Source organism: Carassius carassius, chromosome 9, assembly GCF_963082965.1.
Source record: "Carassius carassius chromosome 9, fCarCar2.1, whole genome shotgun sequence".
NCBI lineage: Eukaryota > Metazoa > Chordata > Actinopteri > Cypriniformes > Cyprinidae > Carassius > Carassius carassius.
Genome location: NC_081763.1, coordinates 11968932 through 12024820, shown reverse-complemented (window position 1 = coordinate 12024820; position 55889 = coordinate 11968932). Strand labels below are relative to the sequence as shown.

At 37.2% G+C, this 55889-nt stretch overlaps 3 protein-coding genes and 1 long non-coding RNA gene across 8 annotated transcripts; 1 reads left to right on the top strand and 3 right to left on the bottom strand.

Moving 5' to 3' along the window:
• Positions 1-15615: 15615 nt before the first annotated feature.
• On the bottom strand, positions 15616-18567 carry LOC132148557 (interferon a3-like). Its single transcript, XM_059557249.1, has 5 exons — positions 18333-18567; positions 17711-17779; positions 17370-17519; positions 16957-17043; positions 15616-16709 (listed from the first exon to the last, which is right to left on the bottom strand). Exons 1-5 carry the CDS (start codon positions 18459-18461, stop codon positions 16602-16604), a joined length of 543 nt encoding a protein of 180 aa, XP_059413232.1. The 5' UTR covers positions 18462-18567; the 3' UTR covers positions 15616-16601.
• Positions 18568-26877: 8310 nt separating this feature from the next.
• Positions 26878-29305, bottom strand: LOC132148556 (interferon a3-like). 2 transcript variants are annotated; one of them, XM_059557248.1, is made up of 6 exons: positions 29197-29305; positions 28648-28705; positions 28022-28090; positions 27681-27830; positions 27266-27358; positions 26878-27020 (listed from the first exon to the last, which is right to left on the bottom strand). In XM_059557248.1, exons 2-6 carry the CDS (start codon positions 28684-28686, stop codon positions 26913-26915), a joined length of 459 nt encoding a protein of 152 aa, XP_059413231.1. In that variant the 5' UTR covers positions 28687-28705; positions 29197-29305; the 3' UTR covers positions 26878-26912. The 2 variants fall into 2 exon arrangements, with proteins under 2 accessions (XP_059413231.1, XP_059413230.1); XM_059557247.1 differs by having other exon boundaries at positions 28648-29283.
• A 9962-nt stretch (positions 29306-39267) lies between these two features.
• LOC132148555 (interferon a3-like) lies at positions 39268-55660 on the bottom strand. 4 transcript variants are annotated; one of them, XM_059557246.1, is made up of 6 exons: positions 55520-55660; positions 55002-55059; positions 54337-54405; positions 40277-40426; positions 39863-39955; positions 39268-39617 (listed from the first exon to the last, which is right to left on the bottom strand). In XM_059557246.1, the coding sequence occupies exons 2-6, from the start codon at positions 55038-55040 to the stop codon at positions 39510-39512; spliced, it is 459 nt and encodes a 152-aa protein (XP_059413229.1). In that variant the 5' UTR covers positions 55041-55059; positions 55520-55660; the 3' UTR covers positions 39268-39509. The 4 variants fall into 4 exon arrangements, with proteins under 4 accessions (XP_059413229.1, XP_059413228.1, XP_059413227.1 ...); XM_059557245.1 differs by lacking the exons at positions 54337-54405; positions 55002-55059; positions 55520-55660 and adding exons at positions 40599-40667; positions 41269-41326; positions 41811-41942; XM_059557244.1 differs by lacking the exon at positions 55520-55660 and having other exon boundaries at positions 55002-55232.
• Positions 44362-44899, top strand: LOC132148554 (uncharacterized). Its single transcript, XR_009434935.1, has 3 exons — positions 44362-44418; positions 44490-44638; positions 44725-44899. It is a non-coding gene; the product is annotated as an uncharacterized LOC132148554 (long non-coding RNA).
• Positions 55661-55889: the final 229 nt, after the last annotated feature.

The window sequence follows — 55889 nt, the reverse complement described above, 5'->3', positions numbered from 1 at the left end:
TTCTAGCTCTTTAATGTCTGACAGCATTCTTGAAAACAATTTATCATGCCCAAAGTATTTAAAATCTTGCTCCGTGCACAAAAGCAACAGCTGCAGGTGATCAACACTTGACCGATAGAACGGCTCAAAGTTGGCAAGTGTAAAGTACACTCCCACTATCTTGTGCTTTTTCTTTGCCGAGCCGAGAGGGTTGACTACCTCAAAAGCATCCTGGTACAAAATAAGCTTTAAACTTATACCTGACTGCATACACAAAGCATTGGTATGAAACACTGATCCATCACACACATCAGTTAATACCCCTGTAGGAGGGACATTTTGAGTCTTCACGCATTCCTGCCAAACCACAGGATCTTTTAATATTGCATTCAAAGTTTCTTTGAGAGGGATGTACTGTGCATACCTGTCTCTTCTTTTATCATCTGTCCCTGGGTAAATAGGTTGTGGGTGCACATAGGAGAAGTTCTTTTGAAAAAACTGCTTCCTGGAATATTCTGTGGAGAGAGGAAAGCTGCATGAAGAATGCAAATCTGTCACACCATTCAAAGCTGCTTCTACATCAGAATCAGAAATATTTGTAATCCCTTTAAGTTTTTCTTTAAATTGTTTTGTTGTGTGCTGACTGCAAATATCATGTAAGCCATTTATCTCTTCAACAATCATCTGTATGGTGGATGAAGGAATGAGGTGCTTTGCCTGCAGTTTCATGTAAAACATACAGATATTTTTTGTGTAGATGGCTCTCATATCAGTATCACTTGGCATATCCTCACATGCATTTTCACCTGTATCACTTTCAATTGCATCAAAAGCTGGCTCAGTATGCACCAAATCTGCAGAGCATGTAGCGGATAATTGCCCTGCAATCGCATTTTTATGGATCCTGGATATATGTGAAGTAAATGATGACCGTAGCTTAAATAGTTTGCCACAGCTAGCAAATGGACACTTTACCAACTCACTTTTGGAAAGATGTGACCTGAGATGTGCAAGCAAATTTTTGAGATCTGTGCACTGCTTCTGACAACTTGTGTTCTCACATGTATATGGTCCTTGACTAACGTTACTTGTATAATTTCCAGTTGTCACAGTTGGGTTTTTGTGGTGTCGATGAAAATGTGTTTTTAGAGCACTGTACTTAACAAAAACTCGTTTGCAGTCAGTCACACAACATGGATATTGGCCATTAGCCTCATGTCTATGTAGTCCTTGATGATCTACATAACCTTTTACAGATTTTAGCGAAAGGCCACAGAAACGGCATGTAAAGACATTAGCCATTTCATATTACAAACTAAACTGAGCTATAAAACATTTAAAATAATTATTATAAATTTTAACACAGAATAGCGTGTATATTGTAGAGAACTTTATTCACTTTTTCTTAACAAGTCAATTTCCAGTGCTAATATGTAGATTTAGAATGCGCAGTTGCCGCACGTGGACCGAAGCAAGTAACGTTAAGCACGAGGTGTAGCGAGTGTGAAAATAAGAGGTTATAAGTGGTTATTGGATTACCTTGAGTGTGGTTGTATATGTTAAATCACTCATCACTATGCAAAAGGAATTGTGAATGTATTAAGATTGTAATGTACTGTATTTTTGTTCTGTGTATATTTTTTATTATCCATCCATGATCAATACACGGATAATAAAGCCATCGCATCAGCGCAGTTCTTTAAAACTTAACACTTCTCTTCAGGAGTAGCCTATTACAACCACACAGAAAATCTAGCAATATATTGTTACCAAAGCATGTATTTATTACATTCAGAACAAGTGCCGCATGTAATTTTCATACAGATAAGTTAACCCTGACGCAACTGTGCAGTTTTATATGCAAAAAGTAAAGTTTAGCCAGTTTGCTAACTTTATCAAATCAAACTTCAGCGCACATAGGAGAGACAGTGAAATTACTTGAATATTGTATATATGTAACCAAACATACAATTGCACATGAAATGCCTAAGGTCGAGAAAAAGATGTTTGCTCATGCTCACCTGTTGGCCAAGTGTGACTGTGACTGAGCGGGCCCGCGTTGCGTTGTTGTTCGTTGATGTTCCTTTACCGAATAGGTGGCGAAGTACAAGCAAACGTAATTATATATAAAATATATTGCGTCTGCATTTAAACATAAATTAGAGTTTTGCTCCTGTCGCAATACTGCTAAAACATGACTTAATCGAATCCACTTATTTTTTATTTTGTGCTGCTTGTATACAACTTGACTTTATGAATTTATTTAGTTTTTGGAGCTGCAACTAGAGTCACGGTACCCTGTAAAAATAGCATTTTGTGTTTACAATTCATTTTCATAAATAGTTAAATTATTTAATACAGTGACATTGCCACAGCTGTGATAGTGTTTATCAAAGGGACATTGTGCTCTGAGGAAAAAAAAAACATTAAAGAGAGAGAGAGAAAATAGTTGTTATGGTATCTCCTGTGATGGTTGAGGTGATTTTGCAAAGTAAGACGTGTACCTACAGTAGATCATCACCTTTGGTGATCCTGGAACAACATTCCTGTCATAAAAACATAGTCTTAACCCATAGTCTTAATACTTGATATTAATTTTAAATTTATCCCTAAAATCTGTTTAGTTGATTGGAATGTTGTTCCAGGACAAACCATATTAGAAGTATGACCATATTAGCCCGGTCCTGTCAACACTGCACTGGCTCCCTATCAAGCATCGCATAGATTTTAAAATATTGCTTATTACTTATAAAGCCCTGAATGGTTTAGCACCTCAGTATTTGAATGAGCTCCTTTTACATTATAATCCTCTACGTCCGCTACGTTCTCAAAACTCAGGCAATTTGATAATACCTAGAATATCAAAATCAACTGCAGGCGGCAGATCCTTTTCCTATTTGGCGCCCAAACTCTGGAATAACCTACCTAACATTGTTCGGGAGGCAGACACACTCTTGCAGTTTAAATCTAGATTAAAGACCCATCTCTTTAACCTGGCATACACATAACATACTAATATGCTTTTATTATCCAAATCCGTTAAAGGATTTTTAGGCTGCATTAATTAGGTAAACCGGAACCGGAAACACTTCCCATAACAACCTATGTACTTGCTACATCATTAGAAGAATGGCATCTACGCTAATATTTGTCTGTTTCTCTCTTGTTCCGAGGTCACCGTGGCCACCAGATCCAGTCTGTGTCCAGATCAGAGGGTCACTGCAGTCACCCGGATCCAGTACGTATCCAGACCAGATGCTGGATCAGCACCTAGAAAGGACCTCTACATCCCTGAAAGACAGCGGAGACCAGGACAACTAGAGCCCCAGATACAGATCCCCTGTAAAGACCTTGTCTCAGAGGAGCACCAGGACAAGACCACAGGAAACAGATGATTCTTCTGCACAATCTGACTTTGCTGCAGCCTGGAATTGAACTACTGGTTTCGTCTGGTCAGAGGAGAACTGGCCCCCCAACTGAGCCTGGTTTCTCCCAAGGTTTTTTTCTCCATTCTGTCACCGATGGAGTTTCGGTTCCTTGCCGCTGTCGCCTCTGGCTTGCTTAGTTGGGGACACTTCATCTACAGCGATATCGTTGACCTGATTGCAAATAAATGGACAGACACTATTTAACTGAACAGAGATGACATAACTGAATCCAATGATGAACTGCCTTTAACTATCATCTTTGCATTATTGACACTGTTTTCCTAATGAATGTTGTTCAGTTGCTTTGACGCAATGTATTTTGTTTAAAGCGCTATATAAATAAAGGTGACATTGACATTGACATTGACAAACAAGGAAGTTGATCCAGGAACAAGTTCTACTTGGTGAAATCACATTCACCATCCTTGCTATTGGCAACCACTTGAAATCACAGAGCAATCACCAATTAACATCTGAACCACTATTAAATGCTTAGCAATAACCTAGTAGCAAACACTTCTATTGTTAACGTAAAAATATTACATGTCATCCAGCCCATTGTGTTATCCATCTTATTTCTGACATAACAATGGGTGCAGCCATTTTTTAACTTGTGTGAGACTTCTGGGTGTCATCAATACATCTGAAGAAAAACAGTTTATTACTAATATTTGTTACCATATTCATTTAATATTATCATAATCATAAACACATGATAATCATATAGCACAAGTAATTTACTGTTTACTACACCCTTGTTATTTTTCAAGCTGTTCTACCTAGTGACTAATGAAACTGAAGTCTCATACTGTCATACATGAAAATATCTCGTATGAAAAGCTTCTTCCGTGTTGAAAAATAGGGTGGATATGGTAGTGAAGTATGGGGCCAACACAGTCATACCTGTTGGGAGAAGCACCAACAGAAACTTTCCTTGTGGAATTTTGCAGATACGTTTTACAAGTGCACAGAAAAACACCAACAAATGCATGAGAGCAAAATTAGGCAGGTACATATACAAATGAACATACACATTGTCTTTTTTACCATTTACCATTTACCAGCAATGTGTCATTCATATATATACATATACATATACATACATACATGTGTGTGTGTGTGTGTGTGTGTGTGTGTGTGTGTGTGAGATTGTAACTTTTGTTGCCTATTCAGAGAATGATTTCTGCATTTTGACTAAGATCAAAATATTTCCACAGAATAATGAAAATAACATTATTATAATTTCAACTCCATAAAACTATTTAACATTCAAACTTTTATTCAACAGCACACTTTATTCAGATGCATATTGTTGTTTGTGTGTGTATGTGTGTGTGTGTGTGTGTGTGTGTGTGTGCGCGCGCGACGCAGATTCAAATTTGCCGCCAATTCCGTGTCCTCTTAGTCCCGCCCACAACGACCACCAAGTCTAATGTGTCGTAACAGAACAAGTTTGAAAAATGACAAACGGTTGCCAGAGATGACTTCTCAGCGGGTTGGCGCGGGTGTTTTCAATTCATTGTTTTAAGGTGAGCCATCATTATCATGGATCTGCATTGGCATTTTGGAAAAAGGAATATAATGTTTTCTTCCACGTTTCGAATGAAGGTAAGAGTGTTCTCATTTCAATATAAAAAGTATGCATTGATCCAGATCGATGGATCGTTACACCCCTAGGTATATGATGCAGCTAAATCAAGTATATAACGTTGCTTCCTATACATTTACCTAAAATAACATAGCAGCCAAAAAATGCAACGTTACTATTAGCCTTTCCTGATCAGGTTTCATATCGTTCCAGCGTTAATTTCGTTGAGTAATTTTCGTCATAGTTTTTGTCATGTAACGTTAGTAGGTTAATTTTCTATTGAACAGGCTGACTGGCATCAGGTCAAATAATTATGTTATTTCCTATCATAAGAGTACAGTAAACATTTTATTTTAGAAAAATAAAATCATAATTTCACCAAAATGTCACTTTCGACATTCTATATGAAAATCAGATCGCAGTGTCTGTATTGCATGTTCAAACCTTAATATATCAATCATACAGTAATAACAGGTTAATAAGTGTTTCCTCCATTATGAGTTTGAACATTTTAAAGAATGCTTAAACTAATCCATTACACTTTAAATGTGCACTGTGCAAGGGTTATTCATGGTTAGGGGTAGCCCTAACCCCCTAAATGTAAAGTATTTTAAAATATTTATTTGATTTTGTGATTTCAGGTTATGTGGAAAAGCTTGTGCTTGTGGATCTACAGCAGATGACAATGGCAACCCAGGTGTGTATGGAAAGAGGGGACTGTTTTAGAAAATTTGCTACTTGGCAAATTGAATTACTCCAGGTCAGATTATTACATTATTTATATCATACTTATATCATAAGAGTACAGTAAACATTTTATTTTAGAAAAATAAAATCATATAAATTCATCAAAATGTCACTTTCAACATTCTATTTGAAAATCAGATCGCAGTTTATGTATTGCATGTTCAAACATTAAAGGGTTAGTTCATCCAAAACTGAAAATTCTGTCAGTAATTTCTCACCCTCATGTTGTTCCAACCCCGTAAGACTTTTGTTCATCTTCGGAACACAAATGAAGATATTTTTGATGAAATTTGAGAGCTGTGTCACTCCTCCATAGGCTTCTAGGTGATCTATGGAGGGACAGAAAGCTCTCAGATTTAATCAAAAATATCTTAGTTTGTGTCCCGAAGATGAACGAAAGTCTTACGGGGTTGGAACAACATGAGGGAGAGTAATTAATGACAGAATTTTCATTTTTGGGTGAACTAACACTTTAATATCAATCATAATTAACAGGTTAAGTGTTTCCTCCATAATGAGTTTGGAAATTTTAAAGAATGCTTAAACTAATCCATTATACTTTAAATGTGCACTATGCAAGGGTTATTCATGGTACCCTAAATGTAAAAAGTATTTTAAAATATTTATTTCTTTTGTGATTTCAGATTATAGAAAAACCTGTGCTTGTGGTGATCTGCAGCAGATGACCATGGGAACACAGGTGTGGAAAGAGGGGACTGTTTTTAATCTGAAATCTGTATCAAAGATGGACAAATCTTCATTATATAGACATTTTATAGACATTTGTTGTCCTTTTTGAAAGTGAAGCTGGACTCAATTTACTGCAGTTGTTTAGATAAATGCTGGCAGTAAGTTTTGGGTGAACTATTTCTTTAAACACAGTCATAGCCCCTGTTACTTTCATGACTAAAGTTTTATCTTGTCTAAATGCAAAGATTGCTAAAGTCACAGTCTGATGACATATTCATTACTTTGTCTTAAAGGAACACTCCACCGTTTTTTTGAAATAGGGGTTATTCACCGTCTCCCCTAGATTTAGATAGGTGTGCAAAAGCATTTTTGTCTCAGTGCATGCATTAACTTAGTCTGGCAAAGCTGCCACTAGCTTAGCTTAGCATAGTGAATGGAATCCTATCTTTCCGGTTAGCATGTCGAGAATAAAAGTGAACCAAAAAAAAAAAAAAAACTTAACTTTCTAACAGGCGAAGCACTGCTACTTGGGCGCAGAGATATCATGCATGCGCCCAAGTAGCAGTGCTTCACCCGTGCTTCCCCCCAATATAGTCCCAAGTCAAAATCTGCCTAGGAAATCGCCTAGTCTTAATCTGCATTGCTATTTGTACTCGTTGGGAATATGCAGCCCACAAGAAGTAATTTCGTAAGTTTTTTGGTTTTTTTTTTTGGTTCACTTTTATTCTCGACATTCTATCTGGCAACATAGGATTCCATTCACTATGCTAAGCTAAGCTAGCAGCAGCTTTGCCAGACTAAGTTAATGCATGCACTGAGACAAAAATGCTTTTGCACACCTATCTAAATCTAGGGGAGACGGTGAATAACCCCTATTTCAAAAAAACGGTGGAGTGTTCCTTTAAGGTTAAATAACATCAGGACTGGGCATCTCCCCCTGAAGTGCTATTGAAACAGTACATTACTGTTACATACAACTTTATTGAAGTTTGTGGAGTTTAGTGGCCATAACATAAGTCCAAATATTAAAGGAATAGTTCACCCAAAAATGAAAATGTTCTGGTAATATACTCACCCTCAGGTCATCCAAGATGTAATCGGGTTTCTGTCTTCATCAGAATTTACAGAATTTAAAACAGATGTCCTCCTGAAATTAATGCAAGAAATAGTAGTCCATCGTTTTGCAATGGTCCAAAATACATATTTAGGTGCATCAAAATAATCCACATGACTCCAGTCGATAAGTCTTCTGAACTGAAACAATTGAACATTTTTACAAACAAAACATTAGTTATGTTCTTTTAAACTGCAAATGCTTATTTCTGAATCTGGTCTGTGATGCACACTCAGCCACGTGTCACAAATATTGTTTTGTTTCTAAATCAATAATGATTTAGATAATTTAATAAATGATCAATTGCTTCAGTTCAGAAGACTTATTTGTCGACTGGAGTCGTGTGGATTATTTTGATGCATCCTATATATGTATTTTGGACCATCCAAAACGTTGGACTACTCTCACTTGCATTCATTTCTTGAGGAGACACCCTTGTGTTCTGAGGGTAAGTAAGTTATCAGCAAATTTAGATTTTTTTTTTTTTTTTTTCTAAAAATCAAATAAAGTGATCTGCTGAAGAAAGAAAAACATATATCTTGGATGGCATGAGGGTGAGTAATACATAAGAGAATTTTCATTTTTGGGTGAACTATTCCTTGATAATAATGTCTGATTGTGTAAATATACAGAAATGTTTCTTTGAATGTAGCCACTTATTAAAGCGATAGTTCACCCAAAAACAAAACTTCTGTCATTAATTTCTCTCCCTCATATCGTTCCAAACCTGTCAGATCTTCGTTCATCTTCAGAACACAAATGAAAGTATTTTTAATGGAGTCCGAGAGCTTTCTGTCCCTCCATTGACAGCCTAAGTAGTTGAAACTACTTCAAAAAATGAAGATTGAAGCACTGGAGTCACATGATCTACTTTAATGATGTATTTACTACATTTCTGGGTCTTGAAAGTTTCAGTTACTTAGGCTGTCAATGGAGGGACAGAAAGCTCTTGGACTTCATTAAAAATACCTTCATTTGTGTTCTGAAGATGAACGAAAGTCTTACGGGATTGGAACGACATGAGGGAGAGTAATTAAAAGAGAACTCCGGTCAATTTTAACACTGAGCTCATTTTTTTGTAAATTTGTAGTGCTGTCAGTACAGAGAACAACGACAAAAATCGGTGTTGCCTACACCGTGTTATCCTCTTTTTAAAATTTGCACCCTGTTGACTTAAACGGGGCAAGTTTTAAAGCTGCTTTTAGCCTCTTAACATCCTCGATGTGTCATTACAAGTGCCCAGACATGTGAAGTGATTCCTTCAGAGTGAACACGGTGAATCTGACTGCAGTAGATGTGAAAGATATGCATAAAAGTGATGTTAATTCAGCCAGCGCACATACCTCTGTTTACTTATTGTTTTCCGGTGAAGCCCACAGTAGACGATTGTCCAACTCATAGGATCCAATATTACAAACGTATTTTTATTTTTTCCACGAAAAAACGATCTATGTTTCTACATAGTCATTACTATTACATAACCACGACAAATCGTTTTTTGTGGAAAAAAATAAAAATATGTTTGGAATATTGGATCGTATGTGTTCGACGATCAATTACTGTAGGATAACACGGTGTAGGTCGTTGTTCTCTGTACTGACAGCACTCCATATTTACAAAAAACTTAGCTCAATGTTAAAATTGACCGGAGTTCTCCTTTAATGACAGCAGTTTAGTTTTTGGTTTAGCTAAACCTTTAAAAGGTATTTTGAACTCTGGACAAAGAAAATATCTGCTTTAAAAAACAGAAGTTCACTACTCCTTGCTCCATCTGTCTGGTAATGCAGGAAGCCCTCTCCTACTGTACTGTATGGGTATGCACATCTTTGAAAACCATGATAAATGTAGCTTTGCGAGATGATGCTCACAGTTTAATCATACCCGTGTCTGTACGTTATCACTTCTTTTTTAATTTGTAAAATAAATTTAGCAGATATTTATTCATTGATTCTTCTGGCTCTTGTGGAGCTAACACCAGCTGACATGGTAGTGTCTTTAAAAAAAAAACAGTTCCCATCAAAATAGCACACAACAATTGATAATGCTTGTTTCTCTCTCTCTCTCTCTCTCTCTCTCTCTCTCTCTCTCTCTCTATATATATATATATATATATATAAAGATGTATACAGTGCTGATGATTTGCCCTCTTGGTAAATATGATCAAAGATGGCTGTAAAAAATATATTTTTTTTAAACTAAAAAAAAAAAAAAACTTGATATTTTATAAAAAAAATTAGCAAAAATCTGACCTTTCATTGAAGTAAAATAATTGAAAGTGTGTGTGTGTGTGAAGGGGGGGGGGGGGTGATCACATTATGAAATAAATGTTTTTCTCAAAACACATTGGGAACAATTATTTGCCCCCTTCTCCTATAATGCCTGATGAGTTTGGAGAGATCAGAGACCATTCCTTCATACAGAATCTCTCCAGATCCGTCAGATTCCCAGATCCATGTTGGCGCTTCTTCTCTTCAGTTCAGCCCACTCATTTTCTATAGGGTTCAGGTCAGGGACTGGGATGGCCATTGCAGATGCTTGGTTTTGTGCTCAGTGACCCGTTTTTTGTTTTGATTTTGATGTTTGTTTTTGGATCACTGTCCTGCTGGAAGATCCAAACATGGCCCGTTATAAGATTTCTAGCAGAGGTTGTCAGGTTTAGATTTTTTATCTGTTGGTATTTGATCGAATCCATGATGCCATGTATCTGAACCAAATGTCCAGGACCTCTGGCAGAAAATTAGGCCCACAGCATTAAAGATACAGCAGAGTATTTCATTGTACACATGGGGTACTTTTTATCCCTGTGTGCACCAAACTCATCTTAAGTGTTTGCTGCCAAATAAGCTAATTTTTTCTTTCATCTGACCATAGAGCCCGTCTTGTTTGAAGTTCCAGTAGTGTCAATTACTTTTCAAATGTTCTATGGACAGATGAAACAAACGAAAAAGAGCTTTTTGGCAGCAAACACTTAAGATGAGTTTGGTGCACACAGGGATGAAAAAGTAACCTATGTGTAAAATGAAATACTCTGCTGTATCTTTAATGCTGTGGGCCTAATTTTCTGCCAGAGGTCCTGGACATCTCGTTCAGGCATATACATGGCATCATGGATTCAATCGAATACCAACAGATAAGAAATCAAAACCAGACAGCCTGTGCTAGAAATCTTATAATGGGCCACGTTAGATCTTCCAACAGGACAGTGATCCAAAAACACACATCAAAATCAACACAAACGGGTCACTGAGCACAAAACCAAGCATCTGCAATGGCCATCCCAGTCCCTGACCTGAACCCTATAGAAAATGAGTGGGCTGAACTGAAGAGAAGAAACGCCAACATGGATCTGGGAATCTGAAGCATCTGGAGAGATTCTGTATGAAGGAATGGTCTCTGATCTCTCCAAACTCATCAGGCATTATAGGAGAAGCTGTTATCTTAGAAAAAATAGGTTGTAAAATGTATTTAATAAAAGGGGGCAAATAATTGTTCCCAATGTGTTTTGAGAAAAACATTTATTTCATAATGTGACCCACTTTCAATTATTTTACTTCAATAAAAGGTTAGATTTTTGCATTTTTTTTTTTAAATAAAATATTTACCAAGGGGGCAAATAATTCTGAACAGCACTGTACATATCTATGTAGTGTGTTTAGCCAATAAACTAGTCACCAGTTGTGATTGTGATTATGATTATAGCGTGAGCATCATTTGAAAAACATTCATCATAGTTTAACAGCTGTTGCAAATGACCATGCAGGGGTGGGGCTTCCCTGTGTTACCAGGCAAACGAAGTAGGGAGCTAGGAACTTAGCTTATAATAATATGGATAATGAAAATACGTTATTTACTGTACCCATGCAGAGTTCAAAATATTGTATATTTTAATTCCTTTAAATATGTCCTTATTTTTGATATGTAAAAACTAATATATTGACAGTAAAACACATTATTGGACAATTGTATAGATAAATACTAAATACCTTGCAATTATATTGCCTTTCAATGTAGCTATTTTCCCATGCTCTGCTTGTATTTCTACTGTCCAATTAACATTTATAACATTAAACATTTGTTTGCAATTCACTAAAATTACTGTTCTGTTTTATTGAAGGTACCTATTACATTTTTATAGTTTGTTTTTATTTTACTGGGAGAAACATTTCTTAGTTCCTATACATGAAAATGGCTATATTTTAATATGAAATTATTGTAGGTAGACATGGCAGTTTCATAAAACAACCACTAAATACCTTTAAATTACAGAGATTATGTGTAAATGTAGCTACTTTTGGTGTATTTTAACGTACTATGATTGTTTTTCCATTGTCCAATCAATTTTTAAAAAAAATATTTCTGCAAAATAAATGCTTAATACTATATATGTACAGATATTTGTCTTCGATTTTACATACTTATTGGGTTTTTATACATTTTGTCTTAGTTATTTTAAAAAGATAAACTATATTTTAAAAGTAAATTACTGTATGAAGACAGAGCAACTTAATAAAGTAACTAATAAAAGCCATATATTTACAGAGATTAACCTGACAGCTAGTTGTTTTTAATGTATTTTCACATGCTTATTAAATTTTTATACATTATTTCTTAGTTATTTTACAAACAGAAACTATATTTTAAAAGTAAATTACTGTATAAAGACAGAGTAACTTCATAACGTAACTAATAAAAGCCATATATTTACAGAGATTAACCTGAAAGGTAGTTGTTTTTAATGTATTTTCACATGCTTATTACATTTTTATACATTATTTCTTAGTTATTTTACAAAGATAAACTATATTTTAAAAGTAAATTACTGTATAAAGACAGAGTAACTTCATAAAGTAAATAACAAAAGCCATAAATTTACAGAGATTAACCTGAAAGGTAGTTGTTTTTAATGTATTTTTACACGCTTATTATGTTTTTATACATTATTTCTTAGTTATTTTACAAAGAGAAACTATATTTTAAAAGTAAATTACTGTATAAAGACAGAGTAACTTCATAACGTAACTAATAAAAGCCATATATTTACAGAGATTAACCTGAAAGGTAGTTGTTTTTAATGTATTTTCACATGCTTATTACATTTTTATACATTATTTCTTAGTTATTTTACAAAGATAAACTATATTTTAAAAGTAAATTACTGTATAAAGACAGAGTAACTTCATAAAGTAAATAACAAAAGCTATATATTTACAGAGATTAACCTGAAAAGTAGTTTTTTTTAAGTGTATTTTTACATAATTTATCTGTTTTTCTACAGTTTAATAACAATTATCAACAGTGATGTACCGTAATTTAATGATTTTTTACTGTAAAATATTTTCTGTATTTTTACGGTTATTGCATGTAATTTTGAGAAACAGTTTTTTACTGTAATTTGACGGAATACGTCTGGAAACTTTGCTGCCAGAGATTTACCGTTTTTTTACGGGTTTTTTTTTTACAGTGTACGCACATTGACAGCAGCAATGGGAACCATGTAAGGCTGCTATTCATTGACTATAGCTCAGCTTTCAATACTATAGTCCCCATCAAGCTAGCTTCTAAACTCATGGACCTCAGTATGAATTCTTCACTATGCCACTGGATTCTTTATTTCCTCAATGCATGGTAGACCTCAAGTGGTGAAAGCAGGCCAGTTCACCTCCAATTCCATCACCCTGAATGTAGTAGCCCCACAGGGCTGTGTACTGAGTACCCTGCTCTACTCACTCTACACACATGACTGCGTGTCTTCCCATAGCTCCACATCTATTATCAAATTTGCTGATGATACTGTGGTTCTGGGCCTCAACAATGATGAAGCCACTTACTTTGATGAGGTAGAGAAACTCACATCATGGTGCCATGACAAATGTCTCTCTATGAATATGAGTAAAACTAAAGAGCTGATTGTTGACTTCAGGAAAAGATAGCATTGGCCCTATACTCCTCTTATGATCAGCAGGACCCCTGAGAGGGTGAACAGCTTCAAGTACCTTTTCTGTAAGCATCTCAGAGGACCTAACTTGGAATTCTCACATCCAAACTCGGGTTAATAAAGCCAGGCAAAGACTGTACCATCTGCGACAGCTGAGAAAAAATTCAGGGTTTCGCCAGCAATCCTGAAAACCTTCTATTCAGGGGCCATTGAAAGTGTATTGACTCAGTGTATCTCAGAGTGGTATGGGGTCAACTCCAGTCAAGACTGGAAAGCCCTGCAGAGAGTTGAGATGCGCTTAGCTGAGCGCATTTCAGTGTCTGCTCTTCCCTCGCTGCAGGACATCTACCTCAATCGCTGCAAAAGCAGGGCTTTTCAAATCATTAAGGACTCTAACCACCCTGGTAACTGTCTTTTCATTTTGCTGCCATCTGGTAAGTGCTTCTGTAGCCTGATGGCAAAAACTGAGAGACTTAGGAGGATCTTCTTCACCCAGGCCATCAGGCTCCTAAACTCAAATCCAGACTCTTAACATGTACATGACCTCACTTAATTATCAATAAGATACTTAATGGTACTTGCACACAGCAAAATCTGTAATTAAATTTTTTTTTTTATTTATTAAATTTTTTTTTTTTTTTTTACCTCTATTGCTGCTATGTAAATACCCTTTACAACCTGTTTGCACATTATTCTCTTGTACATTCCTGCTTATCTTAATATTTATTAAGTTATGCAACACAAAATATGTTTCAGATGTTTTGATTTACATTGACAATAAAAAAATTTCCAGCAAATTTACAGGTGCTTATCAATGAATTAGAATGTTGTGGAAAAGTTCATTTATTTCAGTAATTCAACTCAAATTGTGAAACTCATGTATTTAATATTCAATGCACACAGACTGAAGTAGTTTAAGTCTTTGGTACTTTTAATTGTGATGATTTTGGCTCACATTAAAAAAAAACCCCACCAATTCTCTATTTTAACAAATTAGAATACTTAATAAAACCAATAATAATAATAATAATAATAATAAAACATTTAGTGAATTGTTGGCCTTTTGGAAAGTATGTTAATTTACTGTACATGTAAACAATACTTGGTAGGGGCTCCTTTTGCTTTAACTACTGCCTCACTTCGGCGTGGAATGGAGGTGATCAGTCTGTGGCACTGCTGAGGTGGTATGGAAGCCGAATTTTCTCGACAGTGGCCTTCAGCTCATTTGCATTTTTTGGTCTCTTGTTCCTCATTTTCCTCTTGACAATAGCCCATAGATTCTCTCTGGGGTTCAGGTCTGGTGAGATGGCTGGCCAGTCAAGCACACCAACACCATGGTCATTTAACCAACTTTTGGTGCTTTTGGACCAAAATGAAAAAAATAAATCAGCATATTCAAAAAACTGGTCAGCAGAAGGAAGCATGAAGTCCTCCAAGATTTCTTGGTAAACGGGTGGAGTGACTTGGACCAACACCAGCAGATGACATTGCACTCCAAATCATCACAGACTTTGGAAACTTAACACTGGACTTCATGCAACTTGGGCTATGAGCTTCTCCACCCTTCCTCCGGACTCTAGGACCTTGGTTTCCAAATGAAATACAAAACTTGCTCTCATTTGAAAAGAGGACTTTGGAACAATGGCAACAGTCCATTTCTTCTTCTCCTTAGTCCATGTAAGATGCCTCTAACATTTTCTGTGGTTCAAGCAAAGTCCTTGACACTTCTGTGTGTGGTGGCTCTTGATGCCTTGACCCCAGCCTCAGTGCATTCCTTGTGAAGTTCTCTAAAGTTCTTGAATCCAGTTTGCTTGACAATCCTCATAAGGCTGCAGTTCTCTTGGTTGGTTGTGCATCTTTTTCTTCCCATATTTTTACGTTCCACTCAACTTTCTGTCAATATGCTTGGATACAGCACTCTGTGAACAGATTTTTTTGTGACTCACACTCCTTGTGAAGGGTCTCAATGATTGTCAGAGACCATTCCGAAGTCTCAGGAAACCTTTGCAGTTGTTTTGAGTTGATTAGCTGATTAGCATGCCATCATATTCTAATTTGTTGAGATAGTGAATTGATGGATTTTGTAAAATGTGAGCCAAAATCATTACAATTAAAATAACCAAAGACTTAAACTACTTCAGTCTGTGTGCACTGAATTTATTTAATACAGGAGTTTCACAATTTGAGTTGAATTACTGAAATAAATGAACTTTTCCTCAACATTCTAATTTATTGAGAAGCGCCTGTAATTTGTCTCACAGAAGAAAGTTTTATGACTTTGGCGCCCCCCTTCGAAAAGAGCTTCTTTTTGATGTCCATTATAGTGAAGCATTTGCATTACAGGAATTACAGAAAACACTTTTAACATTTCACAAAGAACAATCTCTGAAGACCCATAAAGTAAAGCAAAGTAAGACAATTACAAGGAATTGTAAACTGTACTGGTGTGTGGAAGTTCAATACATTTATTAAACAATGTTAACACCAGATTCAATCAATATTTGTTTTCTTTGACAGTACAAAATGTTTCATGGCAATTAGAGTCAATAAATAACTATAAATAACATTAAATATGAAAACAATAAATATACTGGGATATAAAAAATGTGCACAAAGATATATAAATATATTTAAGTATACTCAAAACAATCCTGAAATATAGCCAACATGTATGTGCATAACACCATGCTGACTGATTGAGAGTTAATACATATGCTCTGAAATGCATAGCATATTTTTACATTTAGTTAGCATGTGTATAGTTTAGGCAAAGAGGCTTACTCTCACCTAAACCAGATAGAAAAGTTTTCACAGGTATTTGTAAGAAACATAATTAGCTTGTTTGATCTGATAACTTCAAGTTTTCATAGGAAACACATAAGGTAAACACTGTATTAAAGCACTGCCCATTAGTCAAAATAAGCTACTCTAATTTACATTCTAGGTTTCATTCATTGCAATTAAATACAAACATCTGAATACACAAATACATTTGTAACATTTTTTTTTCAATGTTTGTTCGTAAGGCATAGTTTGCAGCATTTTTTTTATCCTATGGAATGTGCCACTAGTCATACATTTTTTTCTGTCATTAGGTCTTTTTCTGTGATTGGTTGTCTGTTAAACTCTTGCCAGGGACTTGTTTGCGTTGTTTGCGATGATCTCCATCCTCTGAAGGTGGGTTGTCACTGCTCTCCGGATCTGCTCCCATGCGTGAGAACTATATTTCTTAAACACAAGAGGAACACATCTTTAGCTGTGTATCACTGACTTTATATTTTATATGGAAGAAAATAATTCCTTTTACTCTTTACTAAGTAACATTAACATTAAAGAATCACAACTACAATATGCCTCATAAAGGCACTAAGAAAAATAAAGCTGATGACAGAAATCAGTCAACTAATTGAAGAGTATAAAATCACATACAAACAATGGAATAAGCTGTGATATCATATTATACAATCAAACTTACTTCTTTCTTTAAACTCTTCTTTAAAATCCTGAAGTGCCTTATTATCTCATATGACTCCATATGTGACGGCTTTTGGTATTGGGCCACCTGATAAAAAGCAAACAAAATATAAACAATGCGGGAAAAAAACATAAATGACAAAATAGATGTAACAAAAAAATGTACATTTCATATAATGCATTTATTTAAATGCGCTTATTAATTTAGCCTTTTCTTCTGAACATCAACATTTTTATGATTAATGTCATATAACAGTTTTGAGGTTAAAAGATTGAGAGGAATCATTAAATCTAAATTCATGGTCTTTTACTATTATGACAATCCTTTTAATTAAATTATAGGATTATACGCAATTCATATGGAATTCTGATATTAGTTTCTCCTAAGCACAAAAACTTTCAGACAAGACTTACACATTCTTTGAGCTCAGATGACTGCCTGTGCAGGTCTTTTAGGAAATATTCCTCTAGTTTCCATTGCTCTGGGTTCATGTGTTCTTTAGCATCCATGAGGTTGATGATCTGATCTAAGGTCAAGACAAGAAACCTCACCTGGTCCTCCACCTGTAAGCAGATATAATGCTGTGTAGGTAACTGGTCCCATATAAACACCGTTGTCATGTATTCATGTTTTGTAAGATTTCACATCATGAAATCCTGATATCACTTTCCCCATTTATTTTGATAGCATATGTTTTATTTATGGAATGAAATGTTTGCCCTCTGTATTCAATCACAGAGAAAAGTTTACAAACCTTAGCATCTCCTATCAAGTTGTACAGGTGTCCTGGAACCCGCACCTTAACAGCCCCAGGATGTCCACCCTGTAAGACAGAGTACAACTTGTAATTTCTGACGTTTTATAGCTGTACATTCATATACATATAAAAAACATAATTAAGACTTTTTACATAAACCTACAAAAAAAAAAACCTTTAATTGACTTTTTATATATAAAATAAATTAATATCACTGATTAATCTTTGTCAATCAACCACATTGTATGAATTACTATTGAATAAATCTCTGAAAGTTAGTGTGACAAGAATAAATGGAGAGAAGCAAAGATGTTGTAACATAATGAAGGAAACACTTTTACTGTGTATTTTTTTTTAATGTTGGACGAATCAGATTAAACTGACAGCATCCCTCAATATGTTAAAACACGTTTAGTGCAGTTTTCCAGATAGTCGTGAATCATTCTGTGAGGTTTTAATTAACAACTAGACATTACTAAGACAAAAACAAGACATAGCCTAGTCGAGAGCTTTAAGGACCTTGTAGAAAAGGGCTGTGGTTGTATTGCGCAGAGGTCTAATGTCTTCTGATGAACATTCAAAAATAAATCATGAAGCTTTCAAAGCGTAGGCTACTTACCATTTTCTCAAGCAGTGTCAGAGAATCGGCGCTCACCATCCTGTATCTGCCGAGCCATCTGCAAGCGGAGCATTGACTCAGAGTTACAAATATCACACAAATATATGTCCACATTTGAGTTTGTTTCATCTTTGTATACGTGCACTAGCTTTCTACTGTGTCGCTCGAGGGAATGATGCAGGGACATGGTGGAGTTTGCTGGATTTTATTCGGGAGTATATGGAAAGGGAAAACGCAGTGTGCAGGTCTGTACTATCCGGCTTACTTTCACTTTCTAGCTGTAGTTTCTCTTGGCGCAATGAAATTCAATTTTTCATCTTTTGTCACTACACAAGAAAAATGGGCTAACATTGACCATCAGTTTATCAAAATATTTAACTTCCAAGCATATCTTTCTATATTTGTTTTTACATAATAACACACATAGGCTACTGGTAAAAAAAAAAAGTATAACCTGAATGCACTTTAAGTCGCTTTGGATAAAAGCGGCTGCTAAATGCATCAATGTAAAATAATAGTAATAATAATAACAATTATTATTAAAATATTTAACAACAACAATAGGCCTAATACTAATAATTAGGCTATAATAATAACTATTATTATTATTAGGCTATAGCTTAATTATTATTAGGCCTATTGTTCTTAAATATTTTACAGCATTTTCTTATAGAAAATAATATATTATTTTAAAAAAATGAACCCAGGTTAAGCCATTTATAAAGCAGTGTTTTGGAACAGGAGTAGCTAATAAAAAAAAAAAAAACAGTGATTATCAGAAAACAGTAATTTCGAAAACAGTGTTCAATCAGCGAATGACCAGCTTGCATCTAAATGACACTGATGAACTTACATAACAACGACAAGAAACATCTGTAAAAATATAAATAATTGATAAAACAATCAGTAGGCGTGCAAATTTTAACAAATAAAGATAAAACAACACTTTTAAGATGTTGCATCTCTTTGCCTGTAGATGGCAAGTTTGGCAAAGATGACTTTTCTAACGAGCCGCATGTAATGAAGCAGATTACAGGAGGTTTAATGGTGTTTTGATCGCATTTTAACACACGGACCAAAAGTAACAGCGCAGAAAGTGCTTACGGTAGAAGTTTTGTTCACGATATTAGGTCTTTTAAAAGTGAAGGAAGTTACAGGAGAAAACCTTTGCGTGAGAGTGGGCTCCGGGTTTCATTGTTCACTCATCGATACCTGTGTTTGATTTCTTTCGACCACAGCTGTCGCCTTGACCTTTTCTGTTGAATTTTATGTGAGGACAGAGCCCAAAGTAATGTAAACAATACTGAAGCAACAACAAATTATAAATTATATTTTTCTTAGTCTTCTTATTACTTTATTTTGTATCCTGCTTAAATTATTGTTGGGAAGCAAATATTTCAAATATAGGCTAGATAGGGCTATGTGTTAATATGTGTTAAATTAACTTTTCCCCCTCGAAATGACTGAAAATGTTCATGCTATCTCCAGGCTAATCTCCAGGCTAATATGTCTATACCGACATCATAAGTGAATCATTCAGTGTACATAAGTATTTATTTTTTTTGTGAACATTGGTCAAATGAGAAATTGTCCATACATTTGTGACAACGACATTTAGACATCCGTTGTGTTACAAACAACATGTAAACGAAACATTAATTCATAATAACAGCACATTCCCGAATAAACAGTTAATTGTAGCCTACAGAACAATAAAAGTTTGTTCGCTTATTGTAAACCTTTTCGTGTAGTCTATAGTTCTGCTTAATAAATATGTTTAGACTATAAGTAACAAGATCAGAGATATTTAACATTCATTAATCTGGAAATTCATTAATTTTACCATATCATTGGAAAACCAACCGTGCATATAAATAAATAAATACATACATAAAAATAAATAAAAACAAAATTAGCGTATTAATAAATTAACAACATTTAATTTACGGCACTTAAAGTGTATTAAGTTGATCTTCTTCTCGTCCTTTTTATCCAGTCTTTCTTCTAGTCATTCTCCTGAAGTGGTCCATAACGATCAGAATGTCCTGGCGCACAGTTTCCCACGTGCTGCAGCTGAAATTCTGTCGGAAAGAAAAGTCACAGTTAAATGATGCAGACTGGAATTATGAAGGTATAAACACATTTTTATATTTGTGTTATTTCTTTCGGTCTCGTTTGCTGAGTTTCTCACCTGCTGTGTAAGAAACTCGAGACTTTCGAAGTTTTCGACCAACGTCTCAAGTTTAGAGCTCATCACCACCGGGACCTAGATATTAACAATACTAACGGTTAACTTTATATGCAAGATTGTAAATAATGAAAGTAAATGTTGACTCAGTCCAACTACTGACTTACGAAGTTTAATTTAGCTTTTCGGTGGAGATGTTCCATTAGTTCTTGGAATGAATTGTTATTCCAGTGGCAGTGGCTTCTGTTCTTCTTGAAGAGCTAAGGTAGAGTTATATGTTATGTTCAGTGCCTGAGATATTTCTTCTTTCTGTCCAAGCGAGAAAAGAGAAAACATCCATTGTCAAACTAACAGGATGTATAACAACAACAGTCCTAAATATGTCTAAAGCTGACAGCTGAACGACACCAGAAACAGCAAATCAAGTTCTTTTAAATCACTTGAAAGCGGGCAGCTGCACTTGATGCTACTCTCTGCGGACTTTTAGATCGATCTGGATCTAATATTCCTGTCTTGTATTTTTATACTGTTGCCTACCTTATCGGGAAGACTTGTGAACCGATTGGACATCACATTTTCCACATCGCGTCGGCATGCTTTATGACCCTTTGGGAAGAAGAAGAAAAGATGTTTACGATTTTCAGCCATTATCCTACATTTAGGTTTATTATACTGCTGCCAGGCTTTTGTTAACATTAAACCATAAGTGTAATGAGTAATATTTTGTTCAAAAGGGAACACAAGGTAAACTCATTATAAATATATATTAATCCTAATATTTATATGCTACCAATACATTGTTAACATGTTAACGTTCAAGTTGTGTGAATTAACATTCGGCTAATAAAATGAATGAACGATGAACAACGCTATATGTCTAAAATATAGATTAAAACCTAGATTATGTAAAATTGTTTTCCAGTTCGTGATACCTTGTTTTATATTGTTAATCCAGTAAATTTCCTATCATAAATCAACGTTGAATTACCTTTCGATTTTGCAAATTGGATCAACGTTGAAATCGCGAAGTTGATGCACGGTTGAAATCACGACGTTGATTCACTGTTGAAATCGCGACGCTGTTTCACAGTCTTACCTTCATCACGGGTGAATTACTGTCGTTCTGTAGACCTTGGATTGACGCTGAATGAGGTGTTGATTTTTAAAAGTTAATCAACGTTGATAACACGATGTTGTTTCAACGTCGTACCTGGCACCATGTATAAATACACACTTGTAGGTTCCATTAGATCCTAGTTTGCATTTAGATCAACAGTACAGGATAAAGGCTAACAATCAAATGACTGGCAGCAATGGCTTTACAATCAACTTCAATAAACTACCACATGCTCAAAATTGTATCACAGCAGTTTTATTTTGGAAACATACTGTATAAAACAGATGAAAATAATCCCAAACTTTATTTTTGCAGAGTATGCATGGATGTATTGTTAAAAACATGTAGTAGAACAATCCAAACAATAATTTAAAGGTTTTTGTAAAATAATTTGTAAAAAAAAATTCATATTTTTTGCGGCACTTGCAAGAGAAACCCTTGTACCTTTATGACTGAAACCAGTTGATCTTTTATTTTGGTGGAAAACTACAGTTTCTGTAAAAAACATGTTTTAGTAATGCATGACAAGAGATGTGTACATTTGTGCAGTGAAAATGTGTTGCACAGTTTTAGAAGGGAAACTTCAACCAGGACCGCTGTAAGGGGAGGGAAGATTAGGACAATTTCAAGGGCCAAACATTAGAGAGGGCACCCTGTTCTAATGGGAATCCCCCCACCCGGACTGTGACTTCTTTACCGTGGGGAATGCAGAATGAGATTTTTACCAAAGGGGACTCTACAATGTGAGAACCAGTCTCATTCATATAGTGTGGTTGTGCTTCAGGTGATCCTTGAAAGAGTCCCAGCGCAAGGTCCATTCTGACGCCGTCCCCTCCACTCTCTCCCACTTGTGCACTTTCTGTACTGTCCTGTATAAACATTTACATTTAATCATTTAACAGATGCTTTTATCCAAAGCTACTTACAAATGAGAACAATAGAAGCAGTCAGCTCAACAAGAGAACAACAACAGTATACAAGTGCCATGACAAGTCTCAGTTAGTGTAGTACAGAACACATAGCCAGGTTTTTTTTATTTATTTTTTTTATTTTTATAAATATGAGAGACAAGAAAAGAAGGAAAAGTGCTAGTATTAGTTGGTTTAGTGCTTGCGAAAAAGATGAGTCTTTAGATGTTTCTTGAAGATGAGTAAAGACTCAGCTGTACGAATTGAGATTGGGAGGTCATTCCACCAGCTGGGCACAGTCCAGGAAAAGGTCCTTGAGAGTGATTTTGAACTTCTTTGGGATGGCACCACAAGGCGTCGTTCACTTGCAGAGCGCAAACTTCTGGAGGGCACATAAGATTTAACCAGTGAGTTCAGGTATGTTCACAATGTTTCACAATAACTTTGATATCTGAAAACTGAATGCAAAATAAATCACACAATATTTTTACTTTACAGTTCAGTAACAGTGAGGTTGGAAACAAAGTGGACAACACCATTCATTAAACACTTATTTAATGTGTTCAGGTGAAAGTTTACAATTCACAAATTATTCACAAGCAGTGTTTTCAGAGCCCCCAGTTACACTGTTTTAATCAAAAGACTAGCATTACAGTATAGTAAAACAAGTAAAATCTAATTCAGTAAATGTTTTATTAAACAAAGTACAATCAAAACCTATAACAAAAGGTCAATGAATCTCTAGCAGAAGTGACAGTGCAGTGTAGCAGATGAACAATTTCTTACCAATGTTTCTAGAATAAGCTGGATCCTTGATGACTCTACAAGGGGAAAGAAGAAATGGTTTACTGAAAAGTTCTTAAAAAGCAGGATTTCATTTTATACCATTCTTTAAACCAGTGGTTCTCAAACTTTTTATACCAAGTACCTCTTCAGAAAATATTTGTTATTAAATATTAAGTTCTACCATAATGACCAACATTAAATTTCAGCAGCATAGTAGGCCAAACTATTCAGCTACAGTTCTACAGTTAAAAAATGAGGCAGTTTTATTCTAATAAGAATATTTACTGTTGTAAGCCACTTTACCATGGAAAATACAGTTTGAACATTAACACTACTACACTGTGCTTACATACAGGTAAATAAAAACTTAAAGTTTAAATTAAAATGCGTTATAACAAAAGCTACATAACTTTACTGTACATTAACTGTACGTAAATGTACAAAAAAAAACCTTACTCAAAGTTTAAATTTAAATGTATTTAACATTAATATTTAATTTAGGGATTCACCTGCATAACCACTAGAGAGGGGCCTGACACTGAGAACCACTGCTTTAAACAATCCTAATTCATTTTTTAATTCATTTTCATTAATTCATTAAAATTGTACCAACATTTGCACTTATGTTTCAGAAAACACTTTGAAACTATTATTAGAATAAAAACATATATAACACACCTAATGCATGGGATTCATATCAGGAAAATGTGGAGAAATCTCTAAAAGACAGACATTAATACACAACTTAACCAGCAACACAGTAGGTGAGCATCTAACTTGATCATCTGTGATAAAGCAATGCAAACATACACACAAGGGTATTTATTTATCTTCTGCAGGTTACATGTCCTTTAAGCTACCCATTTGTAAACTCTGGTTATACTTTACTATTTTCAAAAGATAATAAAGATAGCGATTTTCTTACCTCATTTTGCCAGTATGTTTGCAGGACCTCAAGTTTCAGAAGGAGAGAATGAAAGAATGACGTGCCTCTGTTCGTCATGGAGGGCGTTCTTTCTCTCACCTTGAAAACGCAGAGATTGTCCGGATGACAATAGCGCCATTCACTCATTTTGGAAAAACACAGAGAGAGTCAAAGACTAAATATATTTAAAAAATTAATTGAAACGATTTAAAAGCAGCTGTAGCCTATGTGTTCTTGTTCAGAGTGATATCATCATACCGTTTGTTTAAGGTGATGATGTCAGTTGCCCTCAAGTCAACAGTCATGAAGGTCTTTGAGAAACTTATAAAGAATAACATTTGCTCCTCCATCCCTGATACTTTTGACCCTCTTCAGTTTCGCTATGGTCCCGACATATCTACTGAAGATGCCATCTCTCATGCCCTGCACTCTATGTACGCACATTGACAGCAGCAATGGGAACTATGTAAGGCTGCTATTCATTGACTATAGCTCAGCTTACAATACTATAGTCCCCATAAAGCTAGCTTCTGAACTCATGATGCTCGGCCTGAATTCTTCACTCTGCAACTGGATTCTTTATTTCCTCAATGGTAGACCTCAAGTGGTGAAAGCAGGCCAGTTCACCTCCAACGTCATCACCCTGAACGTAGAAGCCCCACAGCTGATAAAACTTTAAATATGTGGTTTGATAATAATGATAGAATTGAAAGCTTGAATTGAAAGTTCATTCAAATTTTTTTAATTCAGTCATCGTTTAACTACATTGCTTAATTCGTTCCCATGTATAACTTTATTTCTTTTGTTGAACACAAAAATGGTTCACATTTACACTGACAACAACAGACATACAGCAAATATACAGGTGATTCTCAATAAATTAGAATGTCATGGAAAAGTTCATTTATTTCAGTAATTCAGCTCAAATTGTAAAAGTCATTTATTAAATAAATTCAATGCACACAGACTGAAGTAGTTTAAGTATTTTTTTAAGTCTAATTGTGATGATTTTGGCTTACATTGAACAAAAACCCTCCAATTCACAATCTCAACAAATTGGAATACTTCATAAAAACCAATAAAAAAAAAAAACATTTAGTGAATTGTTGGCCTCCTGGAATGTATGTAGGACCTTGGTTTCCAAATGAAATACAAAACTTGCTCTCATTTGAAAAGAGGACTTTGGAACAATGGCAACAGTCCATTTCTTCTTCTCCTTAGTCCATGTAAGATGCCTCTGACTCTGTGTGTGGTGGCTCTTGATGCATTGGCCCCAGCCTCAGTGCATTCCTTGTGAAGTTCTCTAAAGTTCTTGAATCCAGTTTGCTTGACAATCCTCATAAGGCTGCAGTTCTCTCAGTTGGTTGTGCATCTTTTTCTCCCACACTTTTCGTTCCACTCAACTTTCCGTTAATATGCTTGGATACAGCACTCTGTGAACAGATTTTTTTGTGACTTACACTCCTTGTGAAGGGTCTCAATGATTGTCAGAGACCATTCTGAAGTCTCAGGAAACCTTTGCAGTTGTTTTGAGTTGATTAGCTGATTAGCATGTCATCATATTCTAATATGTTGAGATAGTGAATTGGTGGATTTTGTTAAATGTGAGCCAAAATAATCACAATTAAAAGAACCAAAGACTTAGACTACTTCAGCCTGTGCGCATTGAATTTATTTAATACAGGAGTTTCACAATTTGAGTTGAAATGAGAAGCGCCTGTAATTTGTCTCACAGAAGAGAGCTTTATGACTTTGGTGCCCCCTTCTAAAAGAGTGATTTTGTGATGTCGATTATAGTGAAGCATTTGCATTACAGGCGAAAAAAAAAATTAAAACACTTTTAACATTTCACAAAGAACAATCTCTGAAGAGCCATAAAGTAAGGCGAAGTAAGACAATTACAAGGAATTGTAAACTGGTGTGTGGAAGTTCAATGCATTTAGTAAATAATGTTAACAACTTTAGCAGATTCAATATTTGTTTTATTTGAAAGTACAAAATTTTCAGTACAAAAGTACAAAACAAGTTTCATGACAATTAGAGCCAATAAATAACTATAAATAACATTAAATATGAAAACAATAAATATACTGGGATATAAAAAAATGTGCACAAAGATAAATAAATATATTTAAGTATACTCAAAACAATCAGGAAATATAGCCAACATGCTTGTGCAACACAACATGCCGACTGACTGACAGTTAATACATTTGATCGGAAATGCATAGCATATTTTTACATTTAGTTAGCAAAATATCTGAGTATAGTTTAGGCAAAGAGGCTTACTCTCACCTAAACCAGATAGAAAAGTTTTCACATGTATTTGTAAGAAACATAATTAGCTTGTTTGATCTGATAACTTCAAGTTTTCATAGGAAACACATAAGGTAAACACTGTATAAAAGCACTGCCCATTAGTCAAAATAAGCTACTCTAATTTAAATTCTAGGTTTCATTCACTGCAAATACATACAGACATCTGAATACACAAATACATGTGTAACATTGTTTTTCTTTTTCTTGAGTTTTTGTTTGTAAGGCATTGTTTGCAGCATTTTTTTTAATTCTATGGAATGTGCCACTAGTCATAGATTTTTTTTCTGTCATTAGGTTTTTTTCTGTCATTAGGTCTTTTTCTGTGATTGGTTGTCTGTTAAACTCTTGCCAGGGACTTGTTTGCGTTGTTTGCGATGATCTCCATCCTCTGAAGGTGGGTTCTCACTGCTCTCCGGATCTGCTCCCATGCGTGAGAACTATATTTCTTAAACACAAGAGGAACATCGTTAGCTGTGTATCACTGACTTTACATTTTATATGGAAGAAAATAATTCCTTTTACTCTTTACTAAGTAACATTAACATTGCAGAATCACAACTACAATATGCCTCATAAAGGCACTAAGAAAAATAAAGCTGATGACAGAAATCAGTCAACTAATTGAAGAGTATAAAATCACATACAAACAATGGAATAAGCTGTGATATCATATTATACAATCAAACTTACTTCTTTCTTTAAACTCTTCTTTAAAATCCTGAAATGCCTTATTATCTTTTTCTCATATGACTCCATATGTGACAGCTTTTGGTATTGGGCCACCTGATAAAAAGCAAACAAAATATAAACAATGCGGGAAAAAAACATAAATGACAAAATAGATGTAACAAAAAAATTGACATTTCATATAATGCATTTATTTAAATGTGCTTATTAATTTAGCCTTTTCTTCTGAACATCAACATTTTTATGATTAATGTCATATAACAGTTTTGAGGTTAAAAGATTGAGAGGAATCATTCAATCTAAATTCATGGTCTTTTACTATTATGACAATCCTTTTAATTAAATTATAGGATTATACGCAATTCATATGGAATTCTGATATTTCTCCTAAGCACAAAAACTTTCAGACAAGACTTACACATTCTTTGAGCTCAGATGACTGCCTGTGCAGGTCTTTTAGGAAATATTCCACTAGTTTCCATTGCTCTGGATTCATGTGTTCTTTGGCATCCATGAGGTTGATGATCTGATCTAAGGTCAAGACAAGAAACCTCACCTGGTCCTCCACCTGTAAGCAGATATAATGCTGTGTAGGTAACTGGTCCCATATAAACAGCGTTGTCATGTATTCATGTTTTGTAAGATTTCACATCATGAAATCCTGATATCACTTTCCCCGTTTATTTTGATAGCATATGTTTTATTTATGGAATGAAATGTTTGCCCTCTGTATTCAATCACAGAGAAAAGTTTACAAACCTTAGCATCTCCTATCAAGTTGTACAGGTGTCCTGGAACCCGCACCTTAACAGCCCCAGGATGTCCACCCTGTAAGACAGAGTACAACTTGTAATTTCTGATATGTTTCATAGCTGTACATTCATATACATATAAAAAACATAATTAAGACTTTTTACATAAACCTAAAAAAAAAAAAACTTCAATTGACTTTTTTATATATAAAATTCATTAATATCATTGATTCATCTTTGTCAATCAACCACATTGAATGAATTACTATTGATTAAATCTCTGAAAGTTAGTGTGACAAAAATAAATGGAGAGAAGCAAAGATGTTGTAACATAATGAAGGAAACACTTTTACTGTGTTTTTTTTTTTTAATGTTGGACGAATCAGATTAAACTGACAGCATTCCTCAATATGTTAAAACACGTTTAGTGCAGTTTTCCAGATAGTCGTGAATCATTCTGTAAGGGTTTACATTAACAACTAGACATTACTAAGACAAAAACAAGACATAGCCTAGTCGAGAGCTTTAAGGACCTTGTAGAAAAGGGCTGTGGTTGTATTGCGCAGAGGTCTAATGTCTTCTGATGAACATTCACAAATAAATCATGAAGCTTTTAAAGCGTAGGCTACTTACCATTTTCTCAAGCAGTGTCAGAGAATCGGCGCTCACCATCCTGTATCTGCCGAGCCATCTGCAAGCGGAGCATTGACTCAGAGTTACAAATATCACACAAATATATGTCCACATTTGAGTTTGTTTCATCTTTGTATACGTGCACTAGCTTTCTACTGTGTCGCTCGAGGGAATGATGCAGGGACATGGTGGAGTTTGCTGGATTTTATTCGGGAGTATATGGAAAGGGAAAACGCAGTGTGCAGGTCTGTACTATCCGGCTTACTTTCACTTTCTAGCTGTAGTTAATGTCCATAGACTACTATACAACATATCTCATCTGGTCTGCTATGAATAACAAAAACACTTTTAAAACCAATATATATAGGCTATATTTTTTTACTTAGAAAAGAAGTGAAAAGCATACATATTTATATTTAATCTTTAATCGTCTTTAGCTCACTTGACACCAGCACACAAGCTTTCGTCTAAAACACAAATGAATGCTATTAACATCTTCAATATAAGTTACAGCAATCCCCAAATAAAGCAATTTCTCAAAATAATTACCTGATTCCAAAGTATTTCAAGGTCGCTGACGTTTCCAAACGAGAAGGGGTTTATACCTGCGGGATGTGTACAGAAGAACACTTTCTGTTTGAGACGTAATGCGTTACGCTTTGTTAACGCCACGTGATGACGCAACCTCCTACAATCGCTCTCATTGGACTTCACCGCACTTTCTCTTTGCGCAATGAAATGCAAGTTCTCATCTTTTGTCACTACACAAGAAAAATGGGCTAACATTGACTGTCAGTTTATCAAAATATTTCACTTCCAAGCATTTTCTTCTATATTTGTTTTTACACAATAACACACATACTGGCAAAAATTTTTTTTAAATAAAAAGTATAACCTGAATGCACTGTAAGGCTTTGAATAAAAGGGTCTGCTAAATGCATGATTGTAAAATAATAGTAATAATAATAATAAATAAAAACTATTATTAAAATATTTAAAATATTTCTAAATATTTAAAAATATTTATTATTATTATTTTTATAACTTAATTATTATTATTAGGCCTATTGTTGTTCTTGAATATTTGATAGCATTGTCTTATAGAAAATAATATATTATAAAAAAAATGAATCCAGGTTAAGCCATTTATAAAGCAATGTTTGGCTAATTTAAAAAAAAAAGTTATTATCAGAAAACAGTAATTTCGAAAACAGTGTTTCAAAAACAGCTTGTATCTAAATGACACTAAAATTGTATAAAGACAAGAAAAATGAATAAAATATAAATCATTGATAAAACAATCAGTAGGCGTGCAAATTTTAACAAATAAAGATAAAACAAGACTTTCACTCACATATATAGAAACTAGCTTCAAGTTCAGTGTATTTCTAGGTATTCCGCTGTGGTTTTCTCTGATTCGTTATTGCTGGCTGCGAAGTTGATGACTTGTTTTTAGAATTGTTAGAACTGTTTGTTTGAATCCCTCTTTTTTCAGTATAAAATAAAAAAAAACATCTTTAAGCAATCTACATCCTACTCACCAGGGCTTAATTTGTGCCTGAACAAGCCGGATCCAGATCCGGCACCTCCAAAATCCGATCCGGCACCTCATTTTGGCGGATCCCCCTCCTCCAGGGGCGGCGTTTCAGTGTGACAGATAGAGATATGTGCCGTGAAAAACTATCCAAAATTCATATCTCTATTATAATTCATTATTATTATTTTAAATCACAGGGTTTTAGAAATATTTAACCAATGATAAAGGAGCTTGTAAAACTTCGTAACGCCATTGGATCCTCAGAGCACTCAGAGCGCGCACACAGCTTGGAGGAGACAGATCTCCGCTTATTTGCCAAAGCAAGGATAAACAAATAACTTTGAATAGTACAGCATCTCTTTACTCAAACACCATGTCTGTAAAGGCTATTGTTTTTGTGTGTTTGAAGACTGGAGAAGTAGTTTTTTTGCCATCTAGCCAATATACTTTTGTACGTTTAAAATATCCTGCACATAAGTGCTTAATCGTTTATATCATGAGATTTTGGCCAAGTGTATTATACAGAAAAAAAAAACTTAAACCTTATATCCTAACCTGTAAAAGGTGATAATGGCATATAATGTGCTGCACTTTCCTCAGATGCGGACAAAACACAGATCTCCTCATTCGCCGGCCAAATACCATGTTAACTCAATTTTAGCTTCAGAATCAGAAATCAGAATCAGAAATAGCTTTATTGCCAAGTATGCTTGCGCATACAAGGAATTTGTTTTAGTGACATAAGCTTCCAGTAAACAGAGACAACAACACACAGACAAAAAAAAAAAAAAAATTTACAGGAGATTTACAAATTGGCAAATAAATAAGTGTATAAACAATTGTGCTATAAATGATAATGGAATAGGATTGAGTGAGATGCAGGAATGTTCTAGGATGGAGGGGTAACAAATAAATATAAGGATATTGCACATTTTTGCATAAGTTTAAGTGGGAAACATTTAACTGTTCATGAGGTAGATTGCCTGGGGGAAGAAACTATTCTTGTGCCTTGCTGTTCTTGTATTTGCGGCTCTGAGGCGCCGGCCAGATGGCAAAAGTTCAAAGATGGGGTGACTTGGATGTGAGGGATCCAGAGTGATTTTCTGAGTCCTTTTCCTCACTCTGGATGTGTACAGTTCTTGGAGGATGGGCAGGGGAGCACCAATAATCCTTTCAGCAGTCCGAACAGTTCTCTGTAGTCTTCTGATATCTGATTTTGTAGCTGAACCAAACCAGACAGTAATTGAAGTACACAGGACTGACTCAATGACGGCTGAGTAGAACTGTTTCAGCAGCTCCTGTGGCAGGTTAAACTTCCTCAGCTGGCGAAGGAAGTACAACCTTTGTTGGGCTTTTTTCACAATGGAGCCAATGTGATTGTCCCACTTCAGGTCCTGAGAGATGGTGGTTCCCAGGAATCTGAATGACTCCACTGCAGTCACAGTGCTGTTCATGATGGTGAGTGGGGAAAGTGCAGGGGGGTTTCTCCTAAAGTCCACAGTCATCTCCACTGTTTTGAGCGTGTTCAGCTCCAGGTTGTTAAGACTGCACCAGACAGCCAGCTGCTCAACCTCCTGTCTGTAAGCAGACTCGTCACCGTCCTGGATGAGGCCGATGACTGTAGTGTCGTCTGCAAACTTCAGGAGCTTGACAGAGGGGTCTTTAGAGGTGCAGTCGTTGGTGTACAGGGAGAAGAGCAGAGGGGAGAGAACACATCCCTGAGGGGCACCAGTGTTGGTGGAGCAGCTGTTTGACATGAATTTCCCCAGTCTCACTAACTGTTGCCTATCTGTCAGAAAGCTGGTGATCCACTGACAGATAGAGCTAGGAACAGAGAGCTGGGTCAGTTTGGTCTGGAGGGTTGTTGGGATGATGGTGTTGAAAGCCGAACTAAAGTCCACAAACAGGATCCTCACATAAGTCCCTGTTTTGTCCAGATGTTGCAGGATGAAGTGCAATGCCATGTTGATTGCATCATCCACGGACCTGTTTGCTCGGTACGCAAACTGCAGGGGGTCTAGTAAGGGTCCAGTGATGTCCTTCAGATAAGCCAGAACCAGTTTTTCAAACGACTTCATGACGACAGACGTTAGAGCCACAGGTCTGTAGTCGTTAAGTCCTGTTATCTTGGGTTTCTTTGGAATGGGGATTATGGTTGAGCGTTTGAAGCAGGAAGGCACTTCACACAACTCCAGAGATCTGTTGAAGATCTGTGAAAAGATGGGGGCCAGCTGGTCAGCACAGGTTTTCAGACAGGCTGGTGTAACGCCATCTGGGCCTGGTGCTTTTCTTCTTTTGTTTTTCTTGAAGACCTGGCGCACATCATCTTCACAGATTTGAATTGCAGGAGGTATGGAGAGGGGGATTGCAGGAGGTGTTAATGGTTGTGCAGGGAGATGGTCAGAGTGGGTGTTGGGGGTTTCAAATCTACTATAAAACTCATTCAGGTCGTTAGCAAGTCGTTGATTAGCCTCAGTGCAAGGGGATGGTGTCTTGTAGTTTGTGATGGCTCTCAGTCCTCTCCAAACTGAAGTAGAGTCGTTGGAAGTAAACTGGTCTTCCAACTTTTTAGCGTAGGTCTTTTTAGCCGCTCTAATCTCTTTGTTCAGTGTGTTCCTGGCCTGATTGTACAAGACCCTGTCCCCATTTCTGTAGGCATCCTCTTTGGCCTGACGAAGGTGTCTGAGTTTTACTGTAAACCATGGCTTATCATTGTTGAATGTTAAATAAGTCCTGGTAGGAATGCATATATCCTCACAGAAACTAATATAGGATGTTACGGTCTCTGTGAGTTCGTCCAGATCGGTGGTAGCAGCTTCAAAAACGCTCCAGTCTGTGATGTCAAAACAAGATTGTAAATCCTGCTCTGTTTCGCTGGTCCATCTCTTCACAGTCTTTACTACAGGTTTAGCAGATTTAAGTTTCTGCTTGTAGGTCGGTATAAGATGAACCAGACAGTGATCAGAACGTCCCAAAGCTGCTCGTGGAACAGAGTGATATGCATCCTTTATTGTGGTGTAACAGTGATCCAGTATATTACTGTCTCTGGTGGGACAGGTAACATGCTGTCTGTATTTTGGCAGTTCATGGGAGAGATTGGCTTTATTAAAGTCCCCAAGAATGATTAAAACAGAGTCCGGGTGTTGTTGTTCTGTGTCTGTGATCTGATCAGCGAGTTTCTGTAAAGCCAGACTTACTTGCGCTTGAGGAGGGATGTAAACACTAACCAGAATGAACGAGTGAAACTCCCGCGGCGAATAGAACGGCTTGCAGTTGATAAACTGCGTTTCTAGATCAGGACAGCACATCTTCTTTAATACAGTTACATCTGTACACCACCGTTCATTGATGTAAAAGCATGTCCCGCCGCCGCGCGATTTCCCCGTTGATTCTGCGTCGCGATCCGCTCTAAACAGCTGAAAGCCCGGCAGATGGAGTGCGCTGTCCGGTATGGCGTCATTCAGCCAGGTTTCCGTGAAACACAGAGCAGCAGAGTGAGAGAAATCCTTATTTGTCCGAGAGAGCAGAAGGAGTTCGTCCGTTTTGTTGGGTAGAGAGCGGAGATTTGCGAGATGGATGCTAGGCAACGGCGTTCGAAATCCGCGCTTCCTGAGTCTGACGAGCGCTCCCGCTCGCTTTCCCCGTCTGCGCGTCTTGAAGCGCTTGATCAGCGCCGCTGCTCCTCCGATAACAATGTTCAGTAAAACGTCTGTATAATAGAAATCCGGAAAAATATCATGTGGTGTGTTCTGCCGAATGTTCAGCAGTTCATCCCTGGTGAAACTGATCGTGTTTGTTAAACAAAAAACAGGAAAAACGAACAAAAACAGTACAAACACTGGAGAGCCAAGCACTGAAGCAGCCATGTGCGGCGCCATCTTGTTTTTCATATAGCCTGATGTTAATTGCAAGTGTATGATACAACACCAAGACTGACGACGCAGTGTGGTTTAATTGATTTGTGTCCCCTATTCTGTATTTTAGTAGAGTTTACCTTGAAACTGTTTTATTTGTCAACATCCATCAGACATCATATTGTTTGTATCTTGTTGCTTAAACTCAACACTGCTCCGGGTGTGTGTGTGTGTGTGTGTGTGTTCACTGCTCTGTGTGTGTGTGCACTTTGGATGGGTTAAATGTAGAGCATGAATTCTGAGTATAAGTCACCATAATTGGCTGAATGTCACTTTTCACTTTAAAATTGTGTATGATTATAGATAAAAGGCCTTGTGTTCAGTAAACAAAAAATATCTTGTTCTGATATTTTTTAGGTTAAAATGACTATTTATGTTGTGACAACTTGTGATATTAAGTTATTTTAAGTTGGGTGGACTTTAGTCCCCGTTTATTAAATTTACTCAAAAAAGCGCTTGCAATAGGTTGCCTTATTTTTTTAAGTTGACTGAACTTTTTTTTTTTTTAACAAGTGCTGATATAATCTAATAATATACAGCCCTAACACATATATGACACAATAACGACGACGACACAACTATCTAACTCTAACTCTGACTCTCTGACTCTACTACAACTGATTCATCTACTCCTGACAACACCCACAAGGTGACGTGTGTTTCGAACCCTTTATCCGGAAACGACACTCAGACCGAACCGATGACCTGTCCACACAAACCGAGGCCTCGTTTGTCATCAGTCACGTGATTTCCATGTTAACAACACAAGCCTTGAATCACGGCTTCATCTGGCATGCCCCTTTTTTCCCGACACAAGCTCCGATGCCTTGTTTCAAATGTCACATCACTATTTCTTGGTAAACGGGTGGAGTGACTTTGGTTTTCAAAAAACACAATGGACCAACACTGGCAGATGACATTGCACCCCAAATCATCACAGACTGTGGAAACTTAACACTGAACTTCAAGCAACTTGGGCTATGAGCTTCTCCACCCTTCCTCCAGACTCTAGGACCTTGGTTTCCAACTGAAATACAAAACTTGCTCTCATTTGAAAAGAGGACTTTGGAACAATGGCAACAGTCCATTTCTTCTTCTCCTTAGTCCATGCAAGACACCTCTGACATTGTCTGTGGTTCAGCAAATTCCTTGACACTTCTGTGTGTGGTGACTCTTGATGCCTTGGTCCCAGCCTCAGTGCATTCCTTGTGAAGTTCTCTAAAGTTCTTGAATCCAGTTTGCTTGACAATCCTCATAAGGCTGCAGTTCTCTCAGTTGGTTGTGCATCTTTTTCTTCCACACTTTTTCGTTCCACTCAACTTTCTGTTAACATGTTTGGATACAGCACTCTGTGAACAGATTTTTTGTGACTTACACTCCTTGTGAAGGGTCTCAATGATTGTCAGAGACCATCCTGAAGTCTCAGGAAACCTTTGCAGTTGTTTTGAGTTGATTAGCTGATTAGCATGTCATCATAGGCAAGGCAAGGCAAGTTTATTTATATAGCACATTTCGTACACAATGGTAATTCAAAGTGCTTTACATAAAAGAAAGTAAAATAATCATGAAGAAAAATAATAACAAAAATAAAACAAGCAATTTTAAAACTTTTAAAATGATTAAAACATTTACTTAAAATGAATTTAAAAACAATTAGAAAATGATTTTACATAAAAAAATAAAGTAAAAATAAAAAAAAACAGTGAAAATATAGTGCAATCAGTTCGGACATTGCACAGTGCTCATTAAATGTGACTAGTGTTTTAGTACATCTGATCTCTTCTGGAAGCTGATTCCAACTGCGGGCAGCATAGTAACTAAAGGCGGACTCCCCTTATTTTGTGTGAACCCTTGGTATTTCTAACTGACTTGATCCTAGTGATCTGAGTGCTCTGTTAGGTTTATATTCAGTGAACATATCTGCAATATATTTCGGTCCTAGGTCATTTAGTGACTTATATACGAGTAAAAGTACTTTAAAATCAATCCTAAATGTAACTGGAAGCCAGTGTAAGGACATGAGGACTGGTGTGATATGCTCAGATTTTCTGGTTCTAGTCAGAATCCAGGCAGCAGCGTTCTGGATGAGCTGCAGCTGTCTAATGGTCTTTTTGGGAAGGCCGGTGAGGAGCCCATTACAATAGTCCACCCTGCTGGTGATAAAGGCATGAACAAGGTTCTCCAAGTCTTGACTGGAAACAAAACATCTAATTCTTGCAATGTTTTTTAAATGATAGTATGCTGATTTAGTTACTGCTTTGACATGACTACTGAAACTAAGGTCTGTCTCCAGAATCACACCAAGATTCCTGACTTGATTTTTAGTTGTTTGACCCCTAGAGTCAAGGTATGCATTCACCTTGAACACTTCATCTTTGTTTCCAAATGCAATGATTTCAGTTTTTTCCTTGTTTAACTGAAGATAGTTCTGGCACATCCAACTATTAATTTCATCAATGCATTGGCAGAGGGAGTCAATGGGGCTGTAGTCATTTGGAGATAAGGCTAGGTAAATCTGGGTATCATCAGCATAGCTGTGATAGGCAATTTGGTTCTTTCTCATTATTTGACTTTGTGAAAGCATATACAGGCTAAACAAGAGCGGTGCAAGAATTGAGCCTTGTGGGACTCCATATGTCATGGACGTCCACTTAGACTTATGCTCTCCTAGACTCACATAATAGCCTCTCCCTTCTAAGTATGACCTGAACCATTTGAGTACCATCCCAGAAAGCCCGACCCAGTTTTCCAGTCTCTCTAGTAGTATCTTATGATCGACAGTGTCAAACGCATCACTGAGATCTAGCAATACCAGCACCAATATTTTGCCAGAGTCACAATTTAAGCGAATATCATTTATTATATTAATAATTGCTGTCTCTGTGCTGTGATGCGGTCGGAAACCAGATTGAAAATTGTCCAGGTATCCATTTGATAGCAAGTATTTGTTCAGCTGATTAAAAACTACATTTTCTATGATTTTGCCTATAAAAGGAAGATTAGATATTGGTCTAAAATTGTTCAAAATGGTATTATCAAGATTGCTCTTTTTCAGGAGGGACTTAACAACTGCAGTTTTTAGGGAGTTTGGAAATGTCCCAGAAAGAAGTGAGGCATTCACCACTTCTAAGAGATCTGCTTCTAAGCAGTTAAGCACACTTTTGAAAAAAGATGTGGGAAGTGTGTCAAGATAGCAAGTTGACGATTTTAGTTGCCGCACTATGTCTTCCAGAATTTTGCTATCAATTGTTTCAAAAATAGACATAGTATCTTTTTGATATTGTGGCCGAATTTGTCTGACCTCTGCATTACTTGAGGATGTGCTAATCGCCTTCCTGATATTGATGATCTCCTCAGAAAAGAAGGAAGCAAACTCATTGCATTTGCTGTCTGATAGCATTTCACTGGGAATCTGACTTGGGGGGTTTGTCAGTCTCTCAACAGTGGCAAAAAGAGTACGAGTGTTATTTAAGTTACTGTTTACAAGGTTTGAGAATAAATTCTGTCTAGCTGTGGCTAGTTTCACATTAAAAGCATGAAGGCTGTCTTTATAGATGCTATAGTGAATTTCAAGTTTCGTCTTCCTCCACATCCGCTCTGCTTTTCTGCATTGTCTTTTCATAGTCTGAACTGCTGTTGATCTTCTCCAAACTGATTTCTGTCTGTTTGTTTTCTTACTGACTATTATTGGTGCAATATCATCAATAACATTCTTAACTTTTGAGTTGAAGGAATCAAGGAGAATATCAACAGAGTCTGCAGAAATGCTTGGTGTTAAAGATATAGCCTCCATAAATAGTACACCTGTGTTCTCTTTTATGCATCTCCTTCTGACAGAGACAGATCTAGATTCAGTGGTAGCAGAGATCAATATATCAAAGAAAATACAGAAGTGATCAGATAGTGCTACGTTCTTAGTAACAATGGATGAAATGTTTAGACCCCTACTGATGATTAGATCCAGAGTGTGTCCACCTTTGTGTGCGGGTCCATGCACATGCTGAATCAGTTCAAAAGTGTTTAGAACCGTTATCATTTATTTTGTAGTTTTGTTTTCTGCATTATCTATGTGAATATTAAAATCCCCTGCAATTGCAAAACAGTCAAACTCTGAGGAAATCATTGATAACATTTCTGTGACCTCTTCAACAAAGGCTGGAGAGTATTTTGGAGGCCTGTAAATAATAATAAACAGAATGTGTGGGGCACCTTTCAACACAATCCCTAGATATTCGAAAGACAGGTACTGACCAAATGACACTTGTTTGCATTGATAGACTTCTTTAAATAGAGCAGCAACACCCCCACCTCTCCCAAATCATATTCTCATTTGTTGATATAGTGAATTGGTGGATTTTGTTAAATGTGAGCCAAAATCATCACAATTAAAAGAACCAAAGACTTAGACTACTTCAGTCTGTGTGCATTGATTTTATTTAATACACGAGTTTCACAATTTTAGATGAATTACTGAAATAAATGAACTTTTCCTCGACATTCTAATTTATTGAGAAGTGCCTGTAATTTGTCTCACAGAAGAAAGCTTTATGACTTTGGTGCCCCCCTTCGAAAACAGCTTCTTTTTGATGTCCATTATAGTGAAGCATTTGCATTACAGGAGAAAAATAAATAAAAAATATTAATACACTTTTTACATTTCACAAAGAACAATCTCTGAAGACCCATAATGTAAGGCAAAGTAAGACAAGTACAAGGAATTGTAAACTGTACTGGTGTGTGGAAGTTCACTGCATTTAGAAAACAATGTTAACACCTTTAGCAGATTCAATAATTGTTTTATTTGAAAGTACAAAATGTTTCATGACAATTAAAGCCTATAAATAACTATAAATAACATTAAATATGAAAACAATAAATATACTGGTATATAAAAAAAATGTACACAAAGATAAATAAATATATTTAAGTATACTCAAAACAATCCTGAAATATAGCCAACATGTATGTGCATCATGCCGACTGACTGACAGCTAATACATATGATCTGAAATACATAGCATATTTTTAAATTTAGTTAGCAAGTATAGTTTAGGCAAAGAGGCTTACTCTCACCTAAACCAGATAGAAAGGTTTTCACATGTATTTGTAAGAAACATAATTAGCTTGTTTGATCTGATAACTTGGTAAACACTTGGTAAATACAAGGTAAACACTGTATTAAAGCACTGCCCATTAGTCAAAATAAGCTACTCTAATTTACATTCTAGGTTTCATTCATTGCAATTACATACAGACATCTGAATACACAAATACATTTGTAACATTGTTTTTCTTTTTCTTGAGTTTTTGTTTGTAAGGCATTGTTTGCAGCATTTTTTTATTCTATGGAATGTGCCACTAGTCATAATTTTTTTTCTGTCATTAGGTCTTTTTCTGTCATTGGTTATCTGTTAAACTCTTGCCAGGGACTTGTTTGCGTTGTTTGCGATGATCTCCATCCTCTGAAGGTGGGTTGTCACAGCTCTCCGGATCTGCTCCCATGCGTGAGAACTATATTTCTTAAACACAAGAGGAACATCTTTAGCTGTGTATCACTGACTTTACATTTTATATGGAAGAAAATAATTCCCTTTACTCTTTACTAAGTAACATTAACATTGCAGAATCACAACTACAATATGCCTCATAAAGGCACTAAGAAAAATAAAGCTGATGACAGAAATCAGTCAACTAATTGAAGAGTATAAAATCACATACAGACAATGGAATAAGCTGTGATATCATATTATACAATCAAACTTACTTCTTTCTTTAAACTCTTCTTTAAAATCCTGAAGTGCCTTATTATCTTTTTCTCATATGACTCCATATGTGACGGCTTTTGGTATTGGGCCACCTGATAAAAAGCAAACAAAATATAAACAATGCGGGAAAATAACATAAATGACAAAATAGTTATAACAAAAAAATTGACATTTCATATAACGCATTTATTTAATTGCTCTTATTAATTTAGCCTTTTCTTCTGAACATCAACATTTTTATGATTAATGTCATATAACAGTTTTGAGGTTAAAAGATTGAGAGGAATCATTAAATCTAAATTCATGGTCTTTTACTATTTGACAATCCTTTTAATTAAATTATAGGATTATACGCAATTCATATGGAATTCTGATATTTCTCCTAAGCACAAAAACTTTCAGACAAGACTTACACATTCTTTGAGCTCAGATGACTGCCTGTGCAGGTCTTTTAGGAAATATTCCACTAGTTTCCATTGCTCTGGATTCATGTGTTCTTTAGCATCCATGAGGTTGATGATCTGATCTAAGGTCAAGACAAGAAACCTCACCTGGTCCTCCACCTGTAAGCAGATGGTCCCATATAAACACCGTTGTCATGTATTCATGTTTTGTAAGATTTTCACATCATGAAATCCTGATATCACTTTCCCCATTTATTTCGATAGCATATGTTTTATTTATGGAATGAAATATTTGCCCTCTGTATTCAATCACAGAGAAAAGTTTACAAACCTTAGCATCTCCTATCAAGTTGTACAGGTGTCCTGGAACCCGCACCTTAACAGCCCCAGGATGTCCACCCTGTAAGACAGAGTACAACTTGTAATTTCTGACGTTTTATAGCTGTTCATCCATATGCATATAAAAAACATAATTAAGACTTTTTACATAAACCTACAAAAAAAGAGAGAAAACTTTAATTGACTTTTTTATTTTATAAAATTGATTACTAACATAAATTGATTCATCTTTGTCAATCAACCACATTGTATGAAATACTATTGAATAAATCTCTGAAAGTTAGTGTAACAAAAATAAATGGAGAGAAGCAAAGATGTTGTAACATAATGAAGGAAACAATTTTACTGTGTATTTTTTTAAATGCTGAACGAATCAGATTAAACTGACAGCATCCCTCAAAAGGTTAAAAACACGTTTAGTGCAGTTTTTAAGAGAATCTGAATTAATGTACAACTATTAACAACTTAACAACTAAAATTAACAACTAGACATTAACATAAATTAACAACTAGACATTACTAAGACAAAAACAATATATATCTCCTCGAGAGCTTTAAGGACCTTGTAGAAAAGGGCTGTGGTTGTATTGCGCAGAGGTCTAATGTCTTCTGATGAACATTCAAAAATAAATCATGAAGCTTTCAAAGCGTAGGCTACTTACCATTTTCTCAAGCAGTGTCAGAGAATCGGCGTTCACCATCCTGTATCTGCCGAGCCATCTGCAAGCGGAGCATTGACTCAGAGTTACAAATATCACACAAATATATGTCCACATTTGAGTTTGTTTCATCTTTGTATACGTGCAATAGCTTTCTACTGTGTCGCTCGAGGGAATGATGCAGGGACATGGTGGAGTTTGCTGGATTTTATTCGGGAGTATATGGAAAGGGAAAACGCAGTGTGCAGGTCTGTACTATCCGGCTTACTTTCACTTTCTAGCTGTAGTTAATGTCCATAGACTACTATACAACATATCTCATCTGGTCTGCTATGAATAACAAAAACACTTTTAAAATCAATAGATTTTGTACTTACAAAAGAAGTGAAAAGTAGCCTATAGATATTTATATTTAATCGTTAATCGTCTTTAGCTCACTTGACTCCAGCACACAAACTTTCGTCTAAAACACAAATGAATGCTATTAACATCTTCAATATAAGTTACAGCAATCCCCAAATAAAGCAATTTCTCAAAATAATTACCTGATTCCAAAGTATTTCAAGGTCGCTGACGTTTCCAAACGAGAAGGGGTTTATACCTGCGGGATGTGTACAGAAGAACACTTTCTGTTTGAGACGTAATGCGTTACGCTTTGTTAACGCCACGTGATGACGCAACCTCCTACAATCGCTCTCATTGGATTTCACCGCACTTTCTCTTGGCGCAATGAAATGCAATTTCTCATCTTTTGTCAGTACACAAGAAAAAATGGGCTAGCATTGACCGTCAGTTTAAACAAATATTTGGCTTCCAAGCATATCTTTTTTTATTTGTTTTTACATAATAACACACGTGGGAAAAAGAGAAAGAAAAAAAAAGTAGGCTTTAACTTGAATACACTGTAAGTCGCTTTGGATAAAAGGGTCTGCTAAATGTAAAATAATATTAGTAATATTATTAATAATAATGATAATAACTATTATTAAAATATCTTAACAACAACAATAGGCCTACGCCTAATATTAATAATAAGGCTATAATAATAACTAGCTACTTTTATTATTATTATAGCCTAATTATTATTATACAGGCTTGTTGTTGTTAAAATATTTTATAGCATTTGCTTATCATAATATATTATTTTTTAAAAATGCACCCACGTTAAGCAATTTATAAAGCGGTGTTTGGAACAGGAGTAGCTAATAAAAAAAAAAAAAAAAAAAAAAAAAAACACTTATTAACAGAAAACAGTAATTTCGAAAACAGTGTTCAATCAGCGAATGACCAGCTTGCATCTAAATGACACTGATGAACTTGTACAACAACGACAGGAAAAATCTATAAAAATATAGATAATTGATAAAACAATCAGTAGGCGTGCAAATTTAAACAAATAAAGATAAAGGTTAACATTACAATAAGACTTCTTGCACTTACATAGGTTGTATAAAATCAACCTTGGTTCTTCAAGTTCAGTGTAGGTGTTTTAAATACATATTCTCAACACTGTGGTTTTCTCTGGTTCGTTATTACTACCTGCGAAGTTGATGACTTGTTTTATTGATATAATTGTTTGTTTGAATCCTTAATTTTTCAGTATAGAAAAATAATCTTTAACCAATCTACATCCTCCACGCGTGATTTCTATCAACGAGAACTTGAAAGCACTTTTAAGATGTTGCACCTCTTTGCCTGTAGATGGCAAGTTTGGCAAAGATGACTTTTCTAACGAGCCGCAAATAATGAAGCAGATTACAGGAGGTTTAATGATGTTTTGATCGCAGCAAAAACAAAAGTAACAGTGCAGAAGGTGCTTACAGTAGACGTTTTGTTCACGATATTAGATCTTTTAAAAGTGAAGGTATAATAGAAAGTTACGGGAGAAAACCTTTGCGTGAGAGTTGGCTCCGGGTTTCATTGTTCACTCATCGATACCTGTGTTTGATTTCTTTCGACCACAGCTGTCGCCTTGACCTTTTCTGTTGAATTTTGTGTGAGGACAGAGCCCAAAGTAATGTATACAATACTGGAGCAACAATAAATGATAAATTATAAGTTTCTTAATCTTCTTATTAATTTATTTTGTGTCCTGCTTAAATTTTTGTTAGAAACCATTTTTTTCTTTTCCCTCGAAATGACTGGAAATGTTCATGCTATATTTTCCCCAGTAATAGATTTAGACATCCATTGTGTTACAAACAACATGTAAACGAAACATTAATTCATAATAACAGCACATTCCCGAATAAACAGTGAATTGTAGCCTACAGAACAATAAAAGTTTGTTCGCTTATTGTAAACCTTTTAGTGTAGTCTATAGTTCTGCTTAATAAATATTTTTAGGCTATAAATAACAATTCCAGAGCCGTTAAAGCCAGTTTAGATTATAACATATTAAACATTCATGAATCTAAAATTAATTGATTCATTTTACTATATCGACTTCATTGGAAAATTAACAGTGCAGATAAATAAATAAATACATAAATAAAGATTTAAACAGTGTATTAAGTTGATCTTCTTCTCGTCATTTTTATCCAGTCTTTCTTCTAGTCATTCTTCTAGTCATTCTCCTGAAGTGGTCCATAACGACCAGAATGTCCTGGCGCACAGTTTCCCACGCGCAGCAGCTGAAATTCTGTCGGAAAGAAAAGTCACAGTTAAATGATGCAGACTGGAATTATGAAGGTATAAACAAATTTTTATATTTGTGTTATATTTTCGGTCTCGTTTGCTGAGTTTCTCACCTGCTGTGTAAGAAACTGATCGAGACTTTCGAAGTTTTCGACCAACGTCTCAAGTTTAAAGCTCATCACCACCGGGACCTAGATATTAACAATACTAACGGTTAACTTTATATATGTGGTGATGTGAGTGATTCGTTGCCTCGTCATCCTCATTATGTATTTGGCCAATGGGGTACCGCCCTTAGCGTATATAGACTCTGTGTTCATGCCTCCTGGGATGTGCCATTGTCGAAAGCCCGCCCCCTTGTCCTCATTCCAAGAGACCGTAGAGATATGCGTGTCAGCTGTGCAGCTGGTTGTTTTGATTTTAGTATTAAGTGATATTACATTGTTTCTTTATTTGTTTAGTGTGACACTCGGCCATTGAGGCTGTGCGCGTTTACGCGGTGACACTCACATTGTGGTAAGTTTTAATGTGGTACCGTCTAACTTTTCAGGAAGTTTGGCTGTTTGAATGATCTGCAATACGTTTAGTGTGGCGTGCCTTCGGGGCTTCCACCGGTGTGGCATCTTCTAATAGCCGCGTCGGATTACCAGCTGTTTATTGACTCACTAACGGACCCATCGTATGATTTCTGTGTGCATGTGATTTACGTGTGTGTGCGCGCCGATATTAAATCAGGGTGAGTTTTTTTTTATTTTTTTTAATTGTTTCTCTTTTAATCTGAAATGGGTTTTAATTAGATGATTAATCAATATTTGTGTTCAGGAAATCTCTTTGCCCGCTTTAAAGCAAGGTTGAGCAGCTACATTAACAACTTGCTATCAGAACCTCTTGCTTTTTGAGCCACGTCTGCTGCTTTGGAGGAAATCGAACTGATTGCTGTGATTCCATCCCGTTTGCTGTTCAGGCGAGCTGTTTTAGGCTCGAGTGGGCCTGAATGGGTTTTTTTTTTTTTTGGTTTCATGATTTTGTTTATCTTTTTTGTGTATTCCACAGGAGCTGAGTTTTCCTGGAAGCAGGCTGGTGGTGGTAGCTGCACGGCCTTCACCTTAACTGGGGTTTATTAGTGTTGTGTTATCTGATCACAATTTGTAGTGGAGTTTTTTTTTTTTTTTTAAATCGTGTTTTCCTTGCCGTGTGCAGCTATAGCTAGCCTGCTTGTCGGGTGCCTCAGCCCCTGTAGTGATTTACTTTTTGTTTTTTTGTCTTTACGGATTGAGAATTTATTGTGAGTTATTTAATTGTTTTCTTTAATAAAAATTGCTTGTGTAAATAAACTCACGTCTCCTGCCTCTCCTGAGCAAACGGATTTGTGTCCCGTTTATTAGATTATTTCCCCAGTAAATTGGGGTGGCGTAGTCACTAGTCGAGCCACGTTTTGCTACACGTGGCGTAGTCGGCAGGGTTGCACAGAATATCTGGCGGAGACGTGAGTTGTATATTTTTGTTTTATTAATTAAATTTTTGTGTTTTGGTTCTTTTCTTTTCCTTTAGGAACAAAGCAGCAGACGTGTGCTCTGACGGTTGCAGATTCTGGCTTGACCTCCTTAGGTACCATTAGTTGTGGGTGCTGAGTTCTACTAAATTGAGTAGGTACGTGCTTTAGGGATGGAGGGAGAATTACAAGAGCTAAAAGCGCTTGTGGCTCAGCTTAGAGCTGACAATGAGAGATTGCGACAGGAGAGGGTGTCTGAATCGCAGGGGGTCAGTGTTGCGGGACCTAGTAACTCTGCCACAATTACCGCTCCTATACTTCCATCAGCGGCTAGTAATACTCCAGTGACTGATAGGCTTGTATTTGTACCTAGGGATAGAAGGTGTCCAAAATTTAGTGGGAGGGCTGGGGTGAATATTGACGAATGGGTTGAGGAAGCTAAAGCTTGTATGAGGACCCGTTATTTGTCCCTTGCGGATCAGGCCTTCTTTCTCTTTGATCATTTGGAGGGGGAGGCGCGAGAAGAGACCCGATATCGGTCAGAGGAAGAGCGAGGTGACCCTGATAAAATTATTAGGGCACTGCGTGAATTGTATGGATGTTTATTGTCGTATGTAGCCTTGCAGGAAGCTTTCTTCTCTCGGAGGCAACAGGAGGGGGAAACGCTCTTGGAGTTTTCCCTTGCCTTGATGAGTCTCCTGGAGAAGGTTAAGCAGCAATCGCCAACTGTAATGGTAAACGCTGAGACGTTATTACGTGATCAGTTTGTTGAATATGTCAATAATAGTATGTTGAGACGTGAGCTTAAACAGCTGGTCAGCCGACAGCCTAATTCCACTTTATTAGAGGTGAGGAGTGAGGCCCTCCGGTGGGAGCAGGAAGGGATGCCGGGGGGTGCAAGGGCCCGAAGTTTATCGGTCCCAGTGGCACATGGAATTCAGTACGGCGTTCATGGAGATTCATGGGTGGGGGCTCGTAGTTCACCTCAGACGTCCGAGTTGGGTGAGTTAAGAGAAATGCTGAAAGCACAGCAAGAGCAGTTAAATCGCCTCACTCAAAGTTTCGCCCGATTGTCAGGCCCAGAGATACGTAATCGAGCCCCTCTTAGTGGGCCTGTAATCTGTAGAAGGTGCCAAAAACCAGGCCATTTTGCCCGAGATTGCAATGAAGAGCGGGTTATCCAACGTGCTCCGCATTCTACTGTACCTGTTGCTGGAGGTGGGCAGTTATCTACTTCTGTGCAGTCGGAAAACTAGTGCCCACCGAGCTGCGGAGTCACAGCTCGGTTGGGGACTTTACTGGCTCAGTTTTACTGAAGGGTTCTATTATGACGTCTAGTTTAATGTCGTCCTGTCCTCCTCTTGTTGTGTCCATAGGTGGAGTATCGGTGCCCTGCTTGGTTGACACCGGCTCGATGGTCTCCACCATTATGGAAAGCTGTTTTCAGCGACAATTTGCAACATGGGGACAGGAGCGACTTAAGTCATGTCAGTGGTTGCAGCTTCGTGCCGCTAATGGTCTTTCCATTCCTTATATTGGTTACATGGAGCTGGATATTGAGCTTTGTGGCCAAATTGTTTCCAATTGCGGGGTGCTTGTTGTTAAGGATCCTCCTGGTGGCTTGTGTGATCAGATCCCAGGGGTTCTTGGAATGAATGTGTTAAAACGATGCTACCAGGAGCTCTTTAGTCAGCATGGCCCCGCTCTTTTCAACTTGCCTGATGTGTCAAAAGCTCAGCATCTTGTATCTCAGGCACTACAATATTGTAGTGTTAATACCGTAACTGGTATAAACCATGTAGGGAAGGTCCATGTACGTGGTCGTAGGCTTTGTCGTATCCCAGGGGGCATGCTTAAGCTTGTTCCGGCAACTTGCTCTGATGAATTCTCTGCTGGAACCGTACTCTTTGAGCCTCTTGAATCCGGTTTACCCGCAGGGTTATTGGCTTCTCCGGCAGTAGTTCAGGTGAGCCAAGAGACCGCTTATATACCTGTTGTTAATGTTGGCGTGACTGTAGTGCTACATCCACGATCCATCATGGGCACATTGAGTAGTGTTTATGTGAGTTTACCCACAGGCGTTACAGAGGTCCCGCCGGTTACAGCTCGTGTTGGAGCGCAAAGCGCAGAAGTAGGACTTACTGTGCAGGAGCAGGTGGAGGCCATGGACATGTCTATTTTGTCAGAGGTAGAGCAGAGTCTGGTAAAATCTTTACTCATTAGGTTTCAGGCAGTGTTCTCTACCCAGGAAGGGGATCTGGGTTGTACAAATTTAATTTCACATGATATTCCCTTGGTAGATGAGACTCCAATTCGGCAGCGTTTCCGGCGGATACCTCCATCAGAGTATGAAGTAGTAAAGGCCCATATAAATCGGTTACTCGAGGCTGAGATTATTTGAGAGAGCTGTAGTCCATATGCTTCACCAATCGTATTGGTTAAAAAGAAAGATGGTGGCCTGCGCATGTGCGTGGACTACCGTCAGCTCAATGCCAGAACGAGGAAAGACGCATTTCCTTTGCCCCGAATAGATGAGTCCCTTGATTCTCTGAGTGGTGCTTGTTATTTTTCAACTCTTGATTTGGCCAGTGGCTATAATCAGGTTCCAGTCACAGAGAAAGATCGGTTTAAAACGGCTTTTTGTACACCCTTTGGACTCTTTGAGTGGAACCGTATGCCATTTGGCCTGTGTAATGCCCCGGGCACCTTTCAAAAGGTTAATGGAGCGGCTGTTCGGGGACCAACAGTGTCAATCCTTGCTCTTATACCTGGATGATGTGTTGGTATTCTCCACCTCTGTAGCACAACATCTGGCGCGTCTGGAGGTAGTTGAGTCGGTTAGAACGCGAAGGACTTAAGGTCAAGTTAAGTAAGTGTGCGTTTTTCCAAAGAGAGGTGAAGTATTTGGGCCACATTTCGGCTGAAGGGGTATTAACAGACCCTGCGAAGATTGATGCAGTAGCTAATTGGCGAACTCCATCTAATGTTGCAGAGTTGCGCTCGTTTCTGGGTTTCGCCAGTTATTATCGGCGTTTTGTTGAGGGGTTGGCCAAATTGGCATCTCCCCTACAGAAGCTGGTCGCAGTGTGTACTGGTTCGGGACCCAGAAAACAAGTGGTTCAGAGGTTTGCTGGAGCTTGGACTGAGCAGTGTCAGGTGAGTTTTGAGGGTTTGAATATTGGCATATGCAGATTTCTCCCAGCCCTTTATCCTGGAGGTGGATGCTAGCCATAGTGGGCTTGGTGCCGTCCTCTCGCAGGAACAGGAAGGGAAGGTGCGCCCTATTGCTTATGCCAGCCGCGGTCTGAGGCCCACTGAGCGCAACATGACTAACTATAGTTCCATGAAATTGGAATTTATGGCGCTCAAGTGGGCCATGAGCGAGATGTTTAGGGAGTACCTGTTGGGTCAGAAATGCATTGTCTATACCGACAATAATCCCCTCAGCCACCTGACATCTGCTAAACTGGGAGCTACCGAACAACGTTGGGCGGCCCAGTTGGCCGCTTTTGACTTTGAGGTTCGGTATCGTTCTGGGAGGAGCAACCGAAATGATGACGCTCTTTCTAGACAGAATCTGGGTTGTCAGGAGTTTCGGGAGAGTTTCTTACCGGGGACGATAATTCCAGCCATGGTGAGGCAGGTAGCAGAGGCAGAACCTGTAGTACAGGTGAACTAAGCAGTTATTACAGCATTGCCCAGTTTTTCTCTTGAAGATTTGAGTTTGCTACAAGAGGCGGATCCTGGTATTCAGAAGGTTTTGGCATTTTGGGAACAGGGTTCTTTTCCCAGCTCGTCAGTGCGCCAGCAGCTCCCTAAGTCTGTTCTGACGTTGCTCCAGCAATGGGACCATCTTTTAAAAAAAAATGGGGTCCTTTATCGACTGGTGTTACGCTCTGATGGGGGTGAGGAGGTGCTACAGTTGATTTTGTCTGCAGCTTTAAAACATGAGGTATTGACTGAGTTGCATCAACATCATGGACAACAGGGTGTTGAACGCACTACTGAACTAGTACGTCAGCGGTGCTATTGGCCGGGGATGACGGCAGAAGTGGGACAGTGGTGTCGAATGCGAACGATGTCAGCTGGCTAAAGACGTCCAACCAACTGCTCGGGGCTTTATAGGCCATGTTTTGGCTTCTAGGCCAAACGAGATCCTAGCTATAGATTTTACCCTGCTTGAACCTTCCATTTCTGGACACGAGAATGTTTTGGTGTTAACCGACGTGTTCCGTAAATTTACTCTGGCTGTCCCCACTAGAGATCAGCGGGCTGAGACGGTAGTGCAGGCTTTAGTGACAGAGTGGTTTTTTAAATTCGGGGTTCCAGGTCGTATTCACTCCGACCAGGGCCGGAATTGAGTCTGCCCTCATGAAACAACTCTGTAGGTTTTATGGGATCGAAAAATCTCGTACTACGCCCTATCATCCAGCAGGCAACGGCCAGTGCGAACGGTTCAATCGAACCCTTCATAATCTTCTTCGCACTTTGCCAACCTCCCGTAAACGGGACTGGGCACCCTGCCTTCCGCAGATCCTGTTCTGCTATAACACCACCCCCCACCAGAGTACGGGTGAGTCTCCATATCTTCTAATGTTTGGTCAGGAGCCTAGACTCCCTGTTGGGTAGGGTCCAGGAATCGGGGGGGGGGGGTTCATGAGTGGATGTTAGAGCATCAAGCTAGGATACATGTGGCATTTGAAGGGGCACAAGGGCGTTTGAAGGCTGCTGCTGAACGCCGTAAGAAACTGCATGACCAACACGTTCGTGATGCACCACTGAGGGAGGGTCAGCTGGTTTATCTCCGGGATCACCGCGTGAGAGGTCGTCATAAAATCCAGGACCTGTGGAGCTCGGTGGTGTATCAGATTGTGAGAGCTCCTATAGATTGAGGTTCTGTGTATGCTGTGGCACCTACGGACGACCTGAGTAAGATCCGGCATGTTCATCGTTCGTCAAAGAGGACTCGCATACAACGAGATCTGAAATGGGTTTTAATTAGATGATTAATAAATATCTGTGTTCAGGAAATCTCTTTGCCCGCTTTAAAGCAAGGTTGAGCAGCTACATTAACAACTTTCTATCAGAACCCCTTGCTTTTTGAGCCAAGTCTGCTGCTTTGGAGGAAATAGAACTGATTGCTGTGATTCCATCCCGTTTGCTGTTCAGGCGAGCTGTTTTAGGCTCGAGTGGGCCTGAATGGGTTTTTTTTTTTTTTTTTTTTTTTTTTTTTTTGTGTATTCCACAGGAGCTGAGTTTTCCTGGAAGCAGGCTGGTGGTGGTAGCTGCACGGCCTTCACCTTAACTGGGGTTTATTAGTGTTGTGTTATCTCTGATCACAATTTGTAGTGGAGTGGTTTTTTTTTTTTTTTTAAATCGTGTTTTCCTTGCCGTGTGCAGCTATAGCTAGCCTGCTTGTCGGGTGCCTCAGCCCCTGTAGTGATTTACTTTTTGTTTTTTTGTCTTTTTGCTTACGGATTGAGAATTTATTGTGAGTTATTTGTTTTCTTTAATAAAAATTGCTTGTGTAAATCAACTCGCGTCTCCTGCCTCTCCTGAGCAAACGGATTTGTGTCCCGTTTATTAGATTATTTCCCCAGTAAATTGGGGTGGCGTAGTCACTACTAGTCGAGCCACGTTTTGCTACATATACAACATTGTAAATAATGAAAGTAAATGTTGACTCAGTCCAACTACTGACTTACGAAGTTTAATTGAGCTTTTCGGTGGAGATGTTCCATTAGTTCTTTGAATGAATTGTTATTCCAGTGGCAGTGGCTTCTGTTCTTCTTGAAGAGCTCAAAGGTAGAGTTATATGCTATGTTCAGTGCCTGAGATATTTCTTCATCCATTGTCAAACTAACAGGATGTATAACAACAACAGTCCTAAATATGTCTAAAACTGACAGCTGAACGACACCAGAAACAGCAAATCAAGTTCTTTTAAATCACTTGAAAGCGGGCAGCTGCACTTGATGCTACTCCCTGCGGACTTTTAGATCGATCTGGATCTAATATTCCTGTCTTGTATTTTTATATTGTTGCCTACCTTATCGGGAAGACTTGTGAACCGATCAGACATCACCTTTTCCAAATCACGTGGACCTGCTTTATGACCCCTTGGGAAGAAGAAAAGATGTTTACGATTTTCAGCCATTAAATATCATTCATCCAGGCTTATTACACTGCTGCAATGCTTTTGTTAACATTAAATCATTAGTGTAGCCTAATGAGCAATATTTTGATCGAAAGGTAACACTTAAGGTAAACTCATTATAAATACATATATTAATCTTACTATTTATAGGCTACTAAAACATTGTTAACATGTTAACGTTCAAGTTGTATGAATTAACATTCGGCTAATAAAATGAATGAACAATGACGCTATATTTCTAAAATATAGATAAAAACCTAGATTATGTAAAATTGTTTTCCAGTTAGTGATACCTTGTTTTATATTGTTAATCCCGCAACTTTCCTCTAATAAATCTAGCAAATATTTATTAATATATTGATGTAAGACTTACCAGTTCATGCAGAATTGTAATTGTTTGATAAATGTCTCTTCTCTCCTTTTCTCGAATAAAAGATTCTACAAATATGGACGAGGATATGATAATCCACAGAAAATACAAAAAAGTTCTCATTGTGGTTTTGTATTGCAGAGGGCCGAGCAAATGTTATGACTACCAGGGCTGGACTGGGACAAAAAATCGGCCCGGGCATTTTTGCCCAGACCGGCCCACTATATGATCATAAACACCACCCATCTTTGCACGCCCTTAATTATATGCATACCAACTCCTGTTCATTAAAACCACTAATGCCATGTAATGAGTGAGTATAGGAACGAGTGAGAGTTAACAGATGAAATAAGTCAAAATTTAAATGTAATTTTATTAATAAGATTCGGGAGGAGCGCGTCAGATACTTAGCCTAACCAACACAGGTGGACCATAATCAAGTAATCAATCCCATAGTATAAATATCGCTGACTTACCTCTATCCACTGACGGTTTATCAGCATCCCTCCTCCACCCCATCTCCTCACTTCAAGTTCACTTTATAAATAGACGGGGAAGGGGGGGTACTCTAGGTTCGGGCCATTCCCGAGCTCGGAGCCCTTCCCCGGACAGCACGCCAAATACGCATTCCATACCTCAGCTAATTATATGTAAGCGTGAACTATTGAATATTTATTAATACAGTTGAACTATACTCCACAGCGGTGAATCCTTAAACAAGCTATAAGCGGCTCTGGCATAGCAATACCAGTGTTTCTTACAGGATTGTAGTAAAAACTATGGTGGTGTGTCCTCGGTCCTTCTAGGGGGGTTGGGGGGCATGCTCCCCCGTGAGAAAATTTTGTGCATTTTAATGTTAAATTCATTAATCTGGTGCACTTTGAGAGTTCAAAATTAAAAGCTCCAACCCATATTCAGTGTGCAAATTAAACAAAGAAAAATTCAAACCTCTTTTAGTTACAGTGTCTATTTACATTACACCTATACATAATAATAGTTATAATATTAATCCAATGACAGTAATAGCCATATTTTGTAAAACAAATGCACAAAAAAATAAAGGAAACTTTCTTAATTAGTTGTACCAATTTCTATACTTGAAAGAGATAAGCAAATGATCTTTTATTTTGACGCAAACTGCATCAAGCTTTTATTTTGGCGGAAAACATGGTTTACAAATGCCTCTTATTAAATTTCTAGTGAATTGCGGTAATCGTCAACTATGCAGATGTGGAAATAATCTACACTCATGACATGGCCTAAGTGTTTTGAAAGTAGTTATGCTTACCGCAGGCTCTACACTTTCTCATCTCTCTCCTGATCCTCCGTCCTCACTATCATCATCTGCCACAGGAGCTGATAAAACATATATTTTGACACAGTTTACAGTGTCTGCTTTAAGGGCCTGGTTCTATTTTTTCACGCTATTTATCTGCACATTCCTTGCGTTTCTTCTCCATCTTTTTTTACAGATACAAACTGACACTGCTGCCGCTCGCTCACTCGTTTAAAGTTGTGATTGGGCCAGCCCAGTGTCAATCAAGAAAAGAGCCAATGGGCTGCTGATCTACGTGTTTCATGGGCTGGTCTGTCAGAAAAAAAAACTAACACTGACTTTGACCAATGCATTACACCGGCACAAACCCAGCGCCGCCAATTAAGCAAAGCAAAACAAAACAAAATGAATGGGCCGCCGATGTACAAATTTTATGGGCCGTTTAAAAAAAAAAAGTATGAATATGAGATATCGGCCCAAAAAGCACCTCGGCCCACCGGGCAAATGCCCGGTATGCCCAAGGCCAGTCCAGCCATGATGACTACTAGGATCGCAAGACTCTGGCTATATATTGTTCTCCAAATAAAAAAAGAAAGATAGAAAGAAATTACCCTACTTCATTTGCATTCCCTTCAGCAGGTGACAGAGCGGGAAGCCGAGCGGTTTTATTATTGGAAGTTTCAGAAGGAGAAAAGGAAAGAATGACGAGCCTCTGTTCGTAGTGGTGGGCGTTCTTTTTCTCACTTTGAAAACGCAGTGAGATGGATAGGATTGCAATAGCACAGTTCACAGTATGTTTTTTTTTTCTCCAAAGTGTAGGGTAGACAAGAAAAGGTAAGTGCTAGTATTAGTTGGTCAAGTGCTGGCGAAAAAAATGAGTCTTTAGATGTTTTTTGAAAATGAGTAAAGACTTGGTTGTTCGAATTGAGATTGGGAGGTCATGCCACCTGTAAGCAGATATAATGCTGTGTAGGTAACTGGTCCCATATAAACACCGTTGTCATGTATTCATGTTTTGTAAGATTTTCACATCATGAAATCCTGATATCACTTTCCCCGTTTATTTTGATAGCATATGTTTTATTTATGGAATGAAATGTTTGCCCTCTGTATTCAATCAAAGACAAAAGTTTACAAACCTTAGCATCTCCTATCAAGTTGTACAGGTGTCCTGGAAACCGCACCTTAACAGCCCCAGGATGTCCACCCTGTAAGACAGAGTACAATTTGTAATTTCTGATATATTTCATAGCTGTACATCCATATACATATAAAACATAATTAAGACTTTTTACATAAACCTAAAAAAATAAAAAAAATGTAATTGACTTTTTTATATATAAAATTCATTAATATCACTGATTCATCTTTGTCAATCAACCACATTGAATGAATTACTATTGAATAAATCTTTGAAAGTTAGTGTAACAAAAATAAATGGAGAGAAGCAAAGATGTTGTAACATAATGAAGGAAACACTTTTACTGTGTATTTTTTTTTTAAATGCTGAACGAATCAGATTAAACTGACAGCATCCCTCAATATGTTAAAAACACGTTTAGTACAGTTTTTCAAAGAGTCTGAATTAATGTACAACTATTAACAACTTAACAACTAAAATTAACAACTAGACATTAACATAAATTAACAACTAGACATTACTAAGACAAAAACAATATATATCTCCTCGAGAGCTTTAAGGACATTGTAGAAAAGGGTTGTGGTTGTATTGCGCAGAGGTCTAATGTCTTCTGATGAACATTCACAAATAAATCATGAAGCTTTCAAAGCGTAGGCTACTTACCATTTTCTCAAGCAGTGTCAGAGAATCGGCGTTCACCATCCTGTATCTGCCGAGCCATCTGCAAGCGGAGCATTGACTCAGAGTTACAAATATCACACAAATATATGTCCACATTTGAGTTTGTTTCATCTTTGTATACGTGCACTAGCTTTCTACTGTGTCGCTCGGGGGAATGATGCAGGGACATGGTGGAGTTTGCTGGATTTTATTCGGGAGTATATGGAAAGGGAAAACGCAGTGTGCAGGTCTGTACTATCCGGCTTACTTTCACTTTCTAGCTGTAGTTAATGTCCATAGACTACTATACAACATATCTCATAATAATAAAAACACTTAAAAAATAGATTTTGTTATTAGAAAAGAAGTGAAAAGCATACATATTTATATTTAGTTTAATCGTCTTTAGCTCACTAGACACCAGCACACAAACTTTCGTCTAAAACACAAATGAATGCTATTAACATCTTCAATATAAGTTACAGCAATCCCCAAATAAAGCAATTTCTCAAAATAATTACCTGATTCCAAAGTATTTCAAGGTCGCTGACGTTTCCAAACGAGAAGGGGTTTATACCTGCGGGATGTGTGCAGAAGAACACTTTCTGTTTGAGACGTAATGCGTTACGCTTTGTTAACGCCACGTGATGACGCAACCTCCTACAATCGCTCTCATTGGATTTCACCGCACTTTGAATGAAATGGAAAGCTATCACAGAAGATGGAACCTGAGGCTGTACGGCTTACCAGAGCGGGAAGGAGAAGACGTAAAACAGCGTGTGATTGATTGACATCTGTAAGGCAGTCATTCAAGACCCCGAAGAAGATCTTCGCACCCAAATTGATGTAAGCCATAGGATCGGGAGGAGAGAGGATGGTAAAACTCGACCG

Bases quoted from the DNA above. Each gene is read 5' to 3' on its own strand.
- LOC132148557 (XM_059557249.1), bottom strand. From the start codon at position 18,461: ATGAAACAAACTCAAATGTGGACATATATTTGTGTGATATTTGTAACT. The intron at 17,520-17,710 runs GTTTGTAAACTT...ATCTGCTTACAG, and splicing joins ACTTGATAGGAGATGCTAAG to GTGGAGGACCAGGTGAGGTT. The intron at 17,044-17,369 runs GTAAGTCTTGTC...GCTTTTTATCAG, and splicing joins CATCTGAGCTCAAAGAATGT to GTGGCCCAATACCAAAAGCC.
- LOC132148556 (XM_059557247.1), bottom strand. From the start codon at position 28,776: ATGAAACAAACTCAAATGTGGACATATATTTGTGTGATATTTGTAACT. The intron at 27,831-28,021 runs GTTTGTAAACTT...ATCTGCTTACAG, and splicing joins ACTTGATAGGAGATGCTAAG to GTGGAGGACCAGGTGAGGTT. The intron at 27,359-27,680 runs GTAAGTCTTGTC...GCTTTTTATCAG, and splicing joins CATCTGAGCTCAAAGAATGT to GTGGCCCAATACCAAAAGCT.
- LOC132148555 (XM_059557244.1), bottom strand. From the start codon at position 55,130: ATGAAACAAACTCAAATGTGGACATATATTTGTGTGATATTTGTAACT. The intron at 54,406-55,001 runs GTAAGTAGCCTA...TCTGTCTTACAG, and splicing joins TGACACTGCTTGAGAAAATG to GGTGGACATCCTGGGGCTGT. The intron at 39,956-40,276 runs GTAAGTCTTGTC...GCTTTTTATCAG, and splicing joins CATCTGAGCTCAAAGAATGT to GTGGCCCAATACCAAAAGCC.